This window comes from Buteo buteo, chromosome 8 (genome assembly GCF_964188355.1).
Source record: "Buteo buteo chromosome 8, bButBut1.hap1.1, whole genome shotgun sequence".
In the NCBI taxonomy this organism is placed as follows: domain Eukaryota; kingdom Metazoa; phylum Chordata; class Aves; order Accipitriformes; family Accipitridae; genus Buteo; species Buteo buteo.
In genome coordinates, this window is record NC_134178.1 from 27,225,864 (window position 1) to 27,297,952 (window position 72,089).

A 72,089-nucleotide genomic window follows, 5' to 3' on the forward strand; every position below is an offset into this window, starting at 1 on the left:
GAAGTAAACTATTTCACAACAAAAGGGTTTTCCCTCTCTGTCTCTTGTTACTGCCTCACTTACCCAGGCATCCTAAATTAGCCAACAAAATAGCGGCAAAATTTATGTTGATACTAAGACCTCCAATGCCCTTAAAATTGCTGAGTCAATATCCTTTGCTCAGGATGCTACTTCTCATGGGTGATGAAGCAAAGAACACCTTAATCTGCACATGTCAAGACAAGTAAAATTCATGTCAGCCCTTGCAAAACAAAACTACTGGTGCAGAAGATCACTAAATACTTCAGGCCAAATGCTGAACTAAGGACCTGATCCTGCAAACTTTTCCTTGACAACACAAAGTCAATGGAGAACATTCAGAATATATGAAAACAAGTGAGGATAAGCCCTTGTTCATGGTCTTTTGCATGAACAGGGAGTATTATCCTGCAAATTTACTGTTGCTCTGGAATTCTGAAATTGGGTTACATATTAAAAACCATTAGTTATAGCTCTAATAATCTAGGAAGAATTGTGTGTGTATATAGACAGAAAAACACCAGTTCAGCAAAGCATTTAACCTTGTGCTCTACAACTATTTCTACTCAGCAAACTCCTTTGCCTCAGATTAAAACTTTAAATCCTCTAGGTAGTAGACAGCAATGGAGAAAGCCACCAGATATTGAAATGACGAGCTCAGGAGGATAGTTTCAATGCCTACACAAACTAACGGTAATACTTGAAATTGTATTGGCCCCCATAGTCAAGCAACAGTTATATAATTTCAAAATAAAAGAAGAGAAACAGCTAGAGTAAAAAATGTGCATAAAAACCATAAACCAGCTAGAATGTGTCAAGCCAGTGGTTTCTCTAGCTTAGTACCCTCTCTGAGCACATCAGTCAATGAGGACAGTGAGGGACAAGGATGGTGCAGGTACACAGAGCTGCTTCTCTAGTGGGACTGCCCAGCTCCTAGACGTTCCCAGCTGAGGAGGTTCCTAAGTCTGAAGTCAAACCTGCATCTTTACTCTTCATTTTTGGTATAGATTTTTCTTTTCCTGAACTTATTTAATCGATGTTTTAATCCATTTTGGCCACTGCAGCATTTGCATTTACCAGTGTGGTCTATGTACTACAAGAAGAAATTCCTTTGCACTTCATAAATGAAGTGCTTAAACAGAAATATCAAATACATGAATGAAAACCATATTTGGTTATTTTGGTGCTCCTTATAGACAGAAAAACCTTTAGTTGCTGAGTCCTGATGCCTGAAGGTTGATATGGATGGTGCAGGGAGGAGCTGGTATGCTAGCACAGGCTGGCTGGGGTGCTGCTCGGTGCGACCAGAGGCATTACCAATGCTGTTCCTGGCATTTTGTAAAGCTTCGTATGAGAAGCATGAAACGTCTATGCTTTGGATCTTTTCAAATGCTTTGTTCATCCACTTCTAACACAAATCTAAAGTCTATTCCCTTAGCAGGTGGATCTAAAGGACAGTGTGGCCAGTTTTTGTTAATCACCCTCCTGCTGCTTTCAATGTAAAGGGAAAGCTGAAGCACTTTACACTGATGTCGCCTCAGATCTATAAATGGAGATAGTAAAGCAGGTGTCCCTGCGCCACTCTGTCTCCACAGCTGCAGACTAGGAAGCAAGAAAGAATTTATATTTATTACATTTTTGATTTTCCCATGGGAAACAACTTCTTCCAAAAAATACTTGGTTTGCATTTGTTATCACAAGCTATAGCGCTCCAGATGATAGCTGAAATATTCTAGAAATTAAAAACAAAAAAAGTAATTTTGCCTTCAGTCTGTTTCTTCTTAGTATCCCTTGTGAGTTGCAGTTTAGCTGCAATAAGAGAGACAACCTAAAATGACCATAAAATTGGAGAAGAGGAAAAAACCCCGAAACTTCTCTGTATTAAATAAGTTTAGCATAAAGAAATGAAAAAAAAAAAAGTACAGCAAAGGAAAAAAACTAAAACCACAAATGTAAATTTAAAATTAAGAAGCCATTTCCAAGTCTTCATCTGCAGAGTCCAATAATCACCAAAAAGCTAGCTATAGGCTGCTCTACAGTGGATATATTTCCTGGTATTTCTGTGGCAGGGTTTTCACTTTCTTGGTTTTTTACATGATTTCAAACATCAGGGCTGGCTAATACAAAACAAAAAGTTAAGGTAAAAAACCCAAGAACAACCACATAGATAGTACAAACCAACAGGTTGCGGAGTTTTGTAGTCATAAAATGCCACATAACTTTGTGAAAAGTTTGTGTCCCTATAATCAGGGCTGACCTGAATTTGGAAAGAAAAAAGCCTAAAAACTGTTCTCGGTGTTAATACTTAAATTGAGTAACTTACATTGAAGTCTTAAATTACTATGAAGCATGCTATTACACTCTAAGTTCCTGTATAAAATTTTTCAGAAATGGTAAGCACAGATTTGTGAACGAGCCTTACTTAGCTTCATGAACAGCCAGTAATGAACAAGCCTGATTGTGTCTTAAGACTCGATTCATAGAAGTTAGTTTCTTTAATTAGAGCCCTATACATCCTGTGATGTCGAAGTAATCAGGCAGAACTCCAATTTGAGATTTTCACTGAATTTTACCTTTTGTTTGTTTGAGAAGTACCATATTTGTACAGGACACAGGGCAGATTTCAAAGGCAGTGGAAGGGGCTAGGACTCCTCTCTTCTCACAGGGATTTTCAGAAGCAGTTGGTCCAAATTCACTCCAAAATCCTTTTGTATGCAGATTATCACTCTTTCATTTGCATAAGGAAATCTTTCCCTCAAATCTCACAGTTGTCATGCACAGTAGCGACTCTGGGCTATACCTTTGATTGCATTATAAATTATTATTTGTCCTCGGCTTCCAATCAATAGGAAAGAGTATTTTGTCAAAAGGCGTGCTGTTGGCAACACTTGAGCATATTCATGAGGGCTTAGCGGTGATTACTGTGCTCAGGCACACGCAGCAGCAGAGCTTTTCTCACCCGTGCTTTGTGCGCGTTGCACCTCGCATCTTTCCTGGAGATTTTCCATAGGCTCTAATAGCTCCCAGTAGGCCTCCCCACGGCAGACCTCCACACAGCTGCAAAGCTGACGTTGCTATGGAGCACCACCACCATTACTGAATAAAGGTGCAAAACAGTGCATTACGGCTGACATGCAGCTATGGAAGGCATTAAGTGTCTTTACCGAGCTGTCACTTACAGCCCTGTGGGAGATCAGAGGCAAGTCATGGGTCCGGGAAAATAATACAGTGCATTAGCAATAACTGTGACAGAAAGCTGAAGGGGTTACACAGAATTAGTTATACCACATATGGTTGTACTTGGCAAAGGATGACTGAACTAATATTGACTGTATTACAGCATACGACTCTGCTCTGGCCTTTCAGAAACTTCAAGGTATTGCTAGAGTGACAATCTGACAAGGAGCTATTACCTCTATTAAAAAAATGTATACATATATTTGACATTATAAGATAGACATATGCATATATGTCTATTAACTTTATTTATTTATATAGGAGTTGAGCCAAACTCTCCTTTCAGACTTACACATGCCAGTCCCATTCACTGCCTTACAAGTTATGAATGCATATCCCAATAGCACAGCTTATCCCTTGTAAGCGTATGTAAGTAGTGCTCTTCATTATTTTGTATTTCTGACACTCACTTCTACAACTTGGAAAGATATCCATAAAGTCAGATACAATAAATTAGGCATCATTGTAATCCATCAGGTGTCCCAGATGCTGTCAACACCTTCAGTTCTTAGAGTCGCTCATTATAAAATACGCTTATTCGTACATATTTTTAACAGCAGATTTATGTGAGTCAGGAAATAGAGACTTTGTTCTTTCTCCTCCAGATTTTTCAGAGGAACATTATATCAACAGGTAGGTGGCCATACAATATCCATCAGTTGTTGCCTAGTATAAAAGCAAAGTCTGCTCTGGTATTAAAATATAATTTACAGACTTTGTGTAACTCCTTCCAGTTAAGCTCTCATATTCCTTTTACATAAGTTTGCAAGTCTCTCACTAAATAAAATGCTCCACTGGGATGCAAGTTAATATGCACCATACACATGAAATCCTGATCTTCATATGACATTCTGTGAATTTACTGACTATAAATACCTCAGGGTCAGACAATGAGCAATTTTTGAGTTACAGTTACAGCTGTAGCACAGGTTATCTTTACTTAACATATTAGATCCAGAGTTTTATCAGGTATGAATTCAACTGACTAATGATAATCTGTTACAGTGGAAAACACACACCTTTGGGTACATTGCTTCTGATCAAACCAGGATACTGCCCATCTCCTATCATTTCTGAGAGCAACACTGTCCATATCAATCCACTAATGATTACTACTGTAGATCACAACACAGTACAATATTACCCTACCCATTAAGGATTTTATTGTATTCTGGTAATATTTAGATGCTTCTCCTGGATTGGGACCTTTTCCACTGCAACACATGCAGTGGAAGCAAGAGTTTTTATCTCCCAAAGATCCCAAGACCTTTGCTTTTTTTTTAAAAAGACTTTTTGTTTTCTTTCATTATGGTTGGATATTATTTTATGTCATTATTCCAGAGTGCATTTTTTGAAAATGCAATGCAATTCTTTGCTACAGCTTTTCACAAGAATCAAGGAATTGAGGGGCTTATTTTAAACCTCAGTAAAGTGGGGACATTTGCTTTTACAAGTAATCACTTCCATTTTATGGGTCAACTCGGCAGATCTATGGAAACGTAGCCCAGTTCCATGTTTCTCAGCTATCAAATCACACAACATAGAATTAAATTATATCTCCACTATGAAAACAGCAAGTTAAATCAGACTGATTTAAAGCTATGATGAGCTTAATTTGATCTTCAGCTAAGCTATTGTAAGGACAAGCGTATATGGAAGTTTTAAAAGAAAAAGTAGTGCTAAGTAAACAAACTCAAACACGTAAGTTATGCTTAACCAGTAACACCTGGTCCAAACAAAGAGAGTGGTCAAATTTAGTTAAAAAGGGATTCCCAAGTTTAAATAAAAATACAATACAGAAGAAATCATAAGGTATTACATATTTAATGGAGGATGAAGAAAGCAAGCTCTTCTCCAAGAAAATGCACTGTTCCTTTCAGTGTCCTTACTGGAAAGGTATAGGCATTATTTCACATGTATAGCTGCCTGCACATTAAAAAACACTTCGATGCATCCTGGCCAAGCTTTCCTCTGCTATTTATATTTTGTCCATTGTTTGACTCTATTCTCCTCTATAAAAAGACCTGTTCATGAAACTGTACGCGTATAATTCATGGAGTGCTGTGTTCCAAACAATGTAGAGAGTGACCTTGTCAACTGTTACCTAAAATCAGTTAACTTTGACTGTTCAAACATGTAACGGAACAGCACTTCTGTCATACAAATGTTTGATACTAAACACATCAAATTTGCTTACAAAAAAGGAGAGTCTGGATTAATACTATTTGTGAAGGTGGTGTTGGTTTGACAGCATGATATCGATTCAGTTTTCTCCAGCGGAGTAAGACAGTAGCATTGCTGTAGTGAATAGGAATACTATTTCCATAAAAAACAATTTTTGATAATTCAGTAATTTCAGTATATGCTTTGGAGTTGGTATGAATAATATTTATATCCATTTTTAAAGGAACTTTTTATTTCATATGGGCTTGGCATGAAACAAAAAGAACACATCTTTCGAGAATTTTAAACTGAGACTTTTTAAAACGTTCAGAGGAAGGAAGCAGAAGTTATACAGTTGTGAGGTTTTCTCCTAAAGTAACGTTGCCTTTCTCTTACAAAATTGTTTAAGTCCACTGCTACTAGCCAAACGCAGATTTTTGTTAAATTCTGTTTAATTGCAACATACCTTTATTTTAGGATTTTCCCAAATAACTCAAATACTGGTGAAAAAATGACAGATGCCCATTAGCATAACTGACTGCTTGAAAAATAACATTAATGCCTTATTACTTATAACATATTCATCCAAATGTTTCATTAACTTCGTAATGTAATATTAATGAGAAAGATAACTAAAATTTTCTGGACCCAGCAACTGCAAACTGCCAGCTAATCATTAAATCCCAGCTCTCCTTTCACTTAGTTTCATCTGCACAGGTTCCTCACAAATTCCCATTCACAGATCACAAAAGAACAATTTGGGTTACTTCAAGAATTAATTAGACATTTGTATGAAAGCCACTAGAACAACTGCTCCTCCTGCGAGTTCATAAAGCTGTTTAATTTGCTCTTGTATTTTCATTCAGAGAAGCTGGCAACATCACAATAAAACACAGCATGCAGAGATAGAAAGCCAAATTTCTTACTTAATTGTTCACTTTCATTTACTATGCTCATTTAAAAGATGCAAGCACTAACACCTTTTAACCTCAGCAGTGACACAGCTGGGGCACTCTTCACACATAATACAGAGTGACTTGGAATAATGCACCCCTTGTCAATCTGTAAAGAGCATTCAGGTTGAGATTTAAAGTCTGTACTTGCATTAGCAAAAGGATGAAAACCCCTCTCTTGTACAGTTTAGCTTTTATTATGTTTATATCTTAGCCGCTAATTGCCTGAAGAAAGGAAAAGAAACGCTGAACAGGAAGCATTGAAATGTGTATTAAATGCTGCAGAATAATAAGACAGCATATTTACTGACTTCTTTTCTTTTTCTTAACATCTTAGCTTCTTCACTGAGGAGTTAAATAGCCATTTGAATGATACTCTTTTGCCAAAGCTGTCTTTATAAAGCTTCTGTTGAGCAGAAGTAATAGGCAGACTCCTATATGGGACGCAGGACAGATCAGATTTCTGTATTCAGCAGAGGTATTCTGCAAGAAACTTGGCTTGGCCACGGAAATAATGTCAGTAAAAAGTCAGTGTGTGCCCTGCGGAGAGCTAATCGAGGGTGGACATAAAGATAATCCTCCCTCTGAACAGCAGCCCTGGCTAACCATAGCTAAACATCTGTTTCATACTACCGCAGTGTTTTTTCCTACTCTCCAGCTATGGAGTTGGAAAGCACTGGTGCATCCTTTTCACCTTAAACATGAAAGTCCTGTTAAGATTTTCATATTCACTATCTGCAAAAGAAAGTGTAGCCACACTGTAGACTTAGGTGCAATGCAAAAACTGGCTCTCTAGCATACCAGCACTGATGTCCATCTGTCAGCATGGCACTTAGCCCACACATAAGGTGGAATGCCAGTTTCAATAGGGCATAGGTGCCAATTAAATACAAATTTAGAGTGATAGCCTGCAGAAGGCAGAAAATAGCATATATTCTGCAAAGAGGCATTTCTGATGGTAAATACTGCCAAATGTTTTATTATAAGGGATCATTTATGTTTATGATAGCAGGCATTATGAGTCAGATCTAAACCCCATGAAAGTCAAAGTAGCCTTCCAAACACTGCAGAAACTATACATATGTAATATGTGTCAAAGCCTGGTCTTACTAACTTGAATAGCAAGACTATTTAATTCATCAGAACTGAGGCCTTAGAGAACATGCCTTTTTCCAATCAATCTACATGACAGTGAAAACTCTCTGTGCACAGTAAGTACTAATTACGTGTGATTGACAAGGTAAAAAAAGACTACAGTGCTTACCCTTAGGAAAAAAAAAATAAAACACAAAACACACACAAAAAAAGCTTAGCTAGTCATAACTCTGTCTTCCTCCTCCCCCATGGCAAACAGGTTGTAATTAAATAATATTCATTCCAGCTACCTCCAAAATTATTTCTGAAATAAATGTACTACCAAAGTAAACAAAATCTGGAAATTGGCATTTATTGTTCAGAGAATAGTGCTCAAGGAATTAAAAAAAAAAAAATTGTTAAGGCATTACTTTTATGGACAAAAAGGACTGTTAAGTTTCCTTCGCATTTCCCTCCATTCCACTACCTACCTTACAACCTCTGCTACTCCAGCCTTTAAGAATACTTTCCCTCCTACAGAACATATTTCCCCAAGATAAAGCAAGATGGAAAACAGCACAACATAAACCACAATGATTTCTGTGAACTGCAAGAGGTGAGAAGGGAAGAGCTGCAAAGGCAGGAGAAAGACGGGCAGCAGCAGAGGACCAGCTGATATCACAGAGGTCACACCTCATAGGTGTGAAAACTAAATTAAATACTATTGGAAACTGCCAAATGTGGGAAGAACGGTGATAGCAAGGGGGCAGATAGGTCAAAACCAGAGGAATTACAGATTGTCAGTTACAGACTGCCGTGCTGTACAGTGCCTGCCTTCAGCCTAGCTTTTGGAGCTCTGCAGAGCCAGAGTTGGAAGAGAAGCAGATGGAGCATGTAACAGGGTTTCTCCTTCCCGAGAACGTGGACAACATCACACCAGGCTTTCAGAGACACAACAACCCCCCCAAATGCAACCAGCTCTTCCTCAGCCTTACTTTTTCTTTTTCCCCACTTACAACTTCATACAAAATGCCCGGTGTACCTGATCCATGTCTGTCATCCTCAGATGTTTACAAATGCTGCCAAATGTACAGATAAGCTATTCTGAAACTTTGCAAGAGATACTACTGTGTTTTATGCAGCACATAAACAGATCCTGCCACTTCAAATGGAAATATGTTGCACAGGCACACTGTTAACAGTATGGGAGTCGAACATCTTGGTATTAATATAGTTCTTATCATTTCTTTCTGTGAGGTATGCCACACAACCAACCTTCCCCTTCCCAAGCTTTACTTAAAGCTGTGTCTGAATAGGGAAATAACACCTCATTTCCAAGGCCTGTCTTTGCTCTTCTCTCAAAATTACAGTGTTTCAAAGGGTCAAATTCAGCTATCAGGCAGATTTCTGCCACTACAACAGAATATTTTCTTCTTTTCCTTTTTTTTTTTTTTAAATAAGGAGGCTGAAGTAGAGCTGTTATTGTTCAGAGGCAGAAAATAAATTTTAAACACCCCAATCAAAATCAAAATAATATATACAATGTTGTCACAGCACATTTGATAAAATGCTCAACACTAATTTTCATTATTTCATGCTGGAAATGCAGCTGGTGTCTGTGGTACAAGGAACTGAACTTTACAAGTGAGTGTAAGCATCTGCCCTGCGTTAGAAAGACACATGGATTTTCCAGAATCCTTGGCATCAAGTACTTGTAATACGTAGTATCTGTAGGTGCAAGCTTGGATTGGGGTGCTTTTTCTATTCAAAACTTCTCTTAGAGAAGCCTTGAAGCCTAAATTTCATATTGGGGGGGGGGAGGACCATTCAGTAACTCTGCATTTGTTTTTCATGTTCTTTCTCTCCTAGAACAACCTTATCATCCTCCTTCCCACTCTGAAAAATGTTAACTGTGGCACACTTTCTATGTGTTTCTATAATACAATCTCATTTATGGAAAATAGTTTGAGGGAGAGGAGCTTCTGAAAGGTTTAGGGGTGGAAGAATTGCAAGCTGACTGCCAATTCCTGCAAAAGACCTTGGTAAAGTCACTTTAGCTGAATTAATCACTGAAAAGCACAGAACAAGATTTCTTTAACAACAATACAGAACCTAGGGTAATATTCCAAGTAATTTTGAGCACAGAATAAAATTAATCATGCTGTAGACCACACAAGAGCTTCACAAAAGAGAAACAAGAAGAGAAGCTGTCAAACACTGGAGTACAAACCAATGATGGGTACCAGAAACAGCAACCAGTTAGTAACAAAGAACTAGAAAGATACAATGCAGTCCTTCAGCGTGGCCTGAAGAGTGTATGTCTTCAATTTTGTCAGTGAATTGTAAAACCAATGGCCCACTATTGAAATTACCTTGCAGGTGGGGCTATCCTTGCATTCCTTGTAATATATAATAGACATGACTTAATAGATCTAAACTGCCATGACCTGAGATGGGAAGAAAACTATGTTCCAATTTAATAGGATCCGAAATCATTAAAGCTAGTTGAACTATAATGAAATAAAATTTTAGTTGAATCCACAGTGTCAATACACAGTGCAGAGTACAGAATCTTATTAAAGGATAAGTATCTGTCTTTACCTTGCCTAAATGCAAGTAACAAATTTGGAGAATATACGTAAATTTTAGCATTCCCATGTTTATAAATCCCCCCCTTTTTTTTCTCACCAAAATCAAGACCTGAAATTGTGGGAAAGTCTATTTTCTTATGTCAAGAACCCTTGGCATTATGTATGCTGTCTTCAGGAGAGCTCCAGCAAAAAGACCCCTTTCCTGCTGTGTGACAGGGTGTGAGTGCAAATTTCCTGGTAAAGGCTCACAGAGCCTTCCCTAGAGTTTAAAGAACATCTGCCATGCTTTTCTGTAAGTAGATGAGTTAAGAGGGGAATATTAAATGGTATCAAATCAGAGTGCCCTAATTTGGCTGCCTTGAAAACAGACAATGGGTGATCTCTCAAAGAACACCTAAAGCTTGGAGACAGATTATTAATAATAATAATATTGGTTAATGATTATAATAATAATAATAATATTCTTTTTAAGTATTAAGGTAATACAGCCTCTCTTTGTCACAAGTGAGTAAACTAGGATCTCTAAAAACCAATTTGGCCAGAAAACTACATGTACTGAGATGATCACCAACCAGAGTTTCCTATCTTGGTGTTTGAACTAAAATGGAGCCTTGTTACCTTGAAGGGCTGCAATCAGAGAAGGATGTTATTGAAGCAATAGACAAATCCGTGGATTGTAAGACAAATTTCATGATTTCTCTGGATGTTAAGACTCTTAGATGAAGGGTGTTTCACAAATTGACTTCAGGTGGTCTAACCCCATAGCCTTACCCCTAGCTTAACAGACTACACTGGATCATTCTCTTGCCATCCTCATTTCTGACTGCACAGCAGCTTGACAATCCTATCGCCATTGGAATGGTCTGCAGAAGTGTCAGATAGCTACAAAATGAATGCATTAACCCTAGCATAATGACTTGCTTGTGCCCGTATGTCACAAAAAGAAGCAAATCACTAGGAATTTGGAAGGAGCTGCTGCGCACTACCAGGGCATTTCTGAATGCCAGCTGTGATGCAAGCCCTTAAAACCAAGTCCTGCACAGACAAAAATAAACATAGTTTTTGACTGCTTAAACCTCCAGCTACGGCATTTGCTCAGAGAAACCTAAAAGAAGTACATCTTTCCAAAATCTCAGCCTTATCACGACTGCTTGTGGCCCCTGCTACACAGCCCAGTACTGTAGTATGAAGACAGGACTTTTATTTACATAAAGTCTCCCTAGCATTGAACTACCACCTAAAGAGTCTTTTTTCTGCCCGTTTAACAATCCCTTAGAGAAAACTGCCTAAGCAGAGACCCTTCCTGACTAAGACGGGGCTGGCGCAATGGGTTCACAGTTCTTTGGCTTCCCTCCCCTGCTCTGGGCAGAGGGAGCCATACCAGCAGTGCACCCAGCTGGGGCTATTTCCTGCATCCTGCCTACTCTTCAGTTCCTAACCACAGACACACTCCTTCATGGCTCTAAAAACCAAACGACTCTAGGCATGCCTGTGGTCATTGACCTCACCCTACGTTGTTGTGGATCTACGCCAAAGAAAAGAGTTAACTAAGGATCAAGCACTTCACCTTTTGAAGGAAAACAGATGTCCTTCAAGCTGTAACTCCAGAAACTCGTTCTTGGTATCAGAGATCAGGAAGGAGTAAATTAATCAGCCGATTCCTACTTTGTGAGTCGTTGCATCATTTTAGAAGCACACAGTGAGTATAAGCGACTGTCAGAAAGAAGGCGCTAGCCTGACTGAACCAGACCCAAACCGTGCCAGGGAAATTCCTATTGTTCCTTAGGCTATAAAAAGGAAAACATTCAGTCAGGTTATGCATGGTACTGAAATGAAAAAAAGGGGGAAAAAGAATACATATAATGTTTTGCAATTAGAATGAAGAAGTTTTACCAACAGGCTGCATAATGGATCATTAACCAAAACATCCATATTCAGAAGCCCAGCGGATTTAGTGAGGCACCGTACAGATCATTAGCACTACAGATAATAGCCATTGATTAAAAACTGACACATTGATCATTTGTTCTGGCTTTTGATTTGCCTGAGGCTTCCACCCAATTTCTTACAGTCTCCTACAGCATTTTATCCCCTATATCATGAAAACCGTAGTTTCAGCTTCATGAACACGCATCCTTAGTCCATCTATTTATGGTATTTATGCAGCATGTCTGTTGATAGGTTCCTGCCCATATAATTTAGTCATAAAAACTTGCCAGGCCCATGACATGATTTGCTTCAAATTATTAAACCACTTTGTTCATTATTTATTATTGCAATATTGTTTGCCCTGTAACAGCTAAGGTTATGTTAGCATTACCATTACAAACACAGATACATCAAGGGATTTAAAACTTGACTGTAAAAATCTTGCTTTAGGCTGGGACTCCGCAGACAAGGTTTCAGCTGACAAGAGATTTAAAAAAAAAAAAAACAAACCCAAAACAAAACAAACCACTTTCTACTAAGAATAAAACCAAAATCCATCTCCTACCAATTTCGCTATAGCAATACAGAAGAAAATAATTACCATTTGCTATCAAATCACTTTCACATACACATTTTCCTAAATTAAGATTTTTATAGCATGCCCTGGGTCATTTTGTTGTATTTCAAAATTATAAGGCAATTCAGCTCCATAAAGCTGGCCACTATATCTTCATAATAGTTTCACATTTTATGTATGGAACTCAGAATTTGTACAAAAGCATCATTCCCAGCAGATGTAAATGTAACAATCTGCTATTTAAGGACACATCATGGGCATTTCTCAACCTCGATACCCATACAGAGGGTTTGAAAATAGCTTTACAACCAAATTGAAAAACCCAAATTAATATTAACATTTTTCTATACTGAATAATGCATTGCTTCTCCATAAAGGCCTGATCCTATTGCCTGTGCCCACCTCAGTGTTTATTGGACTAGTGTATATTTTTAAAAAGTGTGACTACTATTTCTTCTGGGAGTGTGTGTAGATGAAAAACCTTGATACAAGTATGAAATTATAGCTCTTACCAGCATTAGGATTTAAAAGATTACTTTTGCAAATAAAGACTTCAATTTTGACAGTGCATTTGCTAATAATTCAGATGCAGAGAGCATCCTATTCTGATGGATTAGAGAGATAGACAATTCACCTTCAAAGAAGGTGGAAGTAATCTTTGCTTGAGGCCCAGCAAATTCCAATATAGTTCACTTTCTCTATTAATACATAAGCAGATATATGATAAGGATTAATAATAAGGCTATATGGATTCCTGTACTAGGTTGTCTCAGAAATCTTAAGCAGAATGTCTCCATTTGCTTGTTTATACAGATCTATCCATAGGTAGCTCATGGGTTACCTAAATTTAATATTTCAGTATGTCAAATATTTTCAGTTGTAATGATTTAATGGACCTATCCCTGAGATGGGAAGTTGGAAATTTAAGTAATCCTTTGTTTTAGACTTCCAAATACTGCTATTTTATAAACAAAAGGATTCTGTATTGCACCTGATTGCAGTTCGTAGAGTATGAATTTGAGATGGACACGGAGAAAGAGGAATAGGTTCAGGCTCACATTTGGTCATGCTTTGATGTTGAATTTCATTTCTATGACAGCTCTATGATGTAACCATAAGACCACTACTTTTACTTATGGAAAAATTACAGCAAAATTGTAAGTAAAATTTTTGAACTCCATCCTTCAAAAAAAGTTATGCTTTTTAGATATACTGTTGTAGAGATTTCCAGAACAATACAACACTTTGATCTTGCAACAGCAAAAATAAACATGAAGACTCTACATATTTAAGAAAAAAAAATCATAAGTCACACCTCAGAATTCTTGTTTCTCAAAGTTAAATCTGTATATCCTAGTATGAGTTAAAGTATTATGTACTTTATCGTATAGAGTCAATTATTCTTTCATGTGAATAGATTTATCTACACTTCGAATTGGCTTTTTTTACAGTTAGGTATAGACATTTTACAGTCACTGCAGATATATTTGTGAAACCTTTATCTAAATTGGTATTTTCAATTAAAATGCTATCTTTTGACTCTGATGCACTTCTTTCCAAATCTTTTCTGCACCCCCTCCACTCTGACCTTCCTTTAGCCTTCACAGTCACACACAAAAGAAGCAGTGGATAAGACACTGGGAAATGATCCAGTATAGCCCTCTGATCAAAGGCTGCATCAAATATACCTCATGGCATTCCTGACAGATGTGCTCCCAAGCTATTCTTGAGGCTATCGTACCATGGATATCCCACAGTTTCCCCAACTAATCTATTTCACTGCTTTGCCATCTCTATCATTGGAAAAGACTTGCCAGACATGTACAGAAGTCTTCCATGTTGTCATGGAGAAGAGTTCATTTGCATCTGTCTGCATATGCAAAGACTGATGGCATGACTGAGTTTTCTCACCTCAGGAGTTAACAGTCTAGTTACCTTCCTCTTTACCTCAAAATCCTGTTTCTGAGATCATCTTATTGCTTTCCTCTACACAATTCCTCTTCCTTGGAAATGTATTTTCATATGCATCTGGCCCAGCAGATTCTCAGGCTCATTATGAACAGTTTAATTTCATCCTGATGTGCTGAAAAGCCTCACCCTCCTCCTACAAACCTCTCTCCCCTATCCTGTCTAAGGCAATCGAATACTAGTCAAGTCCCAAAGAAGATAACTTTCTGGCTGCTACCTGCACAATTGTATTAAAGTTTCTACCAACCTTCTCCTTATCACACAGGCCATAAACATGAGAAGGCATGTATTTAGCTTTTCAAGATGGGGGGGTGGGAAGTATGAGTTTCTTTCCCATGAAGCACAATTCTGTCCAAAAAGCTTTTTAGAAATATTTAACACAGTTAAAAGTGAATTCTTTACCAAACTATGCAGTTCAATGAAAGACATTTACCTATTAGCTAGCCTCATGGTCCAGTAGAGTTGATGTGATGTCAATATGTGACTAGAGTGCAGTGGTCCAGGCAAGGCTAGATAGTAACGTGCTGAAAGCATGGTTATTACTGAGGGCACTAAGCATGTATCATCAAATAACATCAAATTGATTTGCAGGTCACCTGTAAGTAACCAATATACTCTCACTGTCCTCCTACCTTTCCTACTGAACTTCCTCTTCCAAAGACTCCCATTGAGTGGGAAGAGGCAGCGAATATCAGAGACATCCTCAGTTCATGTTAATCATGTAGCTCCATGAAAGACAGTGAATGGTATCTGTTTACTTCAGATGAGAAATGTGTTCTTACTCTACAGAAAAGACCTACAGTTTTCCAGACCTTCCAATTTTAATTTTTATTGTTCTTCTTTTCCCCCACAATGGCTTTAAATTGGTTTAAGTATTCTACCACTCAAAAGCTGTTAGATGGGCATATAGTAACGTGCAAGAGCAGCACAAATCACAGATATGGTTAAAAAAGAGTCCAGCCCCGTTAGGTAAACCACAGTAACTTCAATAATGAGAGATTCTTTCATCCTCTCCCCTGGTTTCTACCCCTTCCCTGCCGTATTTCAGAGTCAGCACAACACTGCCTGCGCTCAGCTGCTTCATATGGATGGGGCTCTTCCCTTGGAAGAGAGGAAGGGTAAACTGGTGCTCAGGGCACTTGCTTGCAGCTCTAGAAACAACTGCACCCATGACCTTCCTGTGCTGCCTTTTGTAGGTCAATTCGGTTCCTTTGGAGACATCAGTCCGTGGACATACACACAGGGGGAAAAAAAAACCAAAATCCAAGACCTATTGTGACTTTCAAAGTGCATCATTAAAGCCAGAGCCACTAATCTGGTGCTCTGAAAACTCTCATTAAGTATGTTCAAGTAAATGAACATGTGAAATTTGAAAATGTATCAATAACTATTTCTGTTTCAACCACACTTCCTGCCACACAGTGGAGGTGATGGATACGCTACAGTAGCTATTGACTTGGGGGATTTAGCTTCCGTTCCTTCTCTGGGCTTATCCCCTTTGACTGTTTCAGAGAAAGACATTTCCACTGTGTTTCCTGTCAACAGGTTACTATGTTATTAAAGGAGTGGTTATTGATTGACAGCCACAAAAACCTGGGCATCCCAGTAAATTTTTATTGAGAAGACTTTAAATCACTTTGTGACTGTATTTCAAGCTGGAAATCAAAAATTAGTGTCTGAAATCATTAGGCAGATTTAAAGTTAAAATTCTGAAAAGTTTTTTTGCCAGCAACAGAAATCCCATTCCTACTAAATTCTTTTTATATTTGTTTGTATTAAGTTGTTTTTTAATGTGTTGTCTATGCCTGTTAGCTAAGCTACGAAGGAACTGCCTGGAGACTTTGGGAGTAAAATTCAAACTTGTTTTGTGAGGCAGCATCTATTTCCCTGTCAGAAGGAACTACCATGGGACCTCCTTCATGCTTCTCAGCACAGCCATGAGATTAAAGTTTTCTCTACAACACCCGGGGGAACACTACAGAAACCAGTTTAAAATTTAAACAGATAGTTCAAAAGGAAGCCACATTGCAATGGCAGGGTCCACTCATATGCTGAAGGGGAAGTGGGTTAACCAGGGGCTAGACAACTCCCCTTTTAGAGTACAGCCCATGGACCTTCCTGTGCCATTCTGGAGACATACAAATGTGATTCAGGGAAGACCCTGATTTATCCCAGAGCTGGATGGCCTCTTGGCCCAGATGAGATAAGAAGTGGACTACTAAAGAGAGGCATAGATAGGCAGAGCATCAAAAAACATTAGGTTTTAAGAATGGCTGAAGTTGGGATCACTTACTCATATTGATTACCTGTAAAGCTAGAGGCGGATATGAAAATGAAAAATTTTCCATTTTTCAAAACCACTTTAGAAAGGCACTTCTAAAAGTTTTAATTATCTTCATAGCCTGGAACACAGTGACCTGAGAAATGGTTGTGTTGGCAGGACAGAGAGTGGGCAGGTAGGTGGGAACTCTTTAGCTTGTATTGCCACTGAGAGTTGCCTCTCATCCAACCACAGCTTGGGTAGTCACTCCTGATACCACATAAACACTAACACAATCAGGTACAAGCGCTGCCTTTCAGATAGTTTAAAAGTAAACTCCAAATAAATGACTATACTTTTCTTCCTTACCACCCATTGTTAGTCCTGCACAGATCCAAACCAGAAAGGGTCTAATCTATACAAATGTCATCAGCTCATCTACAATCATATAGTTAAACCAATACAAGCCTCTAGATGATACCCTTAATTTCATTCAGAGGAAGGTCATATTGATTTACCTTGTATTGGTAAATTGACAGTCATAAACTGTAACTGTTCAAAACCTGACACTTTATTCATTCAACTGGTATTTCAATCCATTTTAGGTCAATTGGTGAAAGTTATGGTGTTAGACAAACCAGATTCCTAATTTGAAACAAAAGGAATTGCTATATTTATGCCAGAATCATATCTTTTCTTGAAACCCATTTGTCTGTCCTTGATTCCCTTTCTATCTTTTCATTTCTTATACAATACTGTTTTACATATTCCTCCCGAAGGAATATAAACATAACATATGCCATGTGTGAGCTTGTAAACTCTTCTGAGATACAAGGATAGTAAATTCTGAACAGTATCATTTCTAATGTCTGAATAACTCTACTGAACAAACCATCTATCAAACACTCAAGAAAAAGTCCTCCACAAGGTAAGAATTAGAGGAAAAAATAACAGTATAAAACTCACCTTATTTACCTACAACCAGATCTTATAAGAAATACACCTATTCACTCATAGTAATGTGTAAATAAGTTTTTACGTTTATATTTAATATAGTGTCATAGTCATCATGGTATATACATTTGTAGAGGGATGCAGTACTGATTACTGCACCAAGAGCTACACCACAAAAAACAAACCCCACAGGCTTACAGAAAACAAGTCTAAATCTTTATCTCTCAGTATTATCCTTAAATCCAAGAACAGCACTCTTACAGACAGACTAAAATTATTTCTATTGAAGATAAGCATTGCTTCTCAATTATGCTGTGATGAGAAAATTTCAATTTGATTACTTTGATGTTTGGTGCAGTCAGAAAAGCATATTCAAACTACTCATAGCGAAAGATGGACAACACTTACAAAGAACTTAAAAGTAACTACTTTTTAATTCATAATTGGCAGGCCTAACTTATCACAAACTTACAAAGAAGCATCTTCAAACCACAAGTGTTTTATCGCATTTTACATCACTAAGGATATCCTGTACAGCCATCAGTTTGGTTGGTAAATCAGCACACCAATAATTTCCGTTACTTTCATTACTGCATGTGAAAGTTGGATAGTAGTATCTTTACAGCTCGTTACTTTCTAGATGTTTATTCAACTAATTATAGTCACGCTTTAAGTAGATGCATCATTTTAATAGGTCAAAATCCCATTTTTTTTCCCTGCACTGCAAACAAGTTGGATGAAACATAAAGTTCCGGTCTCACGCAGAGATCTTTGCTTTAAACTAAACGCAGCGATGGCAGAAGCGCTTGCCCATAAATACTAACTAGCTGGCAAGCACAGAGGTGCCCGTGACCCCCTCCTGCCCGCTGTGACTACTTGGCCCCTGGGTGCCTTGGCAGGCTCGAAAGCCGGGTGGACTCGGCGGGCTGGGTGCCCTCGGCCCCTGACAGCGAGGCTTCGAGCGGGCTCTGAAGCTGCTCCTCCTCCGTGCTCGCTGGGAGGAGGGGTGGTGGGCTCGCAACGCGCTCCCCGCACGGTAACACCCGCCAGGAACGCTTCTCCCTGGAAAAACCGGTTTGCACGTACTCGACCACGCTCACCTCAACTCACAGCTGAAGAGGCGGAGAAGGAAAGCTGCCCACGCTCGCTAGCCAGCCAGCGGGGGGGGTGGAAGGAAGTCTCCCCACCCTGCTCCCACACGGGTGCCGGGGCGCAGGGAGGCCCCGGGCCCGGGTGTGGGCTCGGGGCCTGAGAGGCCGGGGGGAGCCCGCGGGGTCGCGGGGCCGGCCCGGGCCCCGAGCCCCTCCTGGGCCTGCGCCGGCTGCGGCTGCCCTGCCGGGGCGGGAGGGGCTGGGGAGAGGGGGGAGAGGAGTCCGGCTTCAGCCGCGGCTGGGTGAGGCAGGGGAGAGGCGCTCGCTTCCGCGCTTAATTGCTTATACTCGCTTTTTACCCCTCAATACTCAAATAGGTCATTAGAAGTTTGTGTTAATTGGCAACAAATTAAGTAAAATATCCCCGGGCTGAGACCGCTTTGCCCTCGCCAATATGTTGGATAGATACTTCTGTAGCTAGTTTGGAAATAAGCAATGAAGGAGGGAACCGTGTCGCAAGAGACTCCTTCTTTCTAGACTTCAGCTTGTTATCGTTGGCCCTGTTCATAGCCAATAACCTAAAAGGATGAGTGAATTATAGTCTGAGGATTGATACCTTTCTGCAAATTTTGCAACAAAAACATATAGAAACAAACATGAATAACTGTACACGTTCACACCAAACATACCAGTCAGACCCCCTCCCTCAGCTCTTCTCCCGGGGAATGGAGTGTGGAATTTGCCCTCACACCAGCTGAAGAATTAAGAGTGATGAAAGTGGTAACGTAGTAAAATTTTAAAAGGCAAATGGCTAAAAGAAAAAACCAAAACTGATTCTAGAAGTCTTTCATTTTGTTTTCCTTCTGTTTGATTATTTTTCTACTGCTCAGCTAAATACTGGGTTCTGTTGAACATGGCAATTTTACAAGTAGGGATTCAAAAGTATTTCTGTTCTGTTTACTCACATAAATTAACAAGAAGTGCTCTTCCAATTCCAGATGACTCTGTCAGGTTGGTTAAAGTCACATTTAGTGCAATTGATGTTAAAAGCAAAGACTAAAATACCCACAACATCTTCACAAAATAGCGAAAATGTTCAATGAATCGTATGGTTCCAAAGCACCAAAACCAAAAAGCTCTCTATAATGAATGATACCTCTTCAAATACCTTTAGCAGAGATTATATAGACAGAACATAATTTTTGTCAGTACGTCCTTCACTGAGGCCACCTGAACTTTCAAGGATCTTAACGTGGCACAAAAATTAGTCAAAGAATCATAAGAAAGGACAAAGAACTAACATGTTAACCTCACCACAAACACACATCCTTAGTATTTAATTGAGTCATAGACAATCACAAAATACAACAGTGGTAGTTCCCAAATCCCATTGAAAGTTGACTATCCTGCAAATATTTTATGTTCTTAACCACACATTATATAATTTTCAGTTCTCATTAGCCCTACTGAGATCAGCAGGATAACTCCTGTGCTTTCAAGTCAGGGTCTTGCACAACTTTGTCAAAAAGCAGGAATAGGAAGTTAGGACCAAAAGAAAAACCACACCAGTGTGTGGTAAAACTGAGCATGGTTAATCCATGAAAAGACTTTAGGTACTCCATCAAAAACCAGATTGCTGAAACACCAGCACAACTAAATCTTGACATCTCTTGTCCATTGACACTTGAGTTTTTTGAGTTTTAGGTACTCAAGGTACCAAAATGTTGGTATGTGAGAATGCTCAGCAGCACCAAAACGTGGCTGCTTACTACCTATCCCACCTGCAGTAACCCAGGACTCACAGAGGAGATGCTCCAGCACACAAGTTGCCCAAGGTGCTCGTCCCAGGGAGCTCACCTGAAAGCAAGTTTACAGGTCAGGTGTTCACATACAAACAAAAGTTGCCACTGTCTACCGTTGAGGTTCTAGCAGAGGTGGGGACAGTGGTGCTCCTAGTTTTGCAGCTAATAGCTCCTTGTTGGGGACACATAGGACCACTGACAAAAGTTTCTTTTTCACTTTTTGAAGGAATTATCACAACTCTCATGAGCCTGGTTTGCAACAGGATGGTTTGCCATAAGGACACTTACAGTCTAATCAGTTGAAAGAATTCAGTGTACACTTCACAGGAGCAGCAGAAAGACAAGCAGAAAGGGAAGGAGAGAGATGGGACAGGCCCCTATACCTTGCTATACAGGTGCTCATGCTGGAATAGAGAGAGGACTGTGAAACACCTCTACAAGTAAGGGCTGTTTCCCACAGCTGCCCGTACCACTAAATACCTGCACCACTAGAGGTGGTCTGCTCGACCGCCTGCTGCTCCTCATCAGCTGCAGAAGCCTCCTCAGCTAAACAGAGCAGCTTCCATGGACGGTGCTATAGCTGAGCTCCCAGCCACAGCAGAAACCCACCAGCAAAGCCAGGTACTGTCTGGCAACTAGCCCATGGTGACCTCCACGCTGCCAGAGCTTCAGCGATAACAGAGCCCAAACCAGGAAGCTGAAAGCTAGGTAGCATATGTCAACTAGCTACATTTTCATCTTTTCGTACAATGTAACTCTCCCCCCTCCCCCCAAAATCAGTGCAGACACAAATTCTATCCACAGTGCTGCTGAAAAGCTTCAGAAACGAATCATTAGGAAGAAGAACTGCTGGCAGGTTACTTGTTTTGGGTTATTCTGGCTATTACCCATGCTTATAGCAACTGAGATCAATGGAAATGTCTCCCAAGCCCCAAATGTTACAAAGGTTTCAGTCAAAGAAAAGGAGGATTTGATAGGTTTGTGATTCTCTTTCATGTAGAAAATAACAAAAAAGAACCACCCTAAGTTTGCTGTGTGTGCAAGACTAATATGAATGATAAAATAAGACAAGCTCCCCCACCAGCTTTTAATATTAAAACTAGAAGAGTAAGCATAGTATGTTTAAAGCATTTGTTTAAATGTCAATATCCTGTCTGCTTCAGCAGCGATGCAGGTTTTTGTGTCACTTCTGCCTGCTATTGATTAAACAATAATGATTGCTAATGAGGAAGCAAAACGTGCTATTTTTAATTCCACACTGACTTTTAACTCTGTTATTTCAAACATGAAATTACCTTTGTTGCTTTAAAAATCACTATGTTATTATACACTCTGAAAATTATAAGCATGTACATTACACTATTTGTCAATAATTCACACTCATGTCCAAAGATATATTTTTGACTCCTTTCAAAATTCAATTAACCTTAATGAATTGCCCTACCACAAACTGTCAATCAAGCAGAACATATAATCATTAAGAAATAAGTTCTCAGAAAAGGCGAGGCCTAAATATTCAAGTGCAGACTGTTCAGCTTCACATGAGCAGGGGTAAGGAAAAGAACATGTAGCTGAAACCCATAGAAATCATGTTCTGGAAGCACTGGCAAATGTCAGTACAGAGTTCTTACTGCATATTTCTGGAAGGAAGAGTTGCATTCATCCTTTAATACACATAATAAATACATTTAGCCATTTTGCCCTGCAACAGAAGTATGGTACATGAAAAGATTACACCAAACTGATGTCCTGGGGTATGGAAGGATAACAACTTCTCTTTGTATTCAAGCGTTACCTGTATACCCCAACGGTGTCTGATTCTAACAAATATTAGCAAAAAGATCCAAGCTATGACTCCTGTATGATTAATCTAGCAAGGCAGTGTTTTCTAGAAACTTCCTAATAATAACTGAAGTGGGCATGTAAGATGTAAAACATTTCCCTTTACTTTAAATAGGGGAGTTGGGTTTATTGGAGTTTATTATGTTGGTACATATAAGTGATTAATTTTCAAATAGATGTGACTATTGCAAAGGATTTTATGGGGGGGGGCCAGTATTTTCTAGATTCCACTATAGGATCTTACTTCTTGATTCTTTTCTCCATTTTGGGAACTCACTTCCCAATGATTCAAGAGGCTTTTATATGGAATACATCAAGCAGTTTGTTTTCTGATGCCAGGAGGATAATCTCTTAATGGTTTATCTCAAGTACTGGTGTTAGAACACCCATATTTGGGTCCCAGGTGCCTTAAAAAGACTTTGTAGTACATGAAAAGCATATTTTGTAGGATGAATTGACATGGATGCTCAATAAAGTCAGCCAGGCAGTGATCATTTGCTGTAGAGCCCACATGCTTTGGCCTGTAGAGGATAAATAAATGCAGTTCAGCTTTTCTTCCAAGCTTCTGACAGCACATTCACGAAAGAAGTTGGAGGAAGAACAGTTCCAAAGTGGAATTATCTGACTTCTTACCAGAAACTTCAGTCTCTAACCACTAATATAATCTATAAAAATATTAGAAACACAAAAAGTAAAGCATACTCATCTTGAGCAGGACTAACATGTTCAATGAGAAAAAATGAAGATTTTTTACTACTGGGTAGTAAACGATTCCCTCCAACCATAAACAACCATCTTGCACAAGAGCTCTGAAGGTGGCATTGGTAATTCAAAGGTGACACCTTCTACAGAGTAAAAGTCCACACAGATGGATTAAATGCTGATTCTGAAGCTAGATCTAGTCTCTGACTTTTTTTTTGGTCAAAATCTGCTTCAAGACATCGGCATAAAATACACACAGGAGTGTAGTACAAGACACAGCATAACGGTTCCTGATGTGTTTTACAACACACCACTTAACTGTATTCTGTCTCACATTTATTTCCTAGTGTCTTGAATGCTGTAAAGTCACTAACGGTGAGGTTCAGGTGTGTACAGGAGAACCACACCTGTAGGGTGTTATTTCCACCTTTGGTACATGGCATTCGTTACCAAAGCCAAGGGCTCAGCCCCTTGTCTCTTAGTGGGGGATCTTTCAGATGGGGTCAGACAGCATGGTGTTGAAGAGCTGCTGGAAGGAGAGTAAGAGATTGCCACTAGTGCAGGGGTACCAATACCACCATGGAGCTACATCGAAAAGCTTCCTGGTGCAGCAAGCAGGATGAGAAGGAGCTGCACCACAGTTTCTCAGCTTCTTACCAGAATGCTTGTCCGCCAGTCTGTCCTGACATAGTGGATTGGCTCCTGGCATCCACACCTGCCCTCTGCTAGACATACTTCCTATCCAGAGCCATACCTTTTATTGATCTGTTCTCCAAGTCTCTTCCTGCTGCAGATGAGGATTCATGGTGCATTCGACCACTCCCTGCAGCTCCCTGGTCCCCCACAGGTTATCTTCTGAAGAACGTAGCTCCCAAAATTATTTAATATGGTAAGTGCTATACCACTGAAAGCTGTAACTAGAAGCACTTTGTATTATGAAAATGTTCCTCTTCAAGCAAAAAATCTTAATATAGTAAAAGAAAATGCAGTGTCATGAACACCAAAGAAACAGCTGCAAGACTGTTCATCGAGAGGTACACAATTCCTTTCTCCAGTTTTGCTGCTTTTCCCTGAAAATACCTTAAGTCATTGGCAAAGACTCTTCTCCATTACCACCTCCAGAGGTTTGACAGAGGGCAGGTAAACCAAAGATCCGTAAACATTCAGTCAGACTGATTACATTTCACTGAAGGCCAGATCTTTTTTAAAAAAACTGTATTTATGCCATGTACATAAAAGATGAATTAATACCAGAGCATTTTAAAGAGCTTAACATTACTACCATAAATTCTTACCAGCAATGCAGAAGCTTTTAGTTGTTCACCTAGTGGAGCTTGGTCAATTTTCTCACATGTCATAGACTGTGCTTTGTTAAACTTCCTACAGTTTTAGTTTTAGCTTTGGAAAAGTAATAATTTATGAAAACAATTTTCTCAGAATTGCTCAAGAGAAAACAGCGCAAAAAGTCTTCACTAGTTTCATGTTTTTAACAATTCTAATGCTTCAAAGCAAATCTGCTCTTCTAAAGCTGCTTGACAGAGTTAGTTCACCTTATCTGTAAACTGTGCACCATATTTCATATAGAGATATATACGTTCATATCATATTTGTGATGAACAAATCTGCCTGCGCTCTCTGCTTGACTGAGTTACCTGTTCCTCGTACTGATAATGCATTTTACAACATCATTCTATTTGGTAATCAGTTAACATTGGCCACTAAATCATTTTCAATTACTTATGCTATGGCATTTGTGGTACAACACAGCTTAAAAATATATTTCTACATTTGTAGATTCTCATCTAGAAATTTTTATCAAGAATATCAGCTATGATTAAAATTATCAAAAGCTGATAGGTCTGAGGGCTTGATACTGCATTCAGATGTATCAGCAATAGATATAAAAATTATATACATAAAATTATGTAGAAAAAAGGATGAAAATATTATTTTTTATTTCCTAATGATCCCACATTATACTACCATATTAATTAAAGAGCTCCTAAAATCTTGAAGGGCTTCAACTCTGAGGAAAAATATAAACTATATATGCATTTGATTGCATAATAATCAGCTACAAGTTATTCTGACCCAAGCAAGAAACAATGTCAGTTCTAAATTTGTTTTAATCCTTCAGGAAGCAAGTGACAACAGAAAAATAAATACCCCAAATTTGAGAAGATTTCCTGTTTGCTTATGATTTAGAATTTAAGCTTAGTGATTTCAGTGGATCTAAAGTTGCCTGAAACTGAAACTCTGAATATATGAACATGTTGGGGTGTGGTGGGTTGACCGTGGCTGGATGCCAGGTGCCCACCAAAGCCGCTCTCACTCCCCTCTTTAGGTGGACTCAGGACAGAAAATATAACAAAAGGCTTGTGGGTCGAGACACGGACAGGCACGGATCACTCTCCAATTACCTTCACGAGCAAACCAGACTCAGCTTGGGGAAAACAGTTTAATTTATTACCAATCAAATCAGAGTAGGGTAAGGAGAAATAAAACCAAAGCTTAAAAACACTTTCCTTCCACCCCTCCCTTCTTCCCAGACTTAACTCCACTCCCGAATTCTCTACCTCCTCCCCACGAGTGGTGCAGGGGGACGGGGAATGGGGGTTGAGGTCAGTTCATCACACCTTGTCTCTGCTGCTCCTTCCTCCACAGGGACAGGACTCCTCACTTGTCCCCTGCTCCAGTGTGCGGTCCCTCCCACAGGAGACAGTCCTCCACAAACTTCTCCAACATGGGTCCTTCCCACGGGCTGCAGTTCTTCACAAACTGCTCCAGCATGGGTCCTTTCCACGGTGTGCAGTCCTTCAGGAGCACACTGCTCCAGCGTGGGTCCCCCACGGGGTCACAAGTCCTGCCAGAAAACCTGCTCTAGCGTGGGCTCCTCTCTCCACAGGGCCACAGGTCCTGCCAGGAACCTGCTCCAGCGTGGGCTTCCCACAGGGTCACAGCCTCCTTCGGGCACCCACCTGCTCCACCGTGGGCCTCCATGGACTGCAGGGGGACAGCCTGCCTCACCATGGTCTTCCCCACGGGCTGCAGGGGAATCTCTGCTCTGGCACCTGGAGCACCTCCTCCCCCTCCTTCTTCTGCAGGGTTGGTTATCTTACATGTTCTCACTACTCTCTCTGCCTGAAGTTTCTGTGCCACAGCAATTTTTTTTCCCTTCCTAAATCTGTTCTCCCAGAGGCGTTACCACCACCATCACTGACTGGCTCGGCCATGGCCAGCAGCGGGTCCGTCTTAGAGCCGGCTGGCATTGGCTCTATCAGACACAGGGGAAGCTTCCAGCAGCTTCTCACAGAAGCCACCCCTGAAGCCCCTCTCTCTTCCCCCAAAACCTTGCCACGAAAACCCAATACACAATGTCCAAATCTGCACACAAAAGCCCAACTTTGCATTCACAATGAGCTATGTGGAGGTATGAGACGGTGTTACAAGTTCTAAACTTGTATTTTTTTTCAAGTGACATTTCAAAGGTAGGCGCTTCTGGTTCTTCTATCTTTTGCTATGCTGAGTAAAAGGTACTGTAGGAGGGGTGACAGGTAGACAACAGCACCAGTGAAAATCTGGTACAGCTCAGTTCTGAATAATGATTAGAATCTGCTCATGTGTTGTTAACAGGAATTTAATCTGCGGAAGAGAGACAGGCTGGCAACCATGCCAGTTGTTAATCTGCAAGGAGATGTGGTGGAACAGAGGAATCCTAACAAACTCCCCAACCTTAATAACTATTATTAAATAAAAACGGAAAGCTGGTCTATCTATAGTGCATGCAAGCTAGAGCTGGTCTTCAGGAGTGCTGTCTCGTGCCTTAAGTGCATTAAAACATCATTACCCATACTCACCAAAGTACCTTTCTCACTTCCTTTCTTTAAGCTTTTTTGTAAGCTATAATTACAATTAAGCAAAGACATGTTTATTGTCACGAAATGTATGCCAACGGCTCACACTAATGCAATCCAAACATTAGTATGAAACATTTTTCCAATTACTGCACAGACTCCCTATAGTGTTTCAAGCTGCTTTATGACATTTTAAACTCCGTATATAACACAGTCCTTTAGAAAGCTACAAAATCTTTCTATTTCTTTCTTATGACCTGAGAAAACCTAAATCTATTAAAAGCACATTTTCATAGCAGCAGGATAAAAATGCTTTTACTACATTTATCTTCAAAATTGGTGGTGTTAAATAGTGCCAGGGGATAAATAACCATAAAATATAACATTAGTGTACAGGGTACTGTGCTAACTAGGCATGATGGGATGTCTTTCTACCCTGTCTTTTCTTCTTTCTATTTGTCCCATTAGAGCTATGCAATCATTCATCAGTCACCGTGGCAAGCAGTGTTGCTCCATCCTGATTGCTGCCTAAAACGAGACCTAAGAAATAAAGCCATAGAGAGAATATACTGTCCACAGCAGTCCAGAGATGTCCACACATATACTCCTGACTGATTGGCTACCAAAACACTTTTGCAATTTATGGAAAGAATATTTTAATAGCTTCACATGTAAGTTTTTAAATTCTATAAGAGAAACATTCATTTAGCACATTAGAAGGAACTAGCAAAAAAGTCTGAATAATAACCACGCCAAAAAAACAAGTTTCAGCTTTGATTTAAAACCCAGATGTTACAATCAGCTTCCATTAATCTAACCCTGCTACTGCTTCCTGGCACTTGGAGAAAACTTACGAGAACTTAGTACACCTGATCTGTCAAAAGGTTTGAGCTTTAAGCAGATTATATTTTTCCAAGCAAAATACTAATAATAGTAGCATTGAAGCAATCCTAAAATAAAATTAATGTAACAAAAAAAATTAACAAAACAGAATACTTACTAATGGTAAAGCCACAATTTTTTTTTTTTTTACTAAGAAAATTGAGAAGGACAATATAGCTTGTGGAAAAGACAGAAGATGGCTTCTTCACATAGATTTTGATAAAAATGCATCTAGCAGTTCCTTCACTATTATGTAACATCCACCAGCTAAGCAGAGAGGAGTAACTCACAAGAAAATGTAATGCTTTTTTGTCTATATAATTTTGCAGAAATCAGCAAGAATGTTTAACTTCTTACTAAAGATTATTTTTCAGAAAAAAATATGAAAGATAACTGCCTGAATTTTGGGGCAAAACTAGAATGTTTGCTATGTGCCTTACAGAAATCAATACATAAAACCACCATGTTATAGTTCAAACATTGTCCCTTTTTTGTTCAAAGCATAACATGTATACTTTAAATAACTTTTAAGTACTGAAATTAATGTTCAGAAAATTAAGCTTCTTCAGGAAATCTTGTAATGAATTTCCTTCCTGAAAGGACTGAAAATTGCATCTTCATATTGTGAATTCCATCAGACACCCATTAAGCACATTCTCTTTACTTCCAGGTATGCCCTCTCACTGATGTCTTAAAGAAAACTGACTCTTTAAGAACTAAACAAAACCCCTAAACTGTTAAGCTCTGAAAAAAATGCAAGAACTGAAAAGGTATGGAGTCTTCCTTTCAAAGGATAAATAATTTCTTGAACTCATAGCTACTGAGAGTGCTAAACCATCTGGATTTTGTCAATCTAAATTATTTATGATGCCAAGAAAAAGAAATATCATACTTCAAACCCATGATGTCTGAAGTATAGAGATGAGTAGACATGCATTCCTAAATCACTTTGGCAAGAATGTGAGCCCTTTACTCATAAAATTAGCATTTTATTTCACTGAAATCAATGAGTGATCTTGTGAGCAAATTCCCACTAAAACAAACAGCAGAAGGCCTATGTTGATGATGTTCGCCATTTTCATGTTAAGGCCAGGACTCAACATAGCTGTGGCTTTGATGGCTTCACTGGACACAATACATGCTTTAAATTTTTCACTTGTTAACTACTTCTGAGTCAAAGCCTAAATCCACAAACACAATGAGCCTAACAAGGTCAGGGATTTTTTTTAAATTCAAAGTAATTTTTTTTTTAACTAGCATGGGCCAGAAACCTTAATTTGTTATGGAGACAAATGGATTAGTCATAATGGGAACTCACCAGCATGCAGATCAGTGGCAGTAGGGAATAAAGGAAATTCAAGAACAAAGCAGAAAGGACTCTAGTCTGAAGTATCGTTAGCATCCACAAATTCATCCAGGCATCTTGTATTGACACCACATCTGTTGCTGCAGTGGATTTTGTGAAGTATTTCAAAGCAACCTGGAGATGGCCCTTTGCCATAGGAAGTGCCAGATAAAACTAAGAGAGCCGAAGTTACGCACAGTCACATTGCAGCACAGAACAACATGCCTGACACCCGGGCTTCACTGAAATTTCTAGCTGCACAGCTGTAGGAGTATAGCCCATTCAACAGTTCAAATGTTTGGATGGAAAGAAAGGCAAAATATATAAATAAATTTGTTTAAAAGAGCAACAGATCTCTAGGAAGCTATGAAACTTACGGTGTGTCTAACATGTAGAATATAATACGCTACAATCTGTAAGTACTCCATCCTAAAATAAGTGACAGAACAAAAATAAAAGTTCACATCAGCCTTACAGAAGGAACACTTCATTAGTATCATCGGGAGACAATGACTGTTTCACAAACTTGAGAAAGACTGTTTCAGAAACTTATTTTGAAAGCAGTTATGCCAGTTATTATGCTATTAGATACAGCCACAACAAAACAAAAAAGTAGAAGCATTTGCTCCAATTGTGAACAACAACCATCCTCTCAGTCCAGAATTCAGCCAATACATTGACTTTAAATATATATGTTGAATGCTTCCAGCAGCAAAGCTAAATTAGAAATACAAATAGACTTACATTTTTTACCTTCATCTTTCAATTCATAATTAAGCAACCCACTGCACTACTTCTTGCTTCCAGCATGCCTGAAGGCGGAGACATCCCATCAGCCACAGCAGTATGGGAAGCCAGGAGACCAACCTTTTGGCAACTTCTAAGAAGCATATGAGTTGCATGTATTTGAAAAGGTTGCTTTAAAATTACAGTAACACAGTATGCTTAACATAAATAAACTCTCTCGGGGAAAGAAATTTCAGCACTAGTTGGCTCGGATGGCTATAGTTGGTAAATTGCCATTCGAACTGGTTTCACTGTATCTTTATTTTATATTCTCCAGATCTAAGTACTATATGGCTCACAAAGAAAAAATACTGCTACAGGGTGTTCAAATCTTTGGCATAGCTCCACAAGTTCTGCTGGTTTAAAGTCTAGGCACCCAGGAGGAACTATTCCTGACTTTAATTGTGCCTCAGACATTTCTGTTAGCGCTGTAAATATTCTGTACTGGAGGAAAAATCCCAGGACTGTTCCCCGAAAACTATTCCACAGTTTCATAGTCAAAAAGGACATCTCTGCTAGTAGCTTTTCCACATTACTTATTTTTTTAATGAATGACAATGAGGACATAAAATAACATCTCCACATAAATATTCTGTAATGGATTTTTGACCAGCTGAACTAAGACACAGCAGGTTTATTCCTTAATCAGAGCCCCATAATGATGGTAACCTTTCATCCTGGGGGGAGTCACAGAACAACAAATGCTCTGCTGAGAAGAGAAAGCCTTTCAACTGACTTCAGTGAGGATTCAGAGATGGGCCCAACTGATTTAAGGGATACTATTATCCACACTAGTATTAGATTTTGGTAGGGGGTAGGGGAGTTGTTTGGGCTTTTTGTTTGTTGGTATTGAGAAAGGTAAATGAAATATCATACTGAAGTCTTTGCAGAACCTTTGCAACCTGAAGAGACTCCACGTTTTAAAAAAATTTATATCATCTGACATGACAGCACCTGAATAAAGGCAAGACCAATCCAATTTGTACACACAAGTTGAAATCCAGTATATTTCATGTGCCTGTTATGACCATAGCCTCTAACAATGTTTCAAATATAGTAGTAAACAAAGTCTTCCCCTACATTTAGTAAAAACGTGAAAAGTTGCTGCAATGCAGTTCTTACTATAAAGAATCCCAAGGGAACTCTTGGTATTGAATTTTTTTTCATATGGTTTGAGGTTATGAAGACACTATGATTCCCATGATACACATACAAGTTATGGTCTGTCACAGCAATCTTATGATTTTAGTTGTTGGATAAGAAATATTATTTAATGTGAAGAGCAAAAGATGACATCAACAAGCATATTGCTTATAAAACCCTTGAGGACTTATAACCTCCATGAGACAAGGTGGTTGAAACTTCATCTTGCTAATGCAAGCCAAAATAACTTCAAGTTCTGAATGTTAAAATAATTTTTAAAAGACTTAACCATTTTTGTTATATACTTTTTTCTGTAAAGAATTAGACACTGACTCTACAGATTTATGATGAAAACCAGTAGAAATTACAATATTTTAACTGAACTTTAATCAGCATCTATGTTTGTAGGACCCTCTTCTGTCCTCACTTAACCTGCAGCAATTTTCAGTTCCATGAACATGCTAAAGAAAAATTAGGTCTATCTACCAAACATTTAGATCAGGATCAGAGGTCACTGTCAGGTGCTGCCTTGTGTTTTCAAATAGTATATAACACCTAATGTAGTTATAAAATGATCTCTTTTACTTTGCTCATAGCTAATTCATGATCAAGAAGAGCAATATCACAGTCTTGCTACTTACTCTTCAGCTCAATTACATGCTGAATGTAAAAGAAATAAATTTCATGGACAAATTACGTATCCACTTTGAAAGTTTCCTAATGCTTATTGTCTCAGTCAACAGTATTTTATATTTGTGTATTCTCAAAATTAAGGCTTCTTTTTCTTCTTACATAGATGACTCCCCTGGAAGCATCGAGCTCATCTTAAAACAAGTTTAAAAAAAGACAAAAAGAATGTTTAGTTATTTTTCTATAAATTACAGCCACTACAGATCAAAGTTTTTCTTTCTGGAGAAATATTATTATTTTGTATAACTGTTATACAAATACACAAGTTCTACATACAGAAAGATGTTAATAAAAAAATTAATTTTCTCCCTTTCCCTCATTCCCTTATGGCTTCCTCTCTCCCGCTTCTTCCCTCTTTAAGACATTTGTGAAGCTGTCACTGTGTTTCTATCAAATTGTCTTTGACAATGTTTAGGTTTTTGCAGTCAGCTGAAGCTCAAATTAAGAGAGAATGGATTTACTCTTAAATTACTTCTGGCTTATGCAAACCAGAAACAGTATCTGCACTATTTGATGTCATATAGGTGTGGGTTATCCAGACTGCAACGTGGTGTTACAGGATATGATTGCAATACATCCTCCTTGCCAAAACTCAGGGGAAAGTGCAAGAAATGCAAGTCCTCTTCATAACTTTTATTATTATTTTTTAATAATAAAAGAAGAATTCAACTTAGAACAATTTTTTTTTGTTGTTTCTGTGACTCATGCCTCTTCTATCTTCAATAGATTAGCCTCCCTATCTGGGATATGTTTTTTCCATTATGTAAGTTTTTGTCTAGACACAGTGGTTCATAGAACAACATCCTAGTAAGGATGATTTATGAAATATGCAAGTTAGCAGAAGAATCTGAATACTACATGGCCCCAAATGGTATCATCTATTAGGCAAATTAGCAATTTAGCTGAATAAGAAAAATAAGGAAAAAAGAGCAAAAAAAATTCATATGTTATCATTTTTCAAAACAAAACAAAACAAAAGGCTAGATCCTATAGGTAAGGTAGTCATTTTCTATTTAGTTAAAAACCCCTGCAAGATAGTCAAAGTTGAAGGAATTTTTGAAGGAATTCTTCCCCAGCTTCACCTTAGTTGCATACTTACTGGTAAGTTTCCCTATTTAGATGAAAAATTCTCTTTGTCAGGAATACAAACACTGGTCTTCATTTTCATGGTCTAGTAAAAATAGGCCAGTTCTTAATATATTTTGCTGTAGTTTGTGATTTTTTTTCTTTTCCAAAGTGAGTATTATCCAATGTTTAACTGATTTTCTGATAGAAGTTACTCTCTAAACCAAAAATATTTCCTGGTTTGTTTCAAAAATTCAGTGAGAATATATATTGCACTAAATGCAGCGAATATTTATTACAGCTACTCAGCTACTTATTTGTTTAGTTTACTTTCATAAAAGTACAGGTTTTGTAATCCTTGTGAATGTCAAAAAGACACACAAATACACTTCAGTTATGGATGCAAGTTAGAAATGCTAAACACTTAGAAAACAGAGTATACTATGGAATAGGTCCTGTCATATATGTGGCCATCAAGTGGACTTCAAAAATAACCATTTTGCCAAATTATCTTTTCTACCTCACCTGGGGTTTTTTGTTTGTTTTGTGGTTGTGTTTTCTTAATCTTATAGTGATCCTGTAGTTCTAGCAACCTAATCATCCAAGATTTGGTGGATGGATGGAAGGATGGATGGATGGATGGATGGATGTTAAAAGAGTTTCACAAATCATGATCAGATTTCATGTACTATTTTGTTAGGAAAACTATTATTTTTCTCAATAAACATTAAGCAACCAACTAAATGACAAGTTATTGGGAGATACAATGACATATATGCACTATCAATTCTAGAAACTTCCCTGACAAAAACTAGTGTATTTTTGTCTTATATTACAACTATTTAACATCTTGATTAAATTAAACATGAAATAAAACACATGTGTCCTTAATATATATAGTCTGGTTCTGAGGCTCTGTTTCATAAAACAGCTTGCTCCTGAGATGTATCCATTTAGGTCATGAATAGATAGAGATTAACGGGAGATTCTTCTGAGGTTAATTCATTCAGTAGAAACCCGCAGATATTCAGCTTCATGATTCTGCCATGCTTTGTAGCCATAGTTTTCCTTTCTAAGTGGTCTTATGAAAGGCTGAGAGCCAGAATTTATCATGTCTCCATTTAAACAATTCAAAATTACAAAATGAAGTTTGTAAGCAGAGTACACACTAGAAAGCTGCAATGAAGGAAAGTGAATTCACATCATTCAGAGATCTATGAATTGGACCAGAGAGAGAAAAAAAAATACAGCAGGAAAAATTTCTTTCCTCCTATTGTTTCAGAGCAGTTTTTTTCTCCTTAGGCTGCCTCAGGCTACCAATTCTGCCTGCCAATACATTGCTGGTTTATCCCATATTCTTTTTTAACAGCAGTTTCATCCTTCTTGTCTGGTTTTCACCTTCCCCATTAGCAGGAACAGGAGAAGCAAAACCAAGCAAAAACCAAACCCTAAAGAAGTATACATATAAATTGGCTCAGAAAATAAAATAAAACAAAATAAAACCCATGTAGAAGGTCATAACATTAAAACCCCAAAATACTGCTTACAAAATGAGACAACATGACAAACAGAAGTCACTGAACTTAAATATATTTATCATCCCTGGGAAAGCAAAGTTGTACAGCAGCAGTGCCTTTTGGAAATTCTTATTTTTGGAAAACATAGTGGTATTTTCATTTTAAATGGTTACCTTATCCTGAACTGGACATCCAAGACTAGAGAAGTATGTGCTCCTACAATTTTAACTAGAGAATCAGACAAAGTCATAAGAAATCATTTTTCCTACTGCTGAGGCCCACTAAGTTACCCTTTACATAGATCAAGTTAAGCATGCAATTGGGTTTTTCACAATATGGGAGTAGCTGAATAATTCCATTTTAAGGATATAAGCAATAGTATAATTTATTATACTTTTCTGAAAAGCTCAGATTTCAATGCTCTTGTGGCAGGCATTTGAATGGTGTTGGAGCAGATGGAACATTTTACGTCAAGGCTTTAATTCTCAATCCAAAAAGCATTACTTTTGCTCCTGGTCAAAGGTGAATTTATTCCCTCTGCTAGCTCTGTCCTGGGGCTTTCCTTAGGCAGGGTCTGTCAACTGTGCTATGCTTCTGCCAAATTACGTGATGATTTTGTCATGTGGGCTAATATTCCCCAGTGATTCAGTTTTAATCAAATGCATAAAAGCGAAGCATTGTTGAACAGCGCAGTAACAAAAACAACTGCTTTAGAAAGATATGAAAGAAGTATGTTTGGGTTTTAAAACTTGTGCACATGCAAATGTCAAAACCCTGCCACACCTCAGAAAGGCTCTGCAAAGCAGTTACTACAGACAGTAATTCACGCTCATAACTAACTTCAAATCTGTAACATTTCTTGTTGTAATGATAGGAAATAGTCTTCATATTGGAATTTATACTTTGGGGAAAGGGATTCAGTTCAGTATGAGTAAAATTTAGGGCTGTTATCTCATACATACTCCAACAGTGTCCAACTATCTTAGCAGAACTGTACAGTAACTAGATTAATAACCTATACAAATTTCAGGATAAGCTTTTAAAAGTCAGTGACAGTGGCAAGACATGGCTCAGGCCACAGATGTAAGCTTCTGCTGAGGGATCCAGATCCTGAAGGTTTTGCAATATATTAATTTTATACAGTAATGAAGATGTTATAACCAGCTATCTCACTGACCACATGTATATACTTATTTTGTGCTGTACTATAGAAGTGCCTGCGACAGTTGTGTAGGAATAGTGTCTTTTCCTTTATAGAGAAAAAGAAAAGAAAAGAAAAGAAAAGAAAAGAAAAGAAAAGAAAAGAAAAGAAAAGAAAAGAAAAGAAAAGAAAAGAAAAGAAAAGAAAAGAAAAGAAAAGAAAAGAAAAAAGAATTAACATGCAAGAATTCAAAGACTATGTCTAGGTTAGCAGATGGTTTATGGATGGATAGTGGCAACCCTGTAGAGAGAAACAGTCAATGCTGACAACACGTGTCCATAATATACACCTTTCAAGGCTTTTCATTTCAGATTAGCTCGAGTCTGGCCCTATGGACTGAATGCCCATTTGCAGCTGGAGTACATTAGTTACACTCCTGGAGTGTACTAAATCTTCCAAATCTGAATCTTAGTTTCATCTGAAAGGAATCAAGTTGAGGCACTGCAAAAGCTCCACATGATGTGAACCAAAGCACAATAAGAAAGAAAGAAAAATATGCACTTCAAAAGCATGGTCTTGATTCAAACTAACACACTAACAAAGATGCACCCTGAAAATATGCATACATATCTCAGCCCACACGTATATGCACGTAAAAAACATATATATATATTACTAACATAAATAAAAAAGTGTTTCTAGCACAAACTGGTGGATATCATTTATCTGTTTTCTTCATGAGTTCATTTTCTTTGCTTACTACAAACCAGGATAGCTCTATCAGGATTAATTTGCCCTCTATTTTTTTTTAAACTTCAGTCTAATTAAATTTTAAAATCTTTTAATGAGCCTTAACATACAATTTTTTCCTCCATAGAAATTTGATCTCAGAATAGTGATTCAATAATTTGAAACTAGTTAAAATTGTTCATTAGCATGAAATTCTGAATACTGAATTAGATGTTGCACATACTTGTAAAATGAATGTTGCATATTAAACAAGTTGGTGTTCTGTAATACCACATAGCTTATCAGGGAAACTGTGTACATTTAGCTTACAGTCTTGCCAAATACACCAGTTGATTTGCCTTGACAAAACTTTCTCCATGTAAATAACAAGTGTGTTTTATTTCTCAGCAAAATTAACTTTAACTCGTGATTCTTTGATGCTACAAGAACAAACTCAAAGATGAACATGTGAAAATACTGGTTTAGAAACAAGAAAGTACTGACCCACAAAACATTTTAGTATGACTGAAAAGACGAGAAACATAATTTTTCATGTATAAGGATAAGGGAAAAAAAAGGCCTTGTCTATTCAGTCAGTCATGCTCACTACAGCAAAGTTAGAAGACAGAATTTAGAGAGATTTAATGCTCAGTATTCAAGATTTCTATGTTAGTTTAGAAGACCCTATGCTCAATTACAACCAGCAGATATTTGGATTCTTTTTTTAAACTCTGGTTTGTTGCTCATTTCCCAAAAGACAGTTTCAATATGCACCTATAGCACTTACTAACTAAAAAGTATTATATTTGTAAGTGTGCACTATTGCTTAGGGTTTTACATAGCACAACCTGTGAACACATCTCCTTTGCTTTACATTTATGCACACTGAACAGTGTATGCTCAGTACATACAGGACTGTACACTGAAGAATAATGTAATTGCACTGTGCTATAGTAGGTACTCCAGAAAATACCTTCTTCCCAAAACCTGCAGCATATAACCACTTTTTATAGAAAGCAATGTGGTTTATCCCTAAGGAGTTCAGTTGGCCAATGCAGAGTAAGATCATGTCATGTTAGGATGTCTTCATTGTGTAAGTATCCCAGAAAAATCAGGATCTGGCTTTAAATTATCTGCTACACTGCTACTTTAAAAAAACCCTCCTATTTCTATCTGTATGTATAGATTGTGTCTACCACAGTAGTACTTATATATGTATCCCATTTATATTGCAGTAGCTGAATATTTTAGACACTTAGATGCTCTGATATTTCAGATGCTCAGAATCATCTGATGTTTACAGTAATTAATGACATGTGGGATATGGTGATAGTAACCACCAGCTTCAAAAAGCTCCTGTCCACGGTACAAGTTCACAAGTCTTTTCAGCTGACAGCACTGTTGGGAATGAAGGCAGTTGGTTTTAACATGGAAAATGTTTTCCATGGAGTTCTGAATGAAGAATTGCACTGAAAATGCATTTTTTATGTATATCAAAGAAGTATAACAATGACAAAAGCTAACATTTAAAATGCAAAACAGCTAGTGTTGTGTGACACCGTGTGAGATATATCTCAAAGTCTTAAGGTTGACTAATTGAATTGCCATTGATAAGATGTCACTTAAAGAGACATCTCTGCAGTGAAACATGGGTTTGCTATAAATGACCTGTCATTAGAGCCATGGGTAATGTCCGTGTCCAGACTGAAAAATATTGTAGCTCCCAGCAATATGCTCAGTAGGAGTTAAAACAGCAAGAATGGTAAGAAGTCAGTGTATGCGAACCACCAGAGAATTATGCCTCGGGTGCTACGTTAATTTACTTGTTGCCATACATTAATTGAAACCAATCAATAAAGCTGGTGGTACAACAGAGGGAATGCAAAAGAAGTAATCGATTGCCACACTTACTCATTTTAAACTTGGAAAACAGGAATAATTTAGTCTAAGATTTTTCATTTCTGTCAATACAGATAATGGGATTATTTACTTATTTTCTATTCTTTCAGCACTAATTATAATAACTATGATGTCTTTCAACAGCCCTCATGTAGACCCCAGTATTCTGATTAGCAGCTGTTAACTTGCATATAATGGGAGTGACTTCTTTCAACTGAGAAGTTAGAAAATATAGCGGTTTGCTACTACAAATAGTGCTAATCATTTTGTCACACTGAAATCAATTACATATTTTAATAATCATAAATTTGCAGTCAATTTTTTTTTCCATTTATGGTATAGTAGCTTTTAAAATTTTTCATTCTCGAAGGTAAACATTTCAAAGTAATTGTCTAAGAAGCACATAAAGAGCTGATACTGTTCTTTTGAATTTTTTGCATTAAATTTGCTTAATATGTTCATTCTGTATGTCCAGTGTTGACTGGTACGGCTTTTAATTTTTAGTCTAGGTTGTTGGGGTTTTACTCTTTTTTTTTGGCCTTTTTTTAAAAAATCTACCAGAGAGCTTTTGCATCTTCATTAGCTGTTGTCTTATTTATTACAACTGTTTCTGTGAGCTCCACGAGTCAGTTCTCAAGACCACACCACCTGGAAAAAAAAAAAAAAAAAAAGATCCACTTCTTCACATGTGGAGAAATGCACTCACAATTATCACCATCATTTCATGAAAACTGTTTGTCCTTACTGATCTTCTGTTCCCAGAGAGATCAATCAAAATCAGTGCACTGTTATTCATAACTGCTTTGCACAAGGAATGGGCATTTACATCACGGTAAACATGGTGCCATACACACTATCATTATGTCTTTCGTGGCATTGAGTTTTCTCAAAATTCATCCAGAAATGAACGAAATCTAAAAATTTAGCCTCAGTCAAATAAGGAACATTTCATTCTACATTTGTAGCAGTATTACTTTCCTACTGATCATGCTCAAAGGCATATTTTTTCTCACTAGTATGTCTTATTTTTTCGTGGTCTGTTAAACTCCACATAATAGTGCTAAATTCAACCTCCAGACAAAGAACTGGATCTGCAACTGCTGTCCTTTGGTGCAGCTTCCTTAAAACCATGTACTTCTACAGATTTGTATCAGGTGTGATGCTGGCAAGCTGACTGTAACATTGTTTTCCTGGTTTTGGGGAGGTGTGGGCGAGACAAAAGATGCTATATTAAAAAAAAGGACAAACTTGCAGATACTGATTACTGGGCAGGGTGCTCCTTAGGAGGTTGTCCACACCTGGCAGATTTTTCCCACACTGATGATGTGTTTTGCTTGTAAGTAAACTGAACCATCCAGTTACAATTTCAGTGTATGTATATTCGTCTCCAGGCTCTGGTTCTAAAACATCAGTTCTAGAGGATTATTTTCTACTGCAGTCTAACTACTTTTGATTCTTAGAAAAAAAAAATTTAAAATTAAACCAACTATTATCTTTTTGTTAAAGATACCATAACCATGGAGATGTTACTTTTACCAAAGATTGGTAGTATAGGTGAGTACTAGAAGTGTTTACAGTGAGGGTTTGCTAATGGTGGTGCTGTTACTTGACAAGCCTGAAAGCGAAATAGTAATTTACAACTAACGGGAAAGCCAATTTTCTGTGAACTCAAGTAAGTTTAATGCAGGCCTTTTGAATTACCTCTCAATTGCTAATGTGGTAGAGAAGAGTTGTGAAACACTGAGCAACACTATCAAACTCGCTTAGGCCCTTTTCCATGACAATGCTGTACAACAATATGGTATTATGGATGATACTTTTTTCAACAGGAGTTCTCCAGCCAAAGATTAATGCAGTTCCCAGAAGGGAGAAAGTCCTGGGTGCCAATTACTATGCAATGTGTGAGACTGAATCCAAGGACTGAATCCCAGGTAGCTGCTACAGGAATTAAACCAAAGAGTTAGGTTGAAGCTCATTTACCATCTCTCATATTCTCTAAATCTCATTCACAATTAACAATTTCAATTGTTTGAAGTAGTTTGAGCCATTCAGTTTGAAGCCTGGAAGGAACAATACTGAAATCTTCAGTCATAAGATAGTTAGAATTGAAATATATGAATATACAGACCATAATTATAGAAGTGGAAGTGTATACTTCCAACACAAAGTTTACCAATCTTTTTTTTGTTTTAAACACTGTAAAAGAAAAGGCTCTATGGCAGGCAAAAGAAATGTAATATTCTCTATCAGACTGCTCCAAGTTTCTGCCATTATTTTGCATTTACAAAGCAGAATTCAGAGCCAGCTATTAAATATATCTATTAAAGTGAAAAATCACCTTTATGCATTTTGCACTACTCATTTAAGATACTAACAATGAATGATAACAGCTAAAGACATTCTAATTCTCCTTTTTTGCAGTGATAAAGGCTAAATACTTCACATTTTATTCAGTCCCACAGAGCTGATCAACTTCCAAAGTAAAATTGTTTCATATAATTTCTTTTCTTGGAATAGAGGGCTTTAGTAGTTGCATTGGTCAGGAACAGAGCAAAAGCCAACTTAAGGATTTGTTTCATGACAATAAATCTAGGGAATGCTCTCACATTTTCAGGAACTACTATTGATAGTGACTACACCCTATTTCATTTTTTTCTCTCTCTCCTTTGAAAATTACACAGCTCAGCTTCTTCTGCAAAATGTTATAGGTGGACCCTGTGGGTGACTGCAATGAATAACTTGTGCTGTGAAGCCTCCCTTCCTACAGATTTAGGTCCTAAATCCCTTCTCCAGTTCTATTACAATAATCCGTTACAATTCATTCCTCTTTCTTCCAGTCACAGGGGAAAACAGTGCACATCATCACATCAACTCCACATTTCCCAATTTCCCACCAAGCGCATGCCAAAGTCACCCAGAGGGACAAACTAGGAAAGGATCTGGGACTGATCTGGAGCACCTCGTTTCTCATTAGCCAGCCAAGTACACAGTGATCAATCATTCAGCAAGACTAACAGAATAGATAAATACTGTAGTAATGTGGACATTAATTTGGGTCTCTCCTCCTCTTCTACTTGTAGGAACTTGGACATCTTTGAGACCTCAATCTCTCTAGCAAATTTAACTGAATAGTTGGATAGCAGATTCCAAAATTAGCTATAAACAGAGAATGACTATCATTGTACTTGATCAAGCTTTTCTTCTTTAATTGTTTAAAGCATGTGAAAAGAGGACAATGTAAAATTATTCCAATTACAGGTACTAGACCCCCTGTATGTTGGCCAACACCACTGTGAAATCTAGCATGAGTAACAGCGTGACTGAGAGTCATTTGTATTGTATTGCCCTCCTCTCAAACAAGTTTTATCTTAAAGACTATGGCTTTATGAAATATGCATTCAATAAAATAACTTTGGAAAGAAGCAAGTAAAATCTACCTTACCCTGAGCTGTTAAGTGTCCTAAGATAAACAACAATGAAAGAACAGATTTCTTATCAAATAAGAGACAGAATGGACAGGCAAGGGACTAAGGAATAATAATATTATTAAAGGCTTACTGCAGCAGCACTTGTCCAAGCTACCCCTGCTAAAAAAAAATCCACTAGTAGCTTTGTAAAGAAATTAAGGTGGCCAGAATTTATCCAGAGTACTTCAACTGTATTATTAATTTGTCTTTTAATATACAATAATGATTGAAATCTCACTTGGGAGGAAAAAAACCCCACCTATAAGAAAGTATGCTGTCTCTGTAGGACATAATAGTACTTGAATATCCTCAGCTGAATGTTTGAAGTTTACATTCAAAGATTCACTTTTAAAGCACTGTATAAATGACTTCACAATTTAATTAAAGGCTTATAAGCTTTATTGAATAGACTCTTCAGCATGTTCTGTTTACCAGCTTATGACTACAAAGACATTATTTAGGGAATATTAACCTCAATCTTTCATTTGAATCAAAACTTACAATTTTTAACTTTTAAAGGTAAGTTATCATCTTCCACATAAAATTACAAACAAAAAGTAGATTTCATACACAACGTAAAATAACTGCCTATCAATCTTCCCTACCAGACCTTCCATGTTCATACTATCTTAGCCTGCAGATCCAATTATCCTCCAACATTTGCTGCTCAACCATGCTGAGATTATTCACCAGCCCTCCAGTTAGACTGCAATAAGAGGTCTGTAGGTGCATTTACACTCAGAGAAATAAGGTATAAATGCTAGCATTGCAGTCATCTCTTTTTCAGTTACATGCACAGCCATAAACAGTGCAGTAATGAATCAGACTATTTCCAGCTACTTTATCCATTCATTTGCATGATATTTGGATTTGCTAATTTTCAAAAAAAATCTAGGTGCAGCATACCTTCAAGATGACACAATTCTTGACCCAAAGGCCTTACAAATCAAAGTACTAATATCACATGGAATATATTTCCTCCTGTGCCCAGACAGCCAAAGTGTGGCTCCAATGTGAATATGTGATTATCCTCTGTAAAGGCAATCTCAGCTCCCTCTCACTATTTTTTTTAAGCTTGACATTTTAAGAAAGCAATCATACATACTGAAACTGCATTGACCTCTAAGATTATGTTCTGCACAAAATTTGGCAGACTTTCTGCTTCTCAGCAAAAAAATTAACAGCAGATTAAAGATAAAATGATTTCTGATATTCAAGTCTTTATGGTCTTTGCTCACTGCAGTTGTTGTACATCACGACAAAACCAAACCCCTCTGCCACAGGACATTGGTTTATGTTGCCAAAAATGTCAGAAGCACAGTCTTCATCCCAAAGCTGCAAGTACTTGAACTGCAGGAGTCATTTCATTAGGTGACAGCTGCAATAAACTGTTCTTTCTCTATGTGGAGAAGCTACTGGTGGGAGGTACAATTCACACAGGCATACTCCATAAATCTCATACCACTTAAAGAAAAATATACTTAAGAAAACATTTGGAAAGTACTGTGCAGTATCTTTTCATTTATTACCCTTACTTTCTTAGTGTATTCATGCCTTAACATTTTGTAATTCAAAAGCTCACAATAGACTTTAAAGACATGGGCAAAATTCATGAAAATTCAAAGTTTTTCTTCCCCTTTGTACTTTTTCTGCTGATCTAGAGAATCTAGGTCCTTGGTGTTCCTTGATGATCTATTTCTAGTGAATATATTCCTATTGACCTAGAGAAAACAAAATTAGGTTCTTTAGCTACAGGTTGAAACCATGATGATGGTGTTTATTTACTTTGTTACTGCTGTGTAAGGTAATAGAAAATTGTAACATGATATGTAACTAGCGGAAAAAGACACTAAAACACTTCAAAACCATATGGTATTAGCAAAATACAGTGTATCATTGAACTGCATTAACATACATAGACATTTTTGAGCCTTCAGTGCTGTGATAACCTTTAGTTTCAAATGAAGGTGGTGGGAGTAGACTTCAGTGTCACAAATGAGCATTTGGCAGCCGTCACTGAGCCATGCAAGTAATAGGCCTTCAGCTTTGCCTTTTCAAATTGTTTATGTATTATTCAAACATTTTTTCATGGAAACCATTGAAAATTGTTGCTGGGTAATAATGCAACCGTACACTCAGATTTGTTTTTTTCTTTAAACACATATCACATTCTATACCTGAACCCAAGACAGGTGTATAATCTCCATTCTCATAGCAAACCTCCTCTATTCTTCATCAGTAGCCTATTGCTATACAAACAGAAATGCTATGTTTGAACAAAAAATTCATTAATAGAAAGATGGATTATGTAATGTTCGATATTCCATTTCCTGGACTATTTTTTAATTTCTGGTTCGGCTTTTTTTTTTTTAATTACACAGCATTTTCTCCCTAAGAGTCCTTCTCTAGCTTCATTTCACATTTCAGTAGCACAAAGTTTTTAGCTTCACTTCAAAAGCACAAAATTTTTATTTGCTTTTTTTTTTTAATCTGGAACAAAGCACACTGAAGAGGATTAGTATGGGCATTTCACTTCTGAACTACAGTCATTGCACCTTAGATGATTAGTACAAACCAATTAAAAAACTACTACTGTTTGAAGCAAAGTTTTGGAGAAGGGTGCCACATCTCTGCTACAGACACATAATTAGCTGTCACACCCCCAGAAGACTCCCTAGCACCAAGGACTCTCAAAAGCAAAGCAGGGCGAAACAGGCACCTTAGTCCTGCACTCCAGCAATGGGTCCAGCCAGTGGGTGGTCCAGATGGAGCAGCATTCAAGTGGTTTTAGCTGCCTGTAGAAGCAGTCTTTATCCATTCAGTTTTCTGAGCCATTTTAAGAAGTTATGGAGAAGAAGAAACATACATTGCCAAGCTTCCATTTTTCCATTACTTTTGTCCAGAATTACTCATGAGAAGAGTATCTGTTCCACTAGAGGGAGGAGCAGACTCAGGAACTGAATTTCCAACTAGTGTTCCAGTGCCACCTGCAATAACAGCCTTATTCCTACATGAAGGATGGATGGTCTGTTGTCACAAAGACCTGAAAGGGCAAAACTGGAACATGAAGGTCCACTTATGCAGAAAAATTTTATAACAACAACAAAAAAAATCAAAAAAGAAAAGGAAGAATCTCACCTGAGGTACCTTTAAATTTCTGGGTTTGTTTCTGTTTTTCCTGAAAATGGGATGTGGTTTTAGTTACAAATCATGTCTTTCATATTATATTTAGATTTCTAGATCATGCTTTCCTTTGACTTTGGGATAACTACCTGGAACAGAGCAGCAATTTGTTAGCTTATTTCCTTCACATAGATGTGTTTTTTCATGTACTCTGTCTTAATGCTTCTTATTGCCAAGATTTGGTAACATGATACTATCTTCATCTGAAAACAGGTATGTTTAAGAACTCACAGATTATGAATACCTTGTAAAGTACGAAGATATTCATATTTCTAATTCCAGTATTTTTCCCTGAAATATATTTGAGATAGAACAGACCTAGAGATTGCAAAGGTTCAATTTTTCCCTAGGAAAACTCAAGAACTACAAAACCCCCACATCAGAGTTTCTCTATGTGCACCTGCATATAACTATATGGCAACTCACTATAATGGAAAGATTAAGGCCATTCACTACTGAAACTATTTTCAGTGACTTTGGTTGGGACAAGTCCCGTGATTAGTTAGTGCAGCACAAAGGAAACAGGCTCATTAGAACAGCTGTTAACCTTATGCAGACAAGCAAGGCTACAAGGAGACATGGCTTTAGTCTAGCCTATCCATCTCACCTGCCAGAGAAAAGCTGTACCAGAAAAGGAGGACTTTTATGGAAGAGCTGGAGCCTGGCATGCGTTCCTCTTCTCTTCACCCTCTGAAACAGTGGGCAGATTGATGTACGATCTTCCCTTCAGGGCACTCTGTGATGGCGTCCATGCAAGTGAGTTCTATACTGTGCTAAGCACAGTACCACATTACTGCCTTCTGGCTGGGTTTGACTAGCAGCTATCACATTTGAATCTTCTCCCTGATGACTGAGACAGTCTTAAAACAAACAAACTCCCTCTGTGTTGTAATCAGTCTAGACAAGACTCCCTCAAAGAGGAGTGCTGTATTTGGAGAGGAAGGTGCAGTTAAATGTTAGTTCCTAACTCCTTCAGCAATAGGTTTCATAATGCTTTAGCATATACCCCAAGAAAGTCCTGTTTTTTACAGAGGTTGCACTTTAATTTTTACTGTAGCACATTCCATCAGGCCAGAAAGGCTGAGACATTATATAGAGAGCTTGAAAAACTTCTGGCCGTCCTGGGCCAAAGATATTAAGCTCCCTGGATATTAAGAGAGAAGCCTTGAACTTGATGGGATGCAGGGAGTAGGGTCAATATGGTTATGGTAGCCCCAGCAGGAAATGTGCTACATGATTTTATATTGCCTAGTGTTTTCTAAATATTTAGGCTTTCATGTTTCTCATTAATGTAGCTCAGCCAAGAACCAATGAAAAGCTGAGTACCTGCGGTCAGCTGAAATTTTCCTGCCTTCCCAGAGGTGTGTAAGGGTTTGAACCATTCTCCCAAGCAACATGTTATATTTTAGTCAGAATAAGACCAGAAAGAGTTTTACTGTCATCCATGATCATCTTAACAGAACAGGGTAGTACCATCTTGTAACAAACTGCAAGAAATATTTAGTGGTCGCCTTTATTACAGGTTATTCCTGACATCAGGATAAGAAGACACGTGTAGTCTGAGATTAGAAATGCACCATACATTCATATAGAGGTGTGTGAGAAGAAATCTTAATTATTCCGCTATTCCTAAAGTATACCAGTTCCCCTTTGGAATGTCTTGATCTGCGATGATAAGCAGATGAGCAGAAAAGCTGTAGGATTCACGCTTGGTTCCTGTTGTCAGAAAAAAAACATTCTGAATAATATAATCCACCTATGGCTGGTCTCTCTCTGGATCAATGCAAGGTTAAGGCCATTGCCTCTTTTGATCTCTGCTGATTAGCACAGAACTTGCGGTCTCATTAGTCAAAGCCAGGTGATGCTAGGCATATAGGGTACTTTAGCAACAGTAGATTATGAACTATGTAGCCTTCCCAAAAGTATCACACACTGAAATTGATGTATTTTGCTTTACAGTATTCTGCATACCTTGGCATAGATCAAGATCAGTTTCACCTGGTTTCATCTTTACAGTGCTGTTTACTGCAGCAAGTTGCATAAAGTGAAATCATTTCATTGCCATGAAATCAATGGGAATAGGTACAAAAGAATTATTGTATTTGCACTTAAAGCTATTTATTGAGCGAAACAAATACATACGCATTATTGTCCTAAAATAACAAAGGAGGGGCTGCTAAGGTTTTCCATCAGGGAAAAATCAGGGACCTCTTTTGAGCCCACAGGCAAATTAGGCACTTTTCCCATACAAATATATGTCTGTCACCTCAGGTAATAAACAAGGCATTTACTGTAATGACAGTAGAAATCTAGTCTAGCAGATTTAGGATAACCATTCTTGAAAAACAGGTTGCAGTATTTAAAGTAACAATATTTAAAATAATTTTTTTACAGAAATACATTAATTGCGAACTGTGTTGTCAATGTGAATGGACAGTTGCACATTGTCTCTTTCACACATGACATTAAGGAATGATATTGAGAAAGGAGTTATGGGCCCCAGAGAAAACCATTCAGACCACCTACTTCAAACTTCTCCTACCAAAGATTTTGGGAGAATTATTACTTACTGGGAAAAGCTCACAATCAGGATGGTTGCTCATATTACAGACATAATGTGATAACAATAAAAATAATAATAATAATAAAAAAAAGAAATCACAGATTGGCAATTTACATGCAAACACAAGCAAAAATATTTTAATTACATAAGCTACTGACGGAAACACAATACTACCCTCCAATCAAGTAAGGCTGAATGTAGATGATGTGTAGGTATGGCAAGGCATGAAAATGCCTGTCCTTCTCTTAGCCTTTTATGCTTACTACATTTTAGTATTTGTTACCAGAACTTTTAAGATGAAAAAAACTGCTATATCAAAACACTCGGAGCTAATCTTATACCTTATACCTTACACATACATTTCAGGATTTAAAGTTTTGTATTTCTCAAGTTAAAATGTTATGGACAGAGCTCTGTTCATTTGATTAAAGTATTTTTTTTTTAATTTTTCAACTGAGAGAATGCTTCAAGGTATAGAAATACCACTTATTCTACACATTGTTCAGGAGCTAGGAAAGTAAAATCCTGGTTTGGGTAATGCGTCAAAGACAACTCAAATGATGTAATAATCTTCATTCCACCACAACAGACCATGACCATAAAACTTTGGAAATTGTACTTTTTTTCCCCTCAGAACAGAAGAGGAATGCTTCTTGGTTTTGCTTGCCATCTAGTCATTATCATTATTTAAATATATATTTTTCATCTGTTGATCCTCTCCTTACTACGATTGCTTTCTGTACTGAGATTTACTAATGCACAGAGGCAGTAAGCTGTGGGTTACTCCAAAATATATTTCAACGAACAAAGATAAAATTAATTTGCAGTGTCAGATCTACATGCAAGATGAAGCATATTTGGACCCTGTAATTCCTTCTACCATACTTTCCATTCTCTCATTCCTCTCCTGTTTCACTCAGAGGAAGTGTTCCTATCTTTCCATAACAGAGTGTAGATAGTTCAAAAGTGTGCCTTGTTTTCATCCATATACAGCACACCCAATCTAAAAGAAATCATTGGAAACAGTTTTTTCAGTGCTTCATTTCAATACCATAGGCAGTCAGACTTGATTACAATACCATGATATAAGAAATAGCGATACATTTTAACTTTCTTTAGACCTTATGTGTGCAATATTTTCAATAGCAGCTTTTTTTCTTCATTTTACAAACAGTCAGAAATGCTATTAGCCAAAAATACTTAGCTGCATCAGGGGCTTATCTGGGGACTGAAGTTGGCTTTATTTTATTCAAATACTTCAGTTAGAATTGTCTGCAGCCCTGTCTGCCTGTAGACAATTTGCTTAATCTTCCTGTTTAGTTTTTAACACAGAAAGGATTTTTTTTTTTCAGTTGTCAATTATGAAAACTCAAACATGGGTTCAAAGAGTCAAGTCATATCCCTAAATGCATTTATCACTAATAAAATTCTTGACACAGCTGGGGTGGATTTGAGGCATAAACTTGCAGAATAATTTATCTGAGTCACAACTACCACTGGTGATAAATGAGAGTGAAAGAAAAGCATTTGACTTTCAGATATTGAGTTGGGTGTGGCAGGACTTGCAGTTAGAAAAAGTTCAGTAAATTTGGAAAGTTTTATAAGGAAATCAAAATGAGTTTACAACTCTTTTGTCCAGCTGTTCTTAGTAGAATGCTACTCTAAAATCTTTGTGTTCTTGGAAAAACGGCAAGTTACAAACACTACTGCCATTTATTTAGATTTCCATATTAGCCAAGGGCAGCACCATAAGCAGTGGATCTCCTCCTGTAGTTAGGTGAGCTGTTCTTAGATGTGTATTGTTTTGGAGGATCACTTTACCTGTCATGTTTAGTTTTGTGGTGCTTTCTAACACTAAATTCTTTTGAGTGTGGAAGTCTTAATGAAGACTGTAATGAAGTTCCTCAAGTCTTGTTTTTTCTAGAATATACTGCAGGACACTAAAAAGTGTGATTACAGCAACTTAGCACATGTATGCTCACAGCCAGTGTCTTGCATTAACGAAGTTTTTTCTGTTACCTTTCTACAGTTTCCTTTTAGAAAGAAAAGAGCTAGAAGAACAAAAAAATAAAATAAACTGAGAATTTAATTGACTATTGTGTCTGAGGACAAACAGGGACATAAAATACTAGAAGGATCAAAGCGTGATGTATTAGATTGCGTATTCAAATACAGTCGGTTTTGAATATATATTCACCACTAGAGCAAAACTGTTAGTGTGAAAAGTCACCATTGTTGGCAACTGAATCCTAGTTTGCCAGATGAGTCAAATTCTTTCTTGCGCTATTTTTAGGAGTGGAACAGACTTATTGTCATGGGAAGTAACAAAGATACACACTGAAGTTTGTTCTTTGTGCCTCCCATGCAACTGTTTCTTCTTCCAAGCAGGGGCTTTGAGAGGGAAATCCAGAGCATGCAACAGAATTTATGCAGAACCATTTCCCCCAGGTTGAAGAAAATTATATAGAAAAAGCCACATTCTAATAGCTACTTAAGGTGTTTCTCTATTCAGCCTGAAAATGTCTCTGGAGAGAGGGGGATGATGCAGAACTTCCTCAACTAGGGAACTTAGATTAACCCCACAGCAATACAAGAACAACATGAAAGGACTTTTGAACTCAGTGCCACTCCTTGGTTGGAAGGAAACCCTGTGCCCTGAGCAAGGTGAAGATCCAGGCAGCATGAACGACAATGCAAACCATGGCAGCTACTTTACTTCAAAAGACTGAGGAGAAAGAGAAGGTATGATATACTGTGCAGGAATTGCTTCATGCAGCAGTAAGAGACGTCAATTCCAGCCACACTCTTGCCAGAAATTCAGGTCTCACTGCTCTTGTCTTCCCGGAATAGACGCCTCCTCAGCCCTAGCTTAAACTATTCTATGTTGTGGTTCAAGGAAGCTTCAAGGAAGATGGGCAAGTGGCATCTTCCACCCCTACTGTGCCAGGCTGCAAGGAGAAAGGGATGACACTTGGGGCCAAAACAGCATGTAAGAAAAGTCTGGCCCAGAAACTCGAGCACTTCGCTGTATATACGACTCTCTGGGCTCTGGATGCTACTCCTTAGACCAACTTTGATTATAACCACATGGTATTTGTCTGAAGCCAGTTGTATTATAGAGAAGTCAGACCAGAATTAGCAGTATCTCCCCTAGGGTGGGGACAACCAGTAGGCTACCAAGTCACACTGCTGTTTCCTGCCAACTCATTTTCTCTCTCCTGCTACACTCATTGTGTTGGTATAAGGATCAACTTATGTGAACTCTGAGGAGCAAGAGAAGAGTTAAGTATGGAAAGAGGACAAATACACTCAATGTGTTTGCTACTGACAGATGAGAAAGATAAAGGACACTTGGCAAAATCAACTTACCATATGAAAACGTGAGAAATTCTCATGACTTGGCAGACCTGGAGCACAGGCCTAGAAATGGCTAAGGAAAGACGGATGGTACAGGACTGGAAACAAACGAACAAACAAAAATGCCCTTATGGAAGTTACATAGAGATGACCAGGGAAGGCAGGAGGACAGTACACACTTGGACCTCAAGATGGACCAGGACAGATTAATGACTGGAGAATTTTGGAGGTCAGAGAGAGTTAATTGAGGCAAAGGATTGATGTGTTTGGCAGACTATAAATTGATGGTGGTAAGAGAGAACTGATGGGACTGATGATTAGAAGATGGATAGGGAATGAAAGATTTATGGACTGAGCAGTTTAGACAGAATATTACAGGTGAAACACAGGATATCTGTTAAATCTCTTGTACATTGGAGGAAATATTTCATTATGCTGCCCTGTGTGCTGGGTAAGGATTACCTGAGTCTTCTGAAACCTTATGGTGTTGCTGCATGTTTAACTTACACACTCAAGGTATGTATACTTGCCTTACAATTCTTTCATGGGTTATAGGGGTTTTCATTTTCTCTGTCCTTTCTAGAGCTTTTTTTTTTTTTAAAGACTATCATATTATAATTGCAGAGGAGGACACACAAGGTTTCTCTTCATATTTCTATTGTGTGATGTATCACTTTGATGAGCCTAGAAATTTGAAATTGTGTAAGCTTTTCTTGAAGAGGCCGTTTTCCCTATAATACAGGCAAATATGTGTGCAAATCCAGTCATATTGGTTGAGTTATAGTATTATGGAACACAGAAAGAGATGGAAAAACCATGAGACCAAAGTCTTCCTGAACCTAGAACCAAGTGCTGAACCTGTAATTCCATAGGGCTTGACTAATACATGTAAAAATAAAGTGTTCACAAATAATGTTACCAAGAAACTTTAGTCTTGAGCTGCAATTATTCTAGTATTTTCCTCAACAGAAGAGTTCAACATATTTAAAGTTCCTGATCTTGTATGTTAACAAAGATGTAGCTAGGAAAGTAACAAGGACATACAGAAACATATTAGTACAAGGCCATATACTATGTATGTTAAAAAAACATGATAATCTGCATTTTAAGCCACAGAATAGGCTACCTGGAGAAGATATACATGTGGACAAAGTAAAATTCAATCCCACTTTCTTTAATTCTTCATCTCTTTCTTTCACAAATGCATGTTTGTAACCCCCGATGGATTAACACATTACACATATAACTTCTGTCACCTGTTACCTGGGAGTCCAGGTCGGCTGTAAGCAAAGCAATGTTGCTAGATGTTTCTGAGGGCACAGAACACACTTAAAAGGGCAAGTGCAAAATTTGGGCAAACAAAATCAGTTTCCCAATCATTTTCCTGTTCTGGCCTAAGGACTCCTTTGCTTGACAGGTGATTCCACCCCAGGAAGATCACAGCCCATGGAATTCTTCTCAGGTAAAAGGTCTATAAATCCCTTCCTTCCATCCACCTTCCTCCCTACCCCCCACTCACCCCTTTTTTATTTTTTTAAACACACCTACCTGTTGAACTATACAAGTTTACTAAATTTATACCTAGCCATATGCCACAACAAACAAGTCAGTGAAATCCAGATGGAAGAATAAGGACGTCTCTACTCTACTTTACACATGAGGAAAGTATATTGCATTTGCTCATCTGTATACATTGACATTTCCTATGGTTTCCTTAAAAAAAAAATAAAATCTGAGTCTCCTGTGGCTAATACACTTTCCTCTATTTCTTAGGCTGAAGTTTAGATGCCCACATAGGCCTTGAAAAGTTACTTGAAGGAAATACTTTGTATATATAATGTCCATGTGCATTATGTTGCTTTTTGTGGTCCAAATCCAGTTACAGCAAAAGACAATATGAAAAGTCTATAAAGTGAAGGAATAAAAAAAAAAAAAAAAAAGGTAAAACACAGGAATAGATGAAATAACATTAACAAAGGAAGGCCATAGTAGTCAAATATCCTTCCCTCTTGTTAAGAATTTAGTTCTCTTTAAAAACCTATTGGGACACTATGTCTAACAAACCTTTTGTTTACGCCTTGGTGAAGACACTTGCAGATACCTTGTCGCAGAACTGGTAGAGTCTGCCACATTTCTCCAACATTCAGCTGGTCAATATTCAATATTGAGGGTTCAATATTACCAAGGAAAGCAAAAGGTAAGGATTGAAATTTCCTCTCACTGACTAAGAAATCAGTCAACAACCACCAAGCTGTTTCACATTGGCACAGTGGCATCCTTTGTTTTTATGAGGATTCTTATGGAAATCAGTGCAGCTTCTGGACAAGTGTCTGTCATGGTACCAAAAATGCTTGCAGGAACCTGTTATTGTAGGGGCTTGGGAAAACAACCGCTATACAATTTGCGGAAGTTTGGTTGTGTTTGCTGAAAGACTGAAAAGCAACGAACTACTCTGAGAAGCACTAGAATCATTTTATTAGCTTTCTGCCTTCCTTCCTCGTCCCTTATCACCAAAAGGTAGATATCTTTCCACACTCTTATAGCCTGTTTACACCAGTATAATGCCCCTGGAATTTACAGCAGTGTAAGACGTAAGTAGAAAATACGCATGCAGACAAATGAAAAACAAATGAAGAAGCACACAGAAAAAAAGTCAGACATGATGTTTGGAGATTAGCCTTATTACTCCATAATACAACAGGACATTCTTAACCTGTTTTGTCTACAAGCTGCATCCAACAAAGGCTTCTTTTTCCTTTAATGAAGAAGAGTACAAACTTCAGTTTAATAAGAAGCCTTCGCAAATGCCAGTTATTGCCTATCAGTTGAAGCTCAACGCGTATCTTAGGCACAATGGTCTAGGATTAGAGAACTGTCCCTTCTATCTGCACATCTGTGAAACACAGGTATGTCACAAAACATGTTTCCCCCCGCAAAAAATGCCTCTAGGGTTCTTCAGTGTACTCAGAATAATAAACAACTTTAAAGATTTCCTTTTTGTAACTAAAATGTGAAATACGAGCAAGGGAAATTAAAATGAAAACCACCTTAAGCCCATTTAAATCCATTTTTGAGTCATCAATCATTAATTAACCTTAACACATCCCAGAGAACACGAGGGAAAAAAAATGACCTACAACACTTCACAAAAAACACGGGTACTGATCATGTTAAAGGTAAACTTCATTGCAGCCTCATTTTCGCATACGTAAGTGCTTTGCATTTCTCCCCCCGTTTCCCCCCCCGCGAATAGCTTCGCACTCAGGTGCGGCAACACTTCTGCTGCCGGCCTCGCACACACAGAAAGAGCCGCTTGCGGCTGACCCTCCGCCGCGGCCGAAACCCGCGGGGAATAGCGAGGGGGCCGAGCGGAGCCTCCCGCCCCGCCAGGCGGCCGCGCACCCCCAGCGCCGCCCGCGACCCCGCGGCGGCGGGGGGCCGGGTCCCCTCCGCCGCCGCCGGCGGGCCGTGCCCCCAGCGCGGGGCTGCGCGGCCCGCGCTGGCCGGGCCGGGCCGGGCAACGCGCCGGCCGCGCAGCGCCGAGCATCCTCCGCGGGGGCGCTGCCCCGCGGTGCGGGGGCGGTGCGGGTTTGCGGGTTTGCGGCACTGCAGCAGCGGGAGCAGCTGCTGCAGCGCAGCCGGAGACCTCCCTTCCTCCTCCTCCTCCCTCCTCCTCCTCTGCCGCGCAGGGGACGCTCCATTGTGCGGGGAGGCGGACGCACACCCGCGGACTGCGGGCCCCCCCGGCGCCGCAGCGCCCCTGCGTAGAGGGGCCGCTCCCTCCCGGCCAAGTGCTGGCGGGTGCGCTATCACAGCCCCCCGCCCGTGCTGCCGCTTTCCATTTCTAAAGCTATTTCTACACCTATAGACATATATACGCACACATATATACACGCATTGCCCCCCTGCCGCCGAATTTCGGTCTGCGCCGGCGGGGGAGAGGGGGCTCTTCCCCCGGCAGAGCAGCTCCCCGGCGGCGGCATCCCACCCCCCCCGCCTTGTCCCCCGCGAGAAGGGACAAGGTTATTGCAAGCGCGGCGAAAACAAAGCCGGCGCTTCGCGCCCCGGCCGGGGCCGGCGGGCTGCGAGGACCGACCCGCCAGAAGTTGCGGCGCGGATTCCGCCCCCCCGCCGCCCGCCCCGCCGCGGCCGCAGGCCGGCCCGACAGGCGCCCCGGGATCGGCCCGGTAAAGGGACGCGGTGCCGGCTGCGCGACGGTGAAACTTCTTTGTTAATAACGAGCCCGCCGAAGAGTGGCATCGGAGCGGGGGGACGCCGTCCCGCGGAAGCCCCGGCAACTTCGGGGACAATGAGCGCGCCGCCGGGACCCGCCGAGAAACTTGTCGGCCCGCTCCCCCCGCCCGCCCCGCGCCCGGGCTGCTTTCGCGTCCCCCTCTCCCGCCGTGACCTCTCCCGGCGCCGCCGGGAAACTGTTGCCTCGCCCGGCGCCGGTGCCCGAGCGCGGCGGAGCGAGGAGCGGCCCCCCCTCCCCGCGGCTGCCGGCCGGCCGCTCGCACCGGCCGCGACTTCGGTAGTCGGGGGACTCGCTTACCCTCCGAGATCAGAAGGCTCTCAGAAAACGAGCACTCCCATCATCCAGACGGTCCTTTGCAACTTTCCGTGCATGGAGCGAGAAGGTATCTAGACGTATTGGGGGGGGGGGCGCGCTTAAGACGACAAGCCGTTCAGGAGACTTTTGAATAGAAGGGGGATGAAACGGGATTTCTTCCCGGTATCAGGACCCGGAAAATCAAACCCTTCTTCAGAAGAGAATTCTTTCAGAGCCGTTATCGGTATTACTATTAATGCGCAGCGCAGGAGGCATCGCATACAAATAGATCCGAGTAGCAGCGGCTATTGGTGGCGGCGGAGGGCCCCTGGGTCCTACTGCTCCGGCGCCGGGAAACTACAAAGCCGAGCAGCAGCGAGGGGCTCCGGAGAGGGCACGGTCTGGGGGGGCGAGGGGCCGGCGGCTGCGGGGGCCCGCTCCCGCTTAATTGATTCGTTACCTCGGGTATTGTCATACGTGTTGCGACGTTTAAGCGGGAGAAAGCCACATTATGAGCGGGTGTCATGCAATCTCCCCTTTCATAGCTGCTCTTGCAGGGCTATTGTGCAGTCTGGTATGAGAAATGTGTCTGGTTTTTAAAAACAGGGCTTTATTTGTCTGCAGCTTTCTCTTCTTTTCCTGCGCCGTCAAAATTATCCGTCACGTTCCCTAACAATTACGTAGTCACTTCGGTGATCAATTATTCATTGAATTTCACTTACCTATGCTTTTTCTTTCTCAACTTATGGCTTTCCAAGGGCACATCTGCTCCTCTGTGCAAAGAGGATAAACAAACATTCTTAAAAATTAAGCAACTTATTCCCAATTAAAAGAGAAAAAGTACAAGAGAAGTATCAGGGTAAGGTTTCTCCATTACAGAATACAAAGACGGCCGGTTTGCAATATTTAAATTATAGTCGGTATTGGATTTAAGAAATCATTGGGCTGAAAGAAAATATCCCACTTGAAAACTCAGGCAGTGAAAAGAACAAAACACAGATGCAACATTTATGTATTGACTGCTAAATGGAGAGTAAGCGTGAGATAATGACAACATAGGTCAGCATAACTGAGAACTGAAAACAGCATAAGCACTTACATCTATATGCAAGAATATCACATGGAACTAAACTTCCATTACTGTGTTGTAGATAATATACGTTATATACTAAGCATACATCTAGATAATAAACATTAATAGGCTTAAAACTGTAAGTATTTAATGAAGTCTTTTAAATAGTGTATGAAGATTATCTAGAAATAAAGCCTGCAATATACTGCAATGCATGATGCAGCTAAAGGTCTAAATGTGCCCACTTGTACTACATAGGAGAATGGAAATCAGTGACAAGGGGACGTTGTTCATAAGGTCCTGTGTTAGCGTGGCAAGGTCCTTACACTCTTGTTGGGAGCTACCAACGTAAATACAAACGTTATTACAAATTTTACAAATATTATTGAAAAGTCATGCGTACAGCATGAGGTTATTTGCCACTACCCCATTATTTCACCAGGTATATAGGTAGAAAGAGACAAGTAAGTTTAAAACAAAACATGGAGGAAAATAGTGTTTAAACAACTCTTGAACTCTCAGAACCAACTAGTAGCTGAATCATTCTTTGAATGAAGTACTCTGCACACCTTGGAGGAGAGCAACAGAGAGAAGGGAATCAGCATTTTTGTGCATCAGTAGCCCCTGACAAGAGAGATACTACAGTATGAGTTCAAAATTGGGTCCTCAGTGCTGCATTTCAGACCTACCTTACAGCTTGCATCTTTAAGACTTTGCATCTTGTTGGAAGAAGATTCTAACTCTTTCTTCCTTGAATCTACTGCTGCTTTGGTTTGGGTATCTTATCCCTTAGATAACAAGTATATCCCAAAACAGTAGCATTTCTGTTGTCAGAGGAGGTATACTAGAACAACTAATACAATTCTTCTATGAACACACTCTTCAGCTATCACTGTAGTTACACATACACTTTTTTTCTTTTTAAATAGAAGACATTTAAGTTTCAGTTATGTTACTTTCAAAACAGGTGACTACTGCACTAGTAAATACAAGTTGTAAAGGAAGGTACTGTAGTTGTTCGCATTTTAGACCAAATTTTGTTTCACTGTTTTGTTTTTGTTTTTCTTTAGGTCTACTTAGGACAAAATACGCTTACCTGAGAGTTCAGGATATACCTCTCACCTCTTATAGCTTGGTACGTCCATGGACCTTACACTTGTTATCATAACCTTAAGGAGATTCCTGACAAACATCAGTTTAAAAGAGAACAGGCTCAGGCCTATTGTATTGAACAAAATAGTGTAAAATCATTGGCATCATTTGCAAATTTAACAAAAATAGTAGATTAGTATAAGTCCAAATTAAGGAGGCAATAACCAACACCATTGCAATTAAGAAATTACCCTGTGAAGGAGTGAAATTGCCATGCCCATTGTAGAGCCTACAGAGATTAATGAAATATGGCTGTGAAACTGTTTTAATAGATAAATTGGGTGGGTGGTTAAACATCTGAGCAAAGATGATTACTTTGTAGTGAAACAAAACAAAGAGGAATAAATCACAAAGCCGCTCTATTACCACAATTAAAATGCAATTGCTTGATCAATTATCACTCTAGCTAATAGCTTGATGGAGGACAAGCAAATAAATAAAACATTACGCTAACCAAAGTTCTTTGAAGTATAATAATATCTGTATACATATATGTTCCTTATTTGTATGCATTTATGCCTAACACATATATAATGCATTGCATAACATAAGCAAGGCTGTATATAATGTGTTTAGCTATTTATTTGTAGTATACAAGCAAATATCAATACATAATCACGATAACGCATGCAGTGGGTGAATGACTAACACATGTTTAGATTACTGGTATAATACATTTCAGTGTTTTCTAGATCTCTGAGAACCTCCTTGTTTTACATACTTAGCAGTCAAAGGTGTTCTGGAATTGTTTCCCCTTGGAATAGTTTCCAAGGTCAGTACATGTGATGACACGTGTCTGTTTCCAATTTGCCCATGGAAAACAATGGCCACTTACTGGAGTTCATGTGGACATGGGGCATTTTAGGGCAGTAGTAAAGCAAACTGCGACTGTTGTATATCAGCATTACATTTGTATACCTAGTAATCAGCAAAGTGTGCATTCCTATATAGGAAGGTGAGTGGTAACATGTATGTTTGTATGAAATAAAATCTAGTGTATAATGGCAAATAACTTGTTTTCTATTGTTTGAGCACCCTGTGATAACCTGATCCAAAGTCAGTGGCAATGAGCAGACTTGTCCCCTTGATCCAAAGTCCTGGTCAAATGTAACACTTATTTCATCTATGGAAATATTCACATAGTATAGTTTGAATATGTAGGGAACAAACACTTTGTAATGATTAATCAGTCTGGAAAAAATCACATGTATTTATGTTCCCTAAGAGCAACACAGATTCTGTTAAAAGGTGAGTAACCTTTGAGAAGAAACAGGCTCGTGGTGAGCTTCAGTGAGCTTCTCAGGTACCACAATGCAAATAAGGGGCAAGTAGTGCATTCACCCAGTTGTAGAGAGGTATGTCTAGAATTTCTTTTTAACATTTTAATGCTTTGTCTTATGCAAAAACATTACATGCATTTGGCAAACTTGTTTTGCCTTTCCCAGGGCAAGAGTAATTAGAAAAAGTATATAAAAGTTTGAACGTATTTAAAGTGAGCAATGTATATGTTGTAAATATGTGGGCGTTGCTGAATTGTACTGATGAAACAGCAGAATTTGTGCTCTCACAAAAGCAGTATGAAGCCTCGCCAGGTCTCTTGTGTCCTGTTATTCCCCCAAACACAGATAGCATCCAGATTAAATCCCTTCACTTATGTACTTGCAGTTAATTTTCATCCTTGCTTATCTGTGTTTGGTAGTCTATTTGAAGAAAAGTCTGAGACACTACTGCCACTTCATCACTTCTGGATGGAAAGATTTAAAAAATGGGGACTCCTCCCTTTCCGCCTTTCCCATTTATAAAAGCAAGAGATGCCTGCTGACTATCAGAAAGAACATACTGATGAAGGCAGAAATTCAATGTAGGGAACTTTTGCAAGGAAAACAGCAGTATGGTCTCTGAAGAACAACATCTGAGTGTGAAACTGGATTTTAAAGTTCTGCTAGAATAATGGGCTGGACCTTTCTCAAGTACCCTGTACTACCCAACATCCAGTACACCTAGTGATGAGTTGTCAGAAAATATAGCAAGGAAATAAAGGGAATGGAGAAAGGAAAATTAAGAAAGACTAACATGAGGCTTCAAAAAGGACTTGAAGAGAAACAGTACAAAACTACATACATACAAAAATTATACTATATTGAACAGAAACACAGCTCTGTAACTATGAGTAGACAATAGTAAAGAATATCAAGCTTTCTTATAATAGAAGTATAAGACAAAGGTAGGATTAAGTACTGATTTCATGCAACTCAAGCTGGCAGTTATCTTTGTTGTACTACATGAAGGAGTATAATTGAAGAGGAACAGTCATTCAGGACCCCATTGCCTTATGCAGTCATGTACCTAGTCCTCCATGCAATCCTGTTATTCCAAAGCCCAAGATACTTTCAGTCTGATTGACAGCTGTTGTCAACAGGTAGGAACGGTTGCAGGTCACAACTCAGGCTCTCAGCTGTTACCATTTTTTTCAGATACAGCTATTGGGCTTGCAGTTAGTACAGAGATGGGGTACTTTCAGTAGGCTGTTAACATTGCTTTGCCCATCCATATAGTCACAGTCATGTCTAAGAATATCTGAGATGAGAGACAGAGGAAAGCATTTTGGCTGAAACTCAGTTGTGAGAAGGCTGAGGAAATGCAGTTAACTGGAGGGGAACCTTTAGCTCTGTAAACATCCTCTGTAACCACAGCAGTGGTATCTGAAGGAGATTTGGGCCCCTGTGTGGTATGTATGCCTGGCCTCACTGCACAGGTAACACGAAGTCACTTTATATATATACGCATAGCAGTGTGACTGCAAACCCGCTGTGCGTGTGCCACAGGTCTGATGCATCTGTCTGTGGGACTTGTGTGTTCATGCTTTGAGATAGCCCTGGACCAAAGTCCACAATTTCAGGATCTGTGTTCTACTTTTTGCTCCTTGATTAACAAATTGCAGCAGGCCCGAAGAGTGCATTCTCATTTTGTTTTATGTGAAGACATGCAGACTCGAAGCACAGGAAAATGGGATTCCTACATTTTGGGAGAGTGAGGGCTCTCTGTTCCTGCTTTTTGAATGTGGAGAAGAAATTCACTATTTGGATGTTTTCTACTGTAGTTCTGTAGTATTATCTTGTGAAATGGATTGTGCAATTAGAGACCTGACCATTGAATGGTCATTCTATATACTATATGCTTAGGGTTTTTTCGGAGTTTAATAATAAACAAACAAACATATAAATAAATATATAAAACCCAAAGACTAACCCAGGTGCTATAGTGATGCATGCACAAAGACTGAAGGTTAAAGTGAGCTTGAAGAAATTGTGAAAAATGGGAAAGCAACATATATCCACTTAGTGAGGGCTGCAGGAAAAAGATAATGTCAGGAAAAAGCTAAATGAGTTAGTGCTATCCAAAGAGTGTAGAAGAGAATAAGAACTTCAGAAGTGTTTATCAGGGGAAAGTGAAGTGCCAGAGAGAAACTTTTCCTATTAGCAAATGAAGAAGAAAATGAAGATTGAAGAAAATTGATTCAGACACAGAAGTCTTTAATTTTCTGTATTCTTTTTCCTTCTGTTAAAGAAAACTAAAAGCTCATTCTGAAAATATTTCTGATGGAGCTTCTACCAAAAAGTAAAAAAGCATGCCTAAAAAAATTAGATCTATGGAAGATATCAGTTCTAGATTATATCACATTTGGTCTTAAGTGAGTCAACATAGGAAGATACAGTATCTTGAACTAGACCCACTGATGCAGCTGGGGAGCAGGAAGCTGAGCCTGGTGACCATACAAGCTCTTCAAGGCAGTTTGTCTCACATCCTTGGACCATAACAGCTACACCAACTTGACAACTTGCATTTTTGTTAGAAATGTGAACTTGGAAAACTGCTTCCTTGGTCATCAAGTCCAGCTTCCAATATTAGAGGAAACCCTGACAATTGTTCTCCAATTTAAAATATACTAAGGCAAGTTGAAATATGGACTCGAATGGTGCAATTCTTTTTTACGGGATATAGATAATGCTGGTTTCAATATAAGCTGAAACAACAGCACAGAAAGCACATACAATATTCACTATAATGGTACAGGGCTTCAGGTGTACATAAGATTTTGAACTGCTGCAGACCTCTGAACCTCAGCGCTAGGTTCTGCTGAGGGCAGGGAGTGTGTACTGCAGCTAGGCATGGAGCAGCTGATACCTAATTTCTAGTCACTCAGTCCTCTACAGGAGTATGTGAATCTCTTGCTGCCACCGCTGTCAAGCGAACGTGGTCCATCAGCAAAACTTGTGCTCTTGCTGGAGCAGTAAGGGATACAAAAAGGGTTGCAACTCTAGCTATTGTCTTTCTTATTTGTATACTTACTAAGATGTGGTTGTCTACGTGAGACACAGTTAACACAGAGTGAGCAGGCTGCATTGTTTGCACTCGTACACCTGTTAATCAATGATTTGTAAAGGATGACTCATCTCAGCCACACTTGATCGTATTTGAAAGGCCTCTAAGTGTATATAGCAGAAGAGATTTTGTCAGGAACTCAATACAATGCTTCAAAAAGTTGGTGAAGTGAGTATTGTGTGGATGAATTAAGGGGCTAGAATACAAAGTAATTATGTCAGTAAGTTTACTGCAGGGTGTAAAATAAAGTCCTATCTTATTTTGTACCTCTGTTGTTCAGAAGTAGAAAAAGAACAGGAAGTTTTTAATTAAAACTATGATAAATTTAGAAGCCAATTCTTTTTCCATCAATGTATGTATTTAGCTGTTGGTCAATAACGTTTTGTTAAGGCAATATTTTGGGGAGGGAATTGAGTATTTAACTAAAAAAAATAGATTTTTTTTAGGGAAATTCTGACTTCTTATTGAACAGTTGAGCTCTAGAAAAGCAAAAGATTTAACTGAACGCTTAAATTCGTAAATACGACCTTTGTATCTCCCTAGCACAGCTGTAATGCTTCTGCATCATTTTGGTCTTCATTTCTCAGCTGTGCTTCATCATGGCTTGCACATTTCTTATGTACAGAAAACATTTTTTGAATGGAAAGTAATTTATTAGCTCCAGGATCTGTACACATCAGAGAGGAGAAAGGTGGTTTTTTTAAAGAGCAAAATACTCCCCTATGCTTTAACTGGTAGGAGGAAATTATCATAGGCAATAGGGAAGACAGGTGTGGATGGGAGGTTGTCTGTGGGGAGCTAGCTTTAAGGGATGCTATCTTTCTTTCAAAATCTGGAATTTATTTTTAGCTGCACAATGTGGTATATAAGAATAACGCCATAACTAGAAGATAGTAAAGGGTCTGCCTTTCTTAGCCAAACTCCTGAGATGAGTCACTGATAGAAAATGCTGATTTAGTCTCTGCCCATGTGTGTAGGTGTTTCCTTTTTGTTTGGGAAAGCTTGAGAGAGACCCATGAGAGGGAAGAGACAGGAAGGATGGACTGAGGAAGGTGGAAGAGTTCTTCTGGAAGGAGTGCTGTAGCTGAGAATATGTACAGGTAAGTACATGAATAATAGAGGCTGTTTACAAGCCTTTTTTTCTTTACTGTTACTCTGGTACATGAGAGTTTGCTGAATCTGGAAACCTTGAAAAGACAATCCTTTGCTACTTTGTGCAGGAAAGGAAAAGCTCGTTCTGGTTAGAAGGTGAAGTTAACTTAGCTAAACTAGTTCAATTTAGTTTATGTTAAGGGTTCCATTAAACTGGTAAATGGGTATCATTATCTAAGGTGTTTCTGAGGAATATCAGCCCTGCATAAATAGTGGGAGGCAAGGATATAAACTGGAAACAAAAAGGATGAGGAAAGAAATTAAGATGTTCAGCTGGACTATGAATATGTTTTAAAGGATCAACATGAACAATGTAATATCTGGAAGGATTTCCCAGGAGCTAAGCTTGTTAGGTGATAAAATAGGAACTAAAAGAAGAACTGAAAGAGGTTTCTTAATTTGAAGTATTTATGACTATTCTGCAAAAATCCTTTAACAAATATTTTGCAGGGAGCAATTCTACATTTGTACAGTGAAAATGACTACTTGTAAGTTATACCACATGTGAATCTAAGAATTCTTCCCTTTGCTTTTGATATATGTGTTTTTTCTATAACATTGTCTGATTGTTACACTGATCACTTAGATTTTTAGATTTAACTTTTTTTGTGAAGAAATTGGTGGGGACCTTCCAATTTATTTTGTAATGCTTCCTGGATTTTCATCCTTGACTTGTACCCATGAAGAACTTTGGAGAAGGTGATGTTTTCTAGAAAGCGTTAAATTCACTTTACACTATACTGATGAGGAAATATCAAAGTCAAGAATTACATTGTTTTACTTCTAAAAAAAATTGTGAGTTGGAATTTTTCTGAAGGTGATCTGAAGTGTGGTGCTGGGGGAAAAAACTCCCTCTCAAAATGTCTCACTGAAACACCTTTAAAGCAAACTGGCATGGTTTGGGCATCAGCCAAACAATTCCTAAACCATAACCTTAAATTTAATCCGAAGAGTCTTACACTGAACCACTGAAATGCGATTTTTCCTTTTTTTTCCCTTCCCCTCCCCCTCCTCCCCCCAAATACATTTGCCGTGCTGAGGTTACAAAGTCCTCCAGGGAGTATCACAAACTCACATGATGTTTATTCAAAGCTCAGTATTGTGTTTTTTGCAATGTTTTCTACATTAGCCAAATTATTTTAAAATTTCATCTGGCAGGTTAACTCCATATCGGCTTCTTACTAAAGGAGTCTTAAGAACATGCATTTTTTTCAGTTAAGGTTATCAGAACCTGAAATCAGTAAACAGGCTCTATATCTATTTCAGCTGATTGCATTAGAAGAATTTGTGTTCTTCTTTCCACATCTGTTTCACTCCTCTTTTGATCCTGATAATTACAAATGTGAATGAATGTTTGGACTGTGCTTGGTGCACGACTGCTGCTGAAGTTTTAAATATTATTATTTGGTGTTGTATTTGGTGTATTGGATACTAATGAATACTTCTGGAAAGCCAGCCCAGACTTCATTTGGGCTACACGGAGAAGTACATATTTGTATGGGGGTTGTAGAGTGTGTTCCCAAAGGATCCTCCAATTTTAGGAAGAAGTGTAAAAGAAGAAGAAAGACTTCTTGTGTACCTTTTCTGCAAAATTTTTGGGGGTGGAAATATGGAACAAAAGGCATTTACTTCAGTGATATACCAAACAGAAATAAACCCCCAAACTTATGCATGCAAATATGATTTAAGATTACTTAAAAAAAATCTGTATTTGTTGTGTACTTGATCATTATTTCCTAATAGGTATTTGCAAGATGAAAACTACAGAGGGGGGGGAAAAAGCATTATTTTGACATCTGGAAAGAAAGAAATATGAATGACAGGGTTGAAATATTTAATTTCCATTTCATGTCTTTTTCATATATGTGCTGTAATAAATTATTCTTTTAAAAAAAAAGTTCTTTGTATGGAGAAAACCATGTAAGTATAATCATGCCTGGGCCACCTAGCCATATCTAAGTGGTATAGTTAGTTGTAAATAATCAGAGGCAGTGGCATGCAGACCTGTGCCATGCACAGGCCATGGAAGAGTACCAAAAAGACTGTCGGAGATATCTTTGGAGTCAGGAGACTCATATATGTGCTCTTGACGGGGAACACAAGCCCTGGCAGAGCTGCAGCCATTAACCAGAGCAAACGGCGTAAAAAGAGCCTCTAATTGTAGCAGGCGGGTGAAGCAGGGAGGGCTAAGGGAAGAGGAACTTCACCTGGAGTGGCATGAAAGGCAGCTCAGGTCTCCCAACAGGTCAGCAGCAGTTTGGTGGGGATGGACTCGCCAAGGCAGGAGAGCGTCTTCTGTTGCCTGCTCTGAGGATTGTGTTAGTGTGGGAGGAGGGGAGCAGCTTGCCACTTTTTTCTTTTCATATGTCTTAGTGAGGCAACTGATTTTTGAAATAGAGCCAGCTTTCAGGAGAGAAGTGTTCAATTATTCTACATTACTCTGTTTGTTCTCCTACCACTGTTTTCTCTTCTTTCTTGAATTAAATACTACTTGTTAAGCTTCCCCATTTTCTGGTTATGTGAAGATATTAGCCCATTGACTCCAGGACATGTATTTTATCAGCTTGCTAAAATTTGAAGCTATTGCTACCAGTCAATTTTTGCTAGAAGAATGATGATTGGTTTTGCTAATTCTTCTTCATAATTGGAGTTGGTTGGTTGGTTGTTTTTGAGGATGGGCAGAACATGAATAACAAGGCTTAGTGATTTTATAAAAGCGAAAAAAAAAGTGCACTTTTCCAAATAATACCACTAGATCATCACTGTCTTTTCTTCCTTCATCTTGTGGTAATCTCTAGAAAATGAGTAAAATTTCTCATTGCTGCATTTTGCTCAGTTTGAACCTGACATTTTTTGCTTCTAGTGGGAATAGAAGACAAATAGCATGAAAATGAGATACAACTGAATCTGAGTGAATAATCAGTGATTAATTTTCTGTTGTCTTTCATTTACTGCCATTCTTAGTCTTTTTGAAATTTAAAACCAGTCACCTAGTGTAGTAAGGAGATCCAGAGGCAGAGGGATGTATTGCCTAGAAGGCTTCTGGAAAACGGTATAAGCTAAGCTTGTATGAAAATGACAGCCATGCAGATTTTGTAACTGTGAAAATACCTTCCGTCCTCTGTTTCTGTAAAGTGCATATCACCCATGTAGACCTTTCAGTAGTAAGGATGCAGTCTGGCCCATCTGTTCATGAGCCAGATAAATACACAACTCTTTCTGCAGTGAAGACTTACAAGAAAACTATCTGAGCCCCGAGACTATAGAAAACTGATGCCTGCTTTTCCCACTGGCAGCTAATACTGACGATAGCTACTCTGTGTTAGGAGAGAGACTTGACAACTTGGGAAGATGAAGGAAGCTCTTTGGAAGTCAAGAAATGAAACTCCAGCTTGCGTATGAGGAGATTTTAACAGCATTTTTAAAAGTAACTAAACGCAGCGCATGGTTTTTGGGAAAGACTTGGAGGTGTCTTAAGCAGTGAGTAATAGAGAGGAGGTGAGAGAGAGAGAAAAAAAAAAGAAAAAAGGCAAATGTCAGTCTAAGGGAGCGAGAGAGCTGTGGCAGCCAGGCAGGCTGTTGGACTGACTAATCTCAGAGGTCAAACTAAAGTAGAGAAAGAGCACAGACTGAAGAGATGAATAATGACTAGTGAGAGTCAAACATGATCTCTCTGGGCCTCAGCAGGAAAAACTGAACAGTGAGGAACACTGACAAGCTGAATCCCAGAGGCTCAGATTGTAAGAAATGATAATGTCCAGACCAAGGAAGAAAATAGAGCGTGATATGAAGCCCATGGTAATATCTGAAATACATATAAGGTTCCTTTTTAAAACCACAGACACAACAAATGATGAAAATGCTAATCCTAATGATGGCTTCTGCAGTGAATATTATGTATGTGAGGGGAAAAGTAATAATTTTCTGTGTCTTGAGACAGAGCTTCAAGTTTGTAAATGGGGAATAAGCACAGCACTGCAATGCCTGAGGAGTAGGTTCTTTTCAAGAACTGTGATGTGCTATAGGAGGACCATGACTTAAGACTTGAATTAGCGGAGTCTCCTTAGAGAAAAAATGTCGGTAGCAATATTTTGATCAATAAGGTTTATATTTTTTTAAGTAATGCAAATATAGTCCTGCACTCTTGCTGAATTTAAAGCTTCTGTCCATATAAAAATGTCAAAAGAAGATTTTACTATTTACTTATTGAGTAGTCTGGGAAAAGTTGCTTTTAGGTCACTTGAGCTCTTCTGCATGAAAACAGGGAAGTCAGGTCAGCTAAAACAAAGTATATGTAACTGATACTGCTCCTGATACAATAGCACTTATGCTTGAAGTTAAACCTGTATGCAAGAATTGACAGGTAAACTAAAACACTTTAAAAAAAAAATTAAGAAGAAAGAAATCTGACATTAAATGATTGACATATCCACTATTACAAAAGAACAATAAGAATACCTAAGTTTTTTCAGAACTTCTCGAATTTGAATTTTAACAGTGCTTTCAGCATTGAGGTAAATGTCTTTTTATGAAAACCGTAACTGTCTATTTTACAAGCTTCAGATTGACCTTACCTAATCTGTCTTTGTTCCTGGAGGTGATGAAATGACTGATGAATAAAGCAATTGGGAAATCCCTGAATTAACTGCTAAATGAAGACCCACAGTAGAACTTTGAGTATCGATATGTGTTGAAACTATCTCAAAGGATTTGAAATCTCCATTTGAATAGAAATTTTGGCGGAAGAGGGAAAACCCTTATGGAAAGTCAAGTGTTCACAGTTTTTAAGCAAATTTCATAAGGGCAGGTGTCCCCTTTTGATGCATAACTGGAGACCACTGTTACTGCTGCTGATACTTCCATTCCTTGGTGGAACAGCACTGGAACCTATTTGGCTGTCTTTAAGTCAGTTCTCAAATCCTTGGAAGGTACATTTGCTTCATGCTATTGGCAATCTGAAACTTTATTTTATTCTGTAAAGGAAATGTTTAATGGATCTAAGGAAAAAAAAATGGCCTCAGTTTTGAGTGAGGAGGTTAATACTGTGCACCACTTCTCAGCAATGGCATTTGCTCTAGAATGAGAAAGCAGCATCTTCGTGCTGAACATGCTGTAGCAGAGCTGCTGTAAAGTGAGTTGAATCACAGCTAAAGTATATCATCCTCTATACCCGCCATTTCATGAGAGCTCCCTGGAGAGCTCTACAGCTATTTTTGATGTGGACTGTAGGTATTATTATTTATGTAGCATTGCACAATATCTGGGTATGGATAAAAGTATCTCTTGAAGAGCCAGACATTTTGAAAAGCTAGATTCACAAAGAAGATACAGAAGCATATTTGGTACAATGACTTTACATTTAATCTTGCCTCAAACAGGTTAATCTTTGTCACTCACAAGCTTCAGTTGTTGAGTTTACAGACACTAGAAATAAACTTGTGAAGACTGGAAGCTATGAAAGCTTTGATAGGTAGTTGTGTATCCTTTAAGTAAATAGAGTGGAACCCTTTTTGGCTGTGTTTTTTGTTGTTTTTTGTTTGGTTGGTTTTTTGGTAAAAGTTTATACCAGGTGATTCAATTCAAACTGAATTTCAATCTTAAACATAGCAGGACTTGCTCGGTTCAGTGATTTTAACAATTTTCAATAAACAACTATAAAAAGAAATGTAACTGAGGTATCTCGTAGTTATCCAAGATCTGCAGGCTTTGGGACTCAAGCCTGCAGTGTTAAACATTTTGGTTAAATCCATTGAAATGCTTAATCACATAGTTTACTTGTGAACACTGACTAGTTTCAATTAATAGACGTTAATGGACTACCTGCATACCTTAGTAACTTGTGTGGGTCATGAATCCACAGCACATACTAACCTCTAATCACCTAGGAATTTCTGGAACATGAAAGAACAACTGAAACAAAGCCATGTAATGAGTTGGGCTTTGTTTTCTTCAGTTCATTGATAGGACCAAACTTCTATTGGGTTTTCATGTAAATTGCCTCAGTCAGCATTTGCATTACAAATTTTTGTTCTTATTGGTGTTAAATGAATATGTAATACGTGGCTGTAACAATGAATTTACAGGCTGACTTATTTTGTTTTATAATTCAGTATTGTAGTGGAATGAAAAGCAAATATTTTGCTATAATTGTTATGCTAATTGACTTCTAATGTTGTTTTATTTTCCAGCTACTCCAGCAGTCTCCAAAGTTTAATAAAGCTCAAAACATTTAATTTTATTGCCTTGGACTATTGATTATCTTTTTAAAACTAAGAACAATGTGATCTGTTGTCTTTGTCTTGCTGATTGCCTGAATTATCTTGAAGAAATAAGAGATGTGCATGAAAAGAATCTCGTGCAATAAAAAAATGTCACTTGTATGCATTACTCATGGCTATTGTACAAAACCCACAAGCCTTTAATCTCAGACTTGCAAAGGAAAGAAATTTCACTGTTTCACAACTGAACTCAATATTCCCTCAGGCATTACACCACCATTTACATTTCTCTTTCTTGATTTTTATTGCCAACATAAGCTTGTTTAAAGGAATGAATAGCATGCTGTCTACTTTGAGACAAATATTAAAATAATACTTCAAAAACCCTACTAGATATATTAGAGAGGGTTTGTTTCAATCCTAGAAGTTAAATTATTAAGGAAAACCATGTCAGTTTCAAAGAAATAACAAAGAAAGAAAAAGGAGAAAAAAATAAAGCTACACCCATTCTAACATTATGAAATGTTTTTCACTTATTATAATGTGGCTATGAAAACTTGGAGAGTGGGAAGACTGAAACAAGCTATTCACAAGAAATAATGGATGACTTTTTAATTTATCAAAGTAAAATCATATTTTGCAGCAGTTTGTCAGAGTACAGTGTTTCATTACAATTATCAAAGTTTTTTTGTGCAGAAGTATGTTTTCACTAGCCACTAATCACATGATTAGAAAGAACTAGTAACTTCTGTCAAATGTATGGAGCTCCTGTCTTATTGTACCATTAATTCTTTTGAAAGCTGCCATGGTATTGGCTGTGCTGCATCAATTTTCTGTTTGCAAAGTAGAACAAATTCCAGGTGTTGTGCCAGCAGATGTTTTAGTATCAATGAGCTCATAGAAAAGAAACTATCATTCTAGTGAATTGATAAGTGAATCTTGTGCTTAGTGAGCTGGAAGAAATCACAAGTCTTTCGTGCTAACTTTATTTTTAAGTATATCTCATCCTGTGTCTCCAGGTTTTTGGAGAAGCGTGTAACACGCTTAACAGGGACCCCTCATTTTTCTGTGTATCTGTAACTTCAGTGCTTGCACTAGGAATATCAATTGTGTTCATTGGAGAGAGGAAAACAAATGAGATAACAAATCATCTAGGAGTATTAATTCTGAGGTAGTAAATGGAAGTAGATGTGTACAGAGTGTGTTGGTTGTTGTCATTAGGTTCTCTATCTTTTTAAGAAAAACTCTGTTTTGTTTCTATATATTCTGGAAATCAATGTTTGCTTGTGACTTGCTTCATTAATATGTACTGTTTAGCCTGAAGAAAGTTGAAAAGTGACTGAAAGTTAGTTTTAGCACCTCCTATTTCTTAACTCTAGAAACTTCACAGTTGCTATCAATTCCATTTTAAATATCCCCCCCCCCCCCCCCCCAGTTAAATTTTACCTTTAAAATTATACTGTCAGGAAAACTGAACATAGAATTACAGAATGATTTGGGTTGGAAGGGACCTTTAAAGGTCACCTGGTCCATTGCCCCCGCAATGAGCAGGGACATCTCCAACTAGATCAGGTTATTCAGAGCCTCGTCTAACCTGACCTTGAATTTTTGCAGGAATGGGGCATCTACCACCTATCTGGGCAATCTGTTTCAGTGTTTCATCAGATATAACATGTAAGGTTATATATGAAAGTGATAATGTGCTCAGGATTTGGTCTACTCTTATCCTGGCTATGATTTTTTTCATATGAAGAAAAAAAAAATCTCAAAGAAAAGCCTTAGTAGAGACCATACTATTTTGTAGGTCCAAAATAAGCTGCATGCTTTCATTTTGTGATAACCTTCTGACCAATTCTAGTAAAGGCTTTCAGTTTCTCAACAAGATAGGTTTAAAATTGAGTTTTGGGACCCTCCTTGTTGGTAATTTGGTGTATCTTTTGTCTCTTATATTTGTGGAGAAATTGCAAAAAGCCATACAACTGCATTTCCTAGTGTTTAAATTCAGGGGGATTGAACTAACATTCTTCCTCAGTAAAGCTTATTTTTTGGCTCCACCTCTCCAATTGTCCCTGGTATTAAGCAAAGTAGGAAGGTTATTTCTTCTTTTTCTGCTTTTACAACTGTTAGCTTTCAGCCATGCACCTTCCTTGGTCTGGATCACCAGTGTCACTGCCAGCATGGGGGACTTAGGAGAAATGAGCAATGAAACGGAGAAACAAAACATCCTGGGCTTGCACTCAAATAACATGTAACCATGGTACAAAATCTTTCAGCTAAGCAATTTTCCTTGAGCTAAACTGCCTTGGGACAGACAAATTAGCCCCAGAAAATGGAGCTTCTGGCCAATGCAGCTCCAAAGCATCAGGTAATCTGTGGTGGACACCCTGTCAGCTTGTCCCAGGCAGCAGTTGAATCATGTTACCTCCGTGAACTCCCACCAGAAATCATTCTTACTAAATCTTTTGTGAGCCAGGGTTTTGAATGTGCATGACACATTAGGCAGTTGTTATAAAGGGACATTAGAACATTCAATTATTTTAGAAAACTATCAGGAGTCTTTGTATAAGCTTTTGACCTTTGTGCAAATATTTTCAACATTGCTTAAACTCCTCTACTTTTAAAATAAAATTTCAATCTAAAAGTGATCAATAAATCCCTGCACTATTTTGGAGTTTGATATAAACTCTTCTTTTAAAGGTGATATTTAAACATGGACATGGTGACTTTTTTTCTGGAGAAAAATGTTTTATCAGCGCTTATAAAAAAATCTTTTTCTGTTGC